Below are 72089 nucleotides of genomic sequence, written 5' to 3'. Positions count from 1 at the left end.
TCCTTTGCATTTCCTCTTCATGTCTGACCACAATCTGTAACCTAAACGGATGATAATGGCTAATCAGCATCATGATTATCATTACCATTATTTTGCTGCTCTTTTTCTTCTTCTTTAGTTGTTATATCTTTTCTTTTTGATTTCCCCTCTTTCTTATACTCTTCTTATTATTATACTCCATCAAGTCTACCCGTACATCTTCAACCTTAATATAAGCCTTATGAGAATAAGCCATTGGTTTCCTTCCTTTTCCACTATTATCAACATTAACATTTTGGGAAGTGATGTGGAAAATATAATGACATATTAGTTTAGATGATACCAAATCATAGATGGATTGCATCAAAATCTTTGTTGCAATCCTACCTTCCTTTACCATCGTCCAACCCAATAAGCATCCTGCATATGTAACGTGTAACAAAAATATGGAATCTTTGTTGTAATCTATGTAATCCTACCTTCGTTTTCATGGATATAAAGATCGCCAAAAACAGAGTTGAAACGAAGAAGTTATGGTTGTTTGAAGTTGATGTTGATTTAGGTGAAAACCATCTCCACAGAGGGGGGGACCAGAGCTCACGACGTGGCAGTCGCCATGCGACGACACGACAACCAGTCAAGCCTAAGCCCATGATTTTTAGGGTTTTCAACATATTTAAGCATAAGGTTCCGACTTTTTGGCCATTTTATCAGCTTTTATCACTTCTAGAATCCCTTGGGAGAAACCCTAGCTTCCACCTTCAAGATTTAAGCTTATCCTCTCTCCTCTCTCCTCTTTTGGGTGCTTTTTATGATATTTTGGTGAAGTTAAAGATCAAGAAGACTCTTTTGGTTGCAAGGAATGATGCTTACAGTTTAGATCCATCAAATACATTACATTTCTAAACTATTGTAAGTATAAAGTTCGAATCTTGTTATCTAGTTCCTTATATTTTGTCATTTATAAACTATTGTAAGGAATGATGATTAAACGGAACAACGTAATCGTATTTAGACATGATTTTCAAAAGAATTTGCACAAAAAGTGAATTAGAATCAAATCTATGAGTGAAGAACAAATTTCAAATCAGAATAAAGATTTGAACAAAAAAACTATGATCAAATTGCAAACAAATTTTGCAAAATGTGGAATCTGTCAAAGAATGAAAACAGAAATCTAGAAAACTCGAAGAGCTTCAAACAATTTGGGGATTTGAAGACGACTCATAGAAATATTGCTCTGATACCACTTGTTAGAATAATAGGAACAAATAGATTGTAATTACAATAATGTCATGGAAGATTCAATCTGATTAGATTAACACAAGAGCGTTTATAAGATCAATGATTTCATTAGAGAGTAAAAGACAAGTTAAGTACAAATGACGTAAGAACCTATCTCTCATAATATACTCTCTTTATCTAATTAACCCTCCTTGTTGTGATATGTCGTCAGGACGTCGGGTCTTCTGTGTAGGTTCCAGATCAGAAATCTGGAGGTGGTGTCGTCAGTGGGTTTCCGACGAGATACCTGAGCATACATCACAACAAAGACGCTAGCCTTGCCCCAGGGACTGTGCCTGGGAGCAAGCTCTGACGATCAATTTAGTCCAGATGGTAGAGAAGAGATGGTTCTTCCTGGCCGGAAAGAACCATCTTGGTGTTGTGGGGATGTGATAAGCCATGGCGGATGTGTAAAGGTTGAGAGAGAAAGGAGGGACCCTCTAGGGTTTTTCTAGGAGAGAGAAGATGATAGTGTTAGGTAAGGGTTAGGGGATCTATTTACGGTCCCTTCTCTTGGAGGATAAGGGACCTTTTTATACCTATGATCGGGGGAACAAATCCCAACAGAATCTTTTACCTTTTCAGGAGTAACAGGGGAAGACAGTCTCTGATTGGTAGATCGTGCTCCGCGAGTAGTTTTTTGCCATTGGTGCAGGGCTTTCCAGGAGCGACGTTCTGAGCGTTACACCTGTCGCTCTAAGAGGCGGCTGGTACTATTTTGTCTCAACACTAGCTTTGGTGCTTGGGCGCCAAGGAATGAATGTGGGATCGCGAGAGCGAGGGTGAGAGCCTGGCGTTCTATTTACAGGGGACCATTAGGTCAGAAGGGCAGTTATGTCTTTTCCTCTTGGAATCAGGCCAAAGGGAGATTAGGTCAGGCGTTGGGCCCATCCAGTTCAGGCCCAACTAGCAAGGAGTTGGGTCAGGCCTCCAAGGGTCGTCGAGCGCCCGGAGGTCGTCAGTCGAGGCTGTCGCCCCTGAGGTCTGGACCATGCTAAATGGGTCATGCCTTAACACTCCTATATATACAGCGTGACAGAATAGCAGTTAGGCTCTGACCAATGGGGTTAGGATACCTAAGTCAACACCCTAAACTGCGAATCTAAGTAATAAACAAAATATCTGAAATACAAATAACTATCTCGCATACGAAACAACAAAGACTAAATGATATAATGACTTGTGAAACCTTTCGCATACAGACTCGATACAATCTATTACAAGTTGCGAGATCTAATACATCACACACATGAATACTTTGAATAATTGAATCTGTCTTTTCTTGCGTGTGATGTTGTTGGAATCTAGGGTTTGTTTCCCCTTTATAGAAAAAGTTTGGAGCTTGTGGCGCATGTAGTCAGGAAAATTGGCACGGTGACGGTCGACAAGTTGGTCGACCGGTGAAGTGGCATTACCGTAGGTTTCTTGTACGACAGCATAGGACTTTGTCGAACAGCGACGACTTCACATGCAACTTACCTGCTTCCGCCAGAGGATGACGAGCATGTAGGAAGCAGTTGTGATGTCGTCTTTCTTTTTTATGAATTTTTTAGGTTTAAGAGGTTATTATATCAATTATGGAAGGGTAGTTTTGTCTTTTTACTAGAAAAGGAATAATGAATATTTGGGTTTTAGGATGTCTTCCCACGGCGATATCTGATCTGCAAATTTCCGGTGTAGGAAGAAATCGGATCAGCGGTTCACTATGGCGTCGTCTCCGTCGTTGACGGAAGAGGAAGAAACCTTCAACTCTTCTTCTTCAGTTAAATTTGGGACCTCTGAAGCCCTTGAACACGTCCAGCAGCTCACCGACGTTGGAGCGATGACTCGCCTTCTCCATGAGTGCATTGCTTACCAGCGAGGCCTTGATCTCCAACTCGAGAACATCCTCTCGCTCCGACCTGATCTTGACAAGCATCTTTCTTTCCTCCAGAAATCCGCCGACGTTCTAGAAATTGTCAAAGCTGAATCAGATCACATGCTCTCGAACGTCGATTCCACTTGTGTTCTCGCTGATCAGGTATCCGGGAAGGTCCGCGAACTCGACCTTGCACAATCTCGCGTCAATGAAACCCTCCACCGCATCGACGCCATCGTAGAGAGGTCCAATTGCATTGATGGCGTTCAGAAGGCCTTGGAGAATGAAGACTTTGAGTCGGCTGCTAATTACGTCCAAACATTTCTTCAAATCGACGCCAAATACAAGGATTCCGGTTCAGATCAGAGGGAGCAGCTCTTTGCTTCCAAGAAACAACTCGAATCAATTGTTAGGCGAAGACTATCTGCGGCTGTCGACCAGAGAGACCACCAAACTGTCCTCCGTTTCATCAGACTTTATTCCCCCCTTTCTCTAGAGGAAGAGGGATTGCAGGTCTACGTTAGTTACTTAAAGAAGGTGATATCCTTGAGATCTAAACTTGAATTCGAGCAGTTAGTGGAACTCATGGGGCAGAATCAGAGCCAGGTAAATTTCGTTGCCTGTTTGACCAATTTATTTAAAGACATTGTTCTAGCAATCGAAGAGAATGAAGATATATTGAGAAGTCTGTGTGGAGAAGATGGCATTGTCTATGCAATCTGCGAGCTCCAAGAAGAGTGTGATTCCAGGGGTTCTTTGATCTTAAAGAAGTACATGGAATTTCGTAAGCTTTCCAAATTGACATCTGAAATCAATTCTTACAAGAACGATTTGCTATCTGCTGGGGAGGAAGGGCCAGACCCCAGGGAAATTGAGTTATATCTGGAAGAAATATTGTCACTCACACAACTAGGTGAGGACTACACAGAGTACATGGTTTCAAAGATAAAGGGCCTAAGTCAAGTTGATCCAGAACTGACACCAAGAGCCACCAAAGCTTTCAGGAGTGGGAATTTTAGCAAAGTTATTCAAGACATAACTAGTTATTATGTGATCTTGGAGGGATTCTTCATGGTTGAAAATGTCAGGAAGGCTATTAAGATTGATGAGCATGTAATGGACAGCCTCACAACTTCCATGGTTGATGATGTGTTCTATGTTCTTCAGAGTTGCTGTCGCAGGTCCATATCCACATCCAATATTAATTCTGTTATTGCAGTTTTGAGCAGTGCTGTAAGTTTGCTGGGTGGTGAGTATAATGATGCTCTGCAGCAGAAAATGAGAGAGCCTAACCTTGGAGGAAAGCTGTTTTTGGGTGGTGTTGGAGTGCAGAAAACAGGAATTGATATTTCTACTGCCTTGAATAACATGGATGTGAGCAGTGAGTATGCCCTGAAATTAAGACATGAAATTGAAGAGCAATGTGCTGAGGTATGTATTAATCATCTAAACCTACATTTCCACCACTATTTTGTTTGTTTCATTATACTTGTCTTGAAGAAATATAGGTTGGATTCGTTCCCTATGAAAAACCCTGTCAGCCACTAAAGTAACCAGTAACAACATTGCAAATAACTCCCTTGTGTTCATGTTTATGCACCTGTTAGTCCAAATGTTTCCCTTTGCACATCAAGAAATATGTTAAAACCAGCTTATTTTCCTAAAAATGTGATCATGTAATAATATTAGAATATTCTCATGAACAATCATTCTTATTGTTACCTGGTTATGAGATAATGAAGAAGTCTTAGCTATATGCCTATATATGCAGTCATTTAAGTTTTAGTGAACCAACATCCCAGAAGCTATCATATCAGCTAACATAGAAAAATTAGCAGAATAGCAATGGTTCATCTTTCAATATCCTAACAACAAAATACTATGTTAATTTCATCCAAAATGACTATGCCAAAGAACAAAATGTTACCAATGCACAACTTTGGGAATGCCAACATACTATCTAAATACTTCAGGAGCTGGGAGGGAACAAGTAAGCTGACTATATAGTACAATTAACGAACACTTCAATCTTGTCTTTATCTTCAACCAATATATTAGTTGCCTTGAAAAGAACAAGTAAGCTAACTATGCAGTACAGCTAAAGAACAAGTAGGATAGCTATGTAGTACAGTTAAAGAACAGTAAGCTAACTGTGTAGTACAATTAAAGAACACATCAATCTTGTCTTTATCTTCAACCAATATATTAGTTGCCTTAAAAGACAAATAAGCTAACTATGTAGTACAGTCAAAGAACAAGTAGGGTAGCTATGTAGTACAGTTAAAGAACAAGTAAACTAAAAGTATAGTACAGTTAAAAGAACACATCAATCTTGTCTTTATCATCAACTAATGTGTTAGTGGCCTTGAAAAGAACAAGTAGGCGATAAGCCAACTATGTAGTACAATTAAAGACCAAGTAGGGTAGCTATGTAGTACATTTAAAAGAACAAGTAGGCTAGCTGTGTAGTACAATTCAAGAACACATTAATCATTTCTTAATCAACTTATGGAAAGAATATAACTACTCGTGCAGTTGTTTATCTTCAAAATCAGTTTAAAAGTTGATCAAATTACCAAAAGTGGAGGTGAAAATATTGGTAAATTATACCAATTTCAATTGATGAGAAAGACAATGGTGTGCAATCAGTATACAATGCAAAAAAAATGCTATCAACTGTTAACACATAAAAAGCATCAATTACAAGAGATAGAGTTGCAAAAAGGAAAAAAAAAAAAATATCACCATTACCACTAAATTTTGGGGCACAGTTGCAAAAAATGAAAGATGTAGTTCACTTATGAACCTTAATCTTTGAACTGATATAACTGGTATAATTATTCAGATAAAACCAAGATTGGTATGTTTTATATCTTTTTGGTCAATTAATTGTTAATTTGCTACATGGTTTGCCTACCTGAGACAAGATTGTTGACATCACAATTGTGCATTGCCAATATATTATGCATGGGAATGGCTATTTTGCTACATCTTTAGATAATAAACTTAACCTATTTTGTTTTGGGGATATAGAATGATGACGATTGCTATCTGGCTGGATTTTTATAGGGTTAATTTCAAGAAATAGCAATGTACTTCCATTGATTTGCTTACTATAGCATCCTACTTTACTTACTTCCACTTACATCATTGTACTTTGAAAAAATACCCTATTTTTAGCAATGTCATCTAAATACAAAGCAAGTTTCACTGCTATATAAGAAAATGACTAATATCATAACGCTATAAACGAGTAGATTTTCCAAAGTACAATGCCTTAATAAGAAAAAAAATTGAACATACAATGTTGTAGAAGAAAGAAATGAAAGTAGGATGCTAAAATACACAATTATATAAAAGTACATTACTATTTCCTCCATTAACCCTTTCTTTAGTTGATTTGACTCTGATAGTTTTTGAGATGTTGGATTCATTACAATTTTGTTTTGGGGATTTGTAAGTATGTTGCTATAATGTGTAAAGAAATGTAAGTACACTGTCTACATTGGTTTTCTTAATCAGGTATTCCCCACACCAGGTGACAGAGAAAGAATCAAGTCATGTCTATCCGAATTAGGAGAAATGAGCAACGGCTTCAAAAAAACCCTAAATTCCAGTCTAGAACACCTTGTAGGCACTGTGACCCACCGAATCCGTCCAGTCCTAGACACCGTAGCAACCGTATCCTACGAGCTCTCCGAATCAGAATACGCGGAAAACGAGGTAAACGACCCGTGGGTCCAACGCCTCCTTCACACAGTCGAAACCAACACATCGTGGCTCCAACCACTAATGACTGCCAACAACTATGACTCTTTTGTTCATTTGGTAATCGACTTTATTGTAAAAAGACTGGAACTTATCATGATGCAAAAAAGATTCAGTCAGCTTGGTGGTTTGCAACTTGATCGGGACGTGCGGGCCCTCGTGAGTCATTTCTCGGGGATGACTCAGAGGACTGTGAGGGATAAGTTTGCGAGGTTGACACAAATGGCTACGATTTTGAATTTGGAGAAGGTGTCGGAGATTTTGGACTTTTGGGGGGAGAATTCGGGGCCTATGACTTGGAGGTTGACTCCCGCTGAGGTTAGGAGGGTTTTGGGGATGAGAGTTGATTTTAAACCCGAGGCTATTGCTGCTTTAAAGTTGTGATGTGTGATTTGAATCAATTTGTAATCCGTAATGTTCTTTGTATCTTGTATTTTGTTAAAAAGTAAAGCGGGCTATCTTTCTATTGCTTCTTAGTTATCCTACAAATTAAATGCAAGAAATAGAAATATACATATCTTGATTTGTTTATTAGGGGTGGGTTTTAACGGAACCAAATTCTACACCCAAACTCACCCGTTGATGAAATTCATCCGACATACATGATTTGAAAGGGGCCATGACTTTTGTAGTCATTGATATTTTGATCAAATGGCCGAGATTTGATTTGAATTATGTGGTTTGGCCTTATAATTTGTTTTTTTTTTAACCTATTTCTGGTTTGGCTATGTCTTCCGATCAAAGCACAATATTTGGAAAAATCTAACGGTTTATAGCAAATATCATCCAAGAAGAATGCAATTTTCACTAATATAATTGAATAAATTTTCCAAAAAGAAAGTATAATGTTGTGATTGAGTTGATTTTTTAAAAGTATGATGCGTTGATATTATAAAGATAATGAAAGTACAATCTTTTAATAGAAAATTAAGTAGGATGTTATAATCCATAAATGAATGGAAGTACATTGTTATTTCTTGTATTAAACCCTTGTGATATGTGCTTGCATGTTTGCCATAGCTGTAAGGAGGTGAGGGCATTAAACTTCTTGCCTCCGATGAGTTTGTCATTTACTTGGCTGCAAGACTCTTTCATATTACCAACCAAATCAGATAGATTTGGTGCTTGATTTTGGCTATTCTAATCTTGTTTAGCATGTGTTCTGTTTTGGTATTTAATTTTGTTTACACACATACATTCTGATCTTTCACATGCACTCAAAACATTTTTTATTTTTGTTAGTGATGGCGTATATTAATTCACTAGGTTATAACCCGTGGGAACCACGGTTACAAAATAAAATGAATTTTGATGGATAAAATCCGTATAATACCGTAAAAGTACATTTCTAATATTCATAACTGAACATATAATTTATAATATTCGTAATTGAAAATACATATAATACCGATGGCTAAGTAGTTGAGTGTAACAATTAAACAAATCATACATGTTAAAATGTTTGTGTAAAATGACCAAAATACCCTTCAGGTGTAGTATGCGATATAATCCAAGTACCTTATGCTGCTAACGAACTCCCACTATGATCAAATTTTGTATAGACTAAACCATGGTATGGAGAAAATGTTGATTTAATAACTTTAACATCTAAGTCGTTAAGTTAAATCATTTTGATCATACTAAATTACTTCGACATCACACATTCATCTTAACTATGATAATTCATGCTTTCTATAACACGGCCACCATCAGCTCAAGTACAGACTTTACTTTATCATCATTTACTTGCAAAGATGTGACTACAAAACTTAGCTAGCAATACAACAAAAATTTAAGCAAATCTACAGAATCTTGGACCATAACATATGGTGAAACTTACACAAATCTACTTTCATATGCACCATCTTTTTGATAGAATTCCTTTTGCCAATCTCCACCATTTGCAATAGCCATATGAGCTGTTGAATAATATAAAGACAATAACCAAACAAATAATCAGAAAACAAAAAAACATCATAAAATATTCCAACACAAACAATCAACAAGCTTCCTAACGAGATAACTGAAAATCATTGAAGATGTCCTTCAAGATGATGAAAAAATCTTAGATTTATCCTAGATTAAGGGTTAATTTGCTGCAAAAGTAGGCTACTGATGTATAAGAGAACCTACCTTGTTCAATATGCTTTCCAAGAGATACAACTTCATTCTCTTCTAACCAACGCCAGGATTTAGATAACATTTAATGGAGAAAAAAAGAGAACTGTTTGTTAAATTGATAACAGTTCTTTTCAACATTTATTCTGCAATTAGCTAATATATTTTATGGAATAAGATTGATGTCAAAATTTCCGTCCCTGTTTGTTCAAATATGTTAATGCAAATCGATTTATGCGTGAAGGCCTCAAAATGTAACTTAATCTTAGTTATATGAATTCACAGCATCACGCAAATTATTACCCTGTTTGTATCTGGCTGATGACCTCTTATACTCTGTATATATACTTTCTAACATAGTTTAGGGTCTGAATACATACACACTCCATCCTTCCACTTTAAAGTTTGAGCCTTTTTCTATTAATTCAAAAAGAAACACCCAAAAGTTAGTATTCACCCATTCTAAATTGTTAGTAATCAATGACACATGAGTGTGAGTCTTAGCAAAATGGAGTTAGAGAAACGGGTTTCTAAACAATGTCACCATTTTTATCATCCCTAGTTAGCATCCTTATGTTACAGAGGCTATACTATGACAGCACCAAGGCAATGGGCCTTCTCATCTCGTGTGTTGAGGTAAAAAACCAACTAAAAAAAGCTCAAAGTCAACTCAAAATAAACCTAATTTGACTTAATTTAAGATGAGAGATTGACTGACATTATAGAAAACAATTTTATACAAAATGAACAAAACAGATCATGTTTGAAAGTTTTTGGTGTAAGCTGAAATTGAAACCAAGCAAAATAGGTATGCCTTCATATTTGAAAAAACTGAAAGATGGGGTGTTTAGCAATCAAATGAGTCATTTTGCAAGGCAGGATATAAGTCCATTATCCATGGAATTCTAAACCAAAAAAAAAAAAAAAAACGTCCTTTGGGTTTTAACAGAGAATTTATACCTAAAATAAAGAAATTTCCTCACAGTATTTTGCTGCTTGATCTTCTGGAAGATCAACAAGATTCTGTTCCAATGCACAACTGAAAGGAATAATTGTCTCACCCTATACACTTGAACCGTAGTACAAAAAGAACTAAAAGTTAAATCACCAACAAACATGTTACCTATTGGCCAAAGAACAGAATCACATAAAATTTGAATTAGTAAACCAAAGAGAATCCAATGCATCTTTAAGCAAAGAATTCTATCAAAAAAACAAATTAACATACACAAGGGCTCAGAATTGTTTTTTTTTTTCAAAAAGAATATGAAAGGATGATATAGATTACCTTGTTCATCGGTGTGTTGAGAAGGGGAGGTATCAGGTGTTAGATAAATGAGTTCATCAGCAATTAGTGGAGGGTAAAGGAGAATACAACCGATTTTGTTATGCTTCCATACAAAAATTCTCATTTATTTTAAGAATATCATGAAGATGTCTCTTGGAAAGAAATTAGGTTAAATCAAAGTTTGTCCTTAACTTTTGCCCAAGAACTCAAACAACGAAGGAGCAAACTTTAATGTAAAAAGACCTTGTAAATCAGAAACATAAAACAGAAAAAATAAAATTGAATACCATGAATTAAGAACCTTAATAAGAAGAAATCGTGAACCATAAATTCTCAAAGTGAATCCACCATCGTTAACATCCGTACATGTTAAACCAATTGATGAGACCAGAATCATAAGACGACAATATAACCGAACCATCGCCTACCTCCTGCAATAAGGGAACGTGGAGAAGAAATCGGAATTTGAAAAAGATGGAGATAGAGCTGCGATAAGGTAGCGATAATGAAGGAAAAACTGTAACCTTGCGATCTGTTTGTTTCAACGACGATTTGATGTTATCTCCTATCGGGACCAAACTTCTTCAAATTACTTAGATACCTGCACCAATAAATCAATTCAAATTAGGAGCAACAGAAGACAGAAGAAAAATTCTCAGGTGTTCGTGAGAGAGAAAGGAAGAAGATATGTATGTGATTTCTTGCGATTTCGTCCCTGATTTTTCACGATCATGCATACTGGGATTAAGTTTCATCGCATAGATAATTTGAGCGTAAATAATGAAGTGAATAGGTTAAACCGATGAGCGAATATGATTGTTTGATTTGATTTCGTCCCTGATTTTTCACGATCATGTATACTGGGATTAAGTTTCATCGCATAGATTTAGAATGGGGCAACGTTTAACATATAATCACACAATTTTAAGCAAAAGAGTATTTTGGACAATTAACTACATTTATAAAAGGAAATTTTCGGATTTTTAGGGATGATTAGTTCTCCTAATTTAAAAAAAATCTGAATTTTTTATTAATTCAATTTCAATTTTTTACCGATTTTATTCTGTCAGAATATTATTTGTTAGAATGATGCTCTTTCAGAATTTTATTCTAATAGAATATTATTTTGTTAGAATGATGCTCTTTCAGAATTTTATTCTAATCAAATATTATTGAAGAAAAACAAAATTTGTGAATCAGATGTTGAAAAATAACAAACATTCTAATATATTCTTATACATCCAAACTTAAATACAAATTCATACATATTCTTACATTCTAATATAATTATACATATTCTAAAAGAATATCAAGGTCTTCAACGCCTTCTTCCAGCCATTCCTATCACAAATACAACAAAAACTAATAATTGTTAAAAACATGTTACTTACAATTAACTATTACTTAATGTATTCTGGTAGAATACATAGAATATGATATAATACATATAATACATTATGGCAGAATACATCGATTTTATTCTGATAGAATATATAGAATACATTCAAAGGTATTGTATTTACAGCTAGTAATTCTGACAGAATGCATACCATAAGGTTAAATTCTTTAAATACTCTTTCAGGCATTTCAACAAACACTTGTTAGACATTATCATCAAACAAGCCAAAAACCATATTTGATTTACTTGCAATAGTTTACATATAAACATAATTTCCAGCAATATGATTTAGAATGCATACCACAAGGTTCAAAGAGTAAATTGATTTGTGTTGATGAAAAATAAAAAGGCACAAACAACCTAGAATTGTATTCCATAACCGAAAGAAAAACAAAATATATGGCAGACCCATTAAAGCATAGAAACGTGGTTTTCATATAAGATTTGAAAACAATATTTTGTAAGAAAGAAGAGCATCCACATAAAAGAAATTGAAACTCATCAACTTGAACACATGAATAAAGAATGTTACTTACATTATAAGGCCCTGATACAAGAGTTGGAACCATACGAACTAACATCTTTTTCTATGCTTCCTTCTAACTGAAAGTGACTCATTAAGCAAGAAAGAACAAATTTTGGAATAAGTAACTGAAGTTCACTGAGACATTTTAACAAACAGTTGGTGTGCAAATCGGAATATTTTCAATTCCACCAACAGTTCACTAAGACAGCAAGTTGGTCCTTCTTTCAGGAATTTAGTCGAGCACCTTATGTGCATAGCTCGTTCTTCTTGAACACGTTAGGTCTTCCGTTACTTAACCATCCAATTCAACGAACAATAGAAATAGATAATTTGAATCACAAGTTAACGATCCATAATTAATGAGAATTGAAGAGTTGTTACCGGATAAATAAGGGCATACGAAGTTTGCTCGATTTGGAAAAGCTCTAAAGAACCGATCATCGAAGGAACTGTAACAATGATGCAGAAACATACACCGGCTTCTTGTGACTTCAAAATTGCCTCAATGTTGAAGCTAGCTTTGATTGGAGATGGAGCCACCGATAATAACATCTTCTTAATCAATGGAATGGGGAAACAGATTTGCAGCAAGAGGTTTGACTACCTCTTTTGATCAGACGATGTTCATTCGTCCATAAGAAAATTGGAGGAGGCATATTACGTATGATATAGAAGGCTAGGGTTAAATAGTTGGTCAAACAGATTTTTATGGCAATTTCCATGAATTAAGGGATTTTATTTTAATTAGCATGCTAAAGTTACATAATTACCCTTATTACAATTTTTAATTATTTAATTATTCCTAAATTCCTATTGGTGCACACAGGCACACAATAATTGTCAAAAACATTTGAATATATATATATATATATATATATATATATATATATATATATATACACTAGACGAATTCACGCGCGTTGCGCGACGAAGATTAAAAGTATATTGTTAAAATATTGAAAAATATATTGTAACGACCCAATTTTTTTCACGTCCAAAAATTTTGTTTTAAAAACATTACTTTAGAAAATATTAATAACTAAAAACATCGTTTGATCAACCACAACATAAAGTGAACCATGTCTAAAAACCAAATCATACAACTAATCAAAATATCAGAGTATCAATCCCAGTGAAGCTCGTAGCTGCGGAAACAAGGGAGTGTGTGTGTGTGTGACATGCTGCTACCGCGCCGGCTCCTTTCCCCTAGCTGAGGAGGTATCTGAAACCAAAACTAAAACTGTAAGCACAAAGCTTAGTGAGTTCCCCCATAATACCCCATACCATGCAACATATAACAACCAATGTTCAGCTAGGAGTTACGGGCCTTGCCCACACTCGGGAAGATACGGGCCCTGCCCACACTTCGCTAGCCAGGAGATACGGGCCTCGCCCACACTTGTGAAGATACGGGCCCTGCCCACACTTCGCTATCTGGGAGATACGGGCCTAGCCCACACTCCAACCTCGGAGAGATACGGGCCCTGCCCACACTCAACCGCTAACCCATAACATACAAGTATCACGCAGACAACAAGTATAAGCAACTCTATCATATTAACACATATATCATACTTGACTAAACCCAGAGATACGGGCTCGGCCCACACTCTAGTACTAGCATCTCGTCTACACGGGTCGGCCTTGGTGCCTTAGACCCGTTCCTACTGGAAAGGAAACTCACCTCGAATTAGCTGCTGGTCTGTGTGGGAATTGATCACCTACAACTGCTGCTGCTGCTGCTCCGGAAACCCTCCGGCTGCAATTCCCACAATATACTCAATCAAACACTGCTCGCTGACCTTTGGGTAAAATGACCATTTTACCCCTGACCTTGCCCTAAGCCAAAGCCAGATTCAACTTTCAGTTGACCCGACTCGCCGAGTTGGCTTTCCAACTCGCCGAGTCCCTACCCAAACGACTGCCTTGAAACCCGATCCTACCCATCGAGTTAGGCGACGAGTCGACGGGTTCACCTTCTTAACCAATATTCAAGTCCTTCATTCTACTCGCCGAGTTATATGAACAACTCGCCGAGTTCATCTTCATCCGAAGAATACTTATGCTAAGACTCGCCGAGTTGTATGAACAACTCGCCGAGTCTGTTCTTGATCTAAGGAGATTGCCTAGAACTCGCCGAGTCAGGGCATTGACTCGCCGAGTACCTCCATGGATGAGTTAAGCTTCCAACTCACTGAGTCACACCCCGTGACTCACTGCTCACTCGACACTACGAAAGGGGGACAAACTCGGAGACTCGCGAACAAACTCGCCGAGTCATATGAACGACTCGCCGAGTCGTTGCCATGCACCTACTGAATACACGGATTTGCTCGATTCCAGTCCATGCCATTCATAGATATGGACTTCTAGGACACTAATCACACGTAAAGTTTCCAACTTTACGTGTGGATATTCACCAATATGGATTTTAGGGCTCAAAATGTCTCAAAAGGGTAGATCTAGGGCTAACAAGCAACATGGGGCCATAAAGCTAACAGATCTGAGCTCCTGGAGCTCAATCTTGCCTAGATCCAGAGGCCAAACATCTTATTACGACATACAATGCACATACAAGCTTGGGGATTTGACCAAGAAGGACCCAAATGAAGTTTTAAGCATAGAATCAAGGGGAAAATGGGTTATACCTCAAAGGAACTGCTGGAAGAACACAAATAATGCCTGGATGGCTTCCCTTCTTCTGGATCTACTTCCTTCCTCCTTCCAAACCTTCAAAAACACACACACTAACCTCAAACTCTCAAAGAATAGGTTAGAACGAGAGATACAGGGCTTTAAGGGTCAATGGGGGCCGGCTTGGGGCTGATAAGTCCTTTAAATAGGGTGCAAACCCCTGAAACTTAGGGTTTCATCCAACAGCTATGACTCGCCGAGTCCAGGATATGGAATCGCCGAGTCGCCAACTTAAACGTGTCCTGGGTCCCGCATCCACTCGGCGAGTCGGACCTATGACTCGCCGAGTCCAAAGCTAAAAGAAAGGAAATACTCAGATAACATTTACGTACCAGGAACCGGGTGCTACATATATGTTTAAAATGGTTATGTTATTGTCATTAACTTTAAAATAATATTGAAATATATATATATATATATATATATATATATATATATATATATATATATATATATATATTCATTGATAATATTCATAGATATCAACCCACATTCCTCATTAATAGAATTAAATATAATTATCTATTTAGTATTATATTTAACAATTATTATTATTGATTAATTATATTTTTACTTATGTGATCATTTTATAATTTCAATAATGATGTTCATTTAAAATACAATTTATTTATGGCTAAATGTAATTTATAATTTGATGTTATTATCATTTAAAATTGTTATTCATTAATTTTAAACCACTTATTATTAATAATAAGTTAAAGAAGAGTTTTAAGAAACACTTAATATTATTATTAAAATGTGAAACATACACTAAATAATAAAATGCTAAGATAAACAATTTGCATTTCAAAAGAGTCTTGCATGGATAATATGACATATCCATGTAATTTGATTTATTATTTATAATTATTGCTTATTAATTTTAAAACCACTTATTATTATTAATAAGTGAAAGAAACTTTTAAAAAACACTTATTATTATAATTAAAATGTTAAACATATACTAAAAAGGTGATAAGATAGCAATTTGCATTTTAAAAAATGCTTACATGGATAATATGACATATCCATGATTTTTAATTAATTATTGTTTTGAAGCAACATGAACATACAAACATGTATACAATAGTTAATTAAATATTATATATATCACCTTCCATAACATATGATCGATAACATGAATCTAATTTAATTTACATTAAAATTTCAACCATAACATACAATGTTATTCTTAAAAGAATACTTAAATCAAGAAAATTCAAAAAAGAATTAGTATATAACAAACTTACAAATTAAAAACTTCAACATAATAACATGGCTCGAAAAATTGTTCAAAGCCCTCAAACAAATACAAAAAACTTTAAACTTGTTTTCTTTGTGAATTTTGTATGTGATTTGTATTTGTGTGTCTACTCAAAAAGATTGACCTTTTTATAGTAGAGTATCCATTAATTATTTATTAAATATATTATATAAGTTATAAAACCTCTGAATTGTTAATTATTATTAAGAGACTTTTGAGTGGTATTTATTAAAATAGGAGGTTTCAAATGCATGAGGTGTTTGCAAATTTTTATGGGGGTTTCAAATGCATGAGGTTCGAGCTTCATGGGGGTTTCAAATGCATGAGCTCACTAAATTGTTTACGAGCCGAGCTCGAGCTTCATTTTAAGGCTTGAATCGAGCTCGAGCTCGAGCTCGAGCTTCTTCAAAATTAAACCAGCCGAGCTCGAGCTTGGTTAGGCTCGGGCTCAGCTCGTTTACACCCCTATCTGTCTCAATAACCTTTCGGCGTACCGACTCCGCCACCACCCCCAACACCATAACCGCCACCGCCACCACCTCTGTCACCACCACCTTTTCTGCCACCAACTGTCATAATCATATATGATTACTCAGTTTGTGAATAGACATATATATATATATATATATATATATATATATATATATATATATATATATATATATATAAATAATCATTTATGATTAGGCGTAGTCCGCTGCTGCCGGTACGCTGGAGCGTTAGAGCTCAAGTAAGGAATACATGGCTGAGGTTGAATTTCAAGATCTCTAATTTTTTTTTTTAATCTCAAGGGAACCGTCCCCTATATATATATATATATATATATATATATATATATATATATATATATATATACAGTTATACACTATCAAATATTAACATAGTAGGACTGACTGAAACTAATGCGAAAAATCAAAGGTATAAGATTATCAGTGTGTGTGTGTGTATATATATATATATATACACACACACACACACACACACACTATCAAATATTCACATAGTAGGACTGACTGAAACAAATGCGAAAAATCAAAGGTATAAGATTATCATTGTGTATATATTTGATAGTGTGTGTGTGTGTGTGTATATATATATATATATATATATAATTTTTAGAATGGCAGGCCACTATCATTGTATTGTATTATTCATAGTTACCAGAAACGCTCAACTAGTGGCGTCCCACGTACCCAATCACCCTGTATCCAATTGAAGCAAAATCGGTCTGGTACGTGATATATTGGCGAACCTCGAATTGGATACAGTCGATCCCAATCGATCCTAATAGCGTTCCCGGAGTCAAAATCGAACGTCCCTTGAGTTAAAATTGAGCGTCCCTGGGAGTCAAAATTAAGCGTCCCTGAAGTTGATTATTATTGTGAATTCGATTATTGTTGCTTCCGATCGGATTTTATGCATCTATTTGAGCGGGAGATAAGGCTGCATTCTATAGCGACTGTTCGATTTTTCCAATCGTCGACTCACCTAGATATGATTGATCGATGCTTATTATTCTTGATGTTAATTTCACACTGTAAATTATAAATATTTGAGATTAGTATATATAGACCTTGTATCGGACATCAAAAATCAAACTCAATTTCGATTTCAGCTTTCTGTCTTTAATTCTCCACTTAATTTTGCTATTTCTAATTTTTTACTTTCCACTACAAATTGTGTATCCGATTGTGAAGAGTGACGTTTGGAAGAAAAAAAAAATCAGAGTCTCAGCCAACTCATTCCGACAGTGAAACAGAAGGCACTCACATTAGTGAGACCTGAGATCAAACAACAATCCATGTTGATGATGAGGTTCAACAAACAGCCCCAAAAAGCAATGTTGAGAAAGATCCAAAAAAACCACTCTATAAAAAAGTTACATATGAAGAAGTTCCAGGAAACAACAAAAATAGTGGAGGTTCTAAACGTTGGACCTGTAACCACTATAAAGGCAAATATACCAACTCTTATACTCGAATCCATGTTCATTTTTTTGGACCTCCTGTGGGGATAACAACTGAGATCAAAAGGTGTCTGGTTCTTGTTAAAAGTAACCCATGTTATGACATTCTATATAATATGGTGAAAGAAGCACAAAAGAATGGTGTTGCTGCCAAATCATAGAAGAATTTTTGCTCTAAAAAAACTCAACTTCAAGAAGAAGGATTGAAGATGCATTTAAGATGCTCGAGAGAGAGAGGAGGTTGACATGAAGATACTTCGAGGCTTGTGTGCTAATGGGATGTCGTTTAATGTGTTATGTAACCCACAATTCCTTGAAATGATTTAAGCTATTAAGAAAGCACCGGAAGGTTACAAGCCACCTTCATATGAAAAAGCTAGAACTTCGTTGTTTGATCAATGTGTGAGAGAAGTGGGAAAAGAACTTGATCCGGTCAAAGACACGTGGTTAACACAAGGAGTATCCGTTATCTCGGATGGTTGGTGGAATGTAAAAAGTGAACCGCTTATAAATGTTATTGCACAAAATTCACGTGGTGCAACTTTTATGTACGCGGAGGCCTTTTTGGGGATTGAGAAGACGGTGTTGGAGATTGCTAAGTTTCTTCGACAAGCTATTGAGGAGATTGGTCCAAGTAGTGTAATTCAAGTTGTAACCGATAACGCGGCGAATTGTAAGGCGGCTGGACGGGAAATACAGAAGGTATATAAACATATTTTCTGGTCCCCTTGTTGTGTATATTCTTTAAATTTGATTTTTAAAGACATGGCGAAGCAATTTGAATGGCTGGCCGATACATATAACAGAGGGAAGGGTATTGTTACATTTTTTTTAAACCACACACACGCCTTAGCTTTCTTTAGAGACAACTCGAAATTGCAATTGTTGAAGGTTGCACAAACACGATTTGCATCGCGTTACATATTATTGAAAAGACTAATCGAGTGTAGGGAAGCACTTGCTACTACTATCGTCGTGAACTCGTGGCGGGAATGGGTAAACAAGGCGGATGAGCACAGTCGGGTACTTGCTAATAAAGTGGCAGATACAATTAAAGATGAAGATTTTTGCGATGATATTGCTCACATTTTGGCTATCACAAAACCTATCTTTTACATTGTAAAGTTTTGTGATGGTGAAGGTCCGAAAATGGCAGAAATATATGAACGAATGGACAATATGATGGGTCAAATCAAAGAGGCTATGACTATGAGGGAATTTTTTTTAAAATTCTCAATGTATTACAATAAAGTTGAAGAAATTGTGCTCGAAAGGTGGGACAAGATGACTATCGCCCTCCATTGTTTAGGATTTGCTTTAAATCCTAAATATTATGACAAGCATTATCTTGCAAGGTTGGCACTAGGAGGCATGAAAAGAAATCCTCCCAACGAAGACAGAGAAGTTATTATTGGTGTTTTGAAAGCATTTGAAAAATTTTCAAAGAGTGAAGAAGAAGAGAAACAGTTGAGAGAGCAATTTGCAACCTTTCACATGAAGAAAGAAATCTATTCATTGGCCGGGACGCAAGCCGATGCAATGACTATGGACACGATTGATTGGTGGGCAACATATGGAGCAGAGACTTCGGATCTGGCGGACGTGGCAAAACGAGTCCTCTCGCAGTCGATTAGTAGCTCTTCGACTGAGAGGAATTGGAGTATATACTCTCATATACATAGCATCAAAAGGAACCGTTTAAATGACCCAAGAGCGGATAAACTTGTGTATATTCACTCTAATATTAGACTTTTGTCCTGGTTTTCAGAATCTTACAAAGCCGGACCCAACAAAAATGGGACATCAATCCGGAAAGTGATCACATTGAATGTTCAAGTGCTCGTCTAGAGGAAATGGTGTGGGAGAACCTTGATGATGAACGCGTGGAGAATGAAAGAGGAAAAAGGCAGCGAATAAACTAGTTTATGGTATTTTAATATTTTTGTTATTAAGTATTATGATGAAGTAATTGTGGTATTTCTTTTGTTCCTGTTTTGGTAATTGGTACTTTTGTTATTAATTTCATGTTTGAACTTTGAAGTGTTAAATTGTTAAGTAATGGAATACATATATTTTATGAAATGTCTTAGAACTAGGCACATTGTACTGGACTATACAATACACTGTACCGGTTCATACCGAAATAATCCTCCCCCCCCCCCCCCCCCCGGGGGGAGGGGGGGGGGTACCCGATACGCTATATGTGGTGAACCCCGTACCGTACCATACCTCGTTCCCCGTACCGTACCGCGTTTCTGGTAATTATGGTATTATTTCTTGAAATGTCTTACATTCGAGCAACCATCCGAGATAACGGATACTCCTTGTGTTAACCACATGTCTTTGACCGGATCAAGTTTTTTGCCACTTCTCTCACACATTGATCAAACAACGAAGTTCTAGCTTTTTCATATGAAGGTGGCTTGTAACCTTCCGGTGCTTTTTTAATAGCTTGAATCATTTCAAGGAATTGTGGGTTCCGTAACACATTAAATGGAATCTCATTAGCATACAAGCCTCGAAGTATCTTCATGTCAACCTCCTCTCTCTCGAGCATCTTAAATGCATCTTCAATCATTCTTTTTGAAGTTGAGTTTTTTGAGAGCAAAGAATTCTTCAATGATTTGGTAGCAACGCCATTCTTTTCCGCTTCTTTCACCCTATTATATAGAATGTCATAATAAGGGTTACTTTTAACAAGAACCAGACACCTTTTGATCTTAGCTGTTATCCCCACATCCCCACAGGAGGTCCAAAAAAGTGAACATGGATTCGAGTATAAGAGCTGGTATATTTGCCTTTACAGTGGTTACAGGTCTCAACATTGCTTTTTGGGGCTGTTTGTTGAACCTCATCATCAACATGGATTGTTGTATGATCTTGGGTCTCACTAATGTGAGTGCCTTCTGTTTCACTATCGGAATGAGTTGGCGAGACTCTGAATTTTTTTTCTTCAAAATGCCATTCTTCACAATCGGATACACAATTTGTAGTGGAAAGTAGAAAATTAGAAATAGCAAAATTAAGTGGAGAATTGAAGACAGAAAGCTGAAATCGAAATTGAGTTTGATTTTTGATATCCGATACAAGGTCTATATATACTAATCTCGGATATTTGCAATTTATAGTGTGAAATTAACATCAAGAATACTAATCATCGATCCATCGTATCTACGTGAGTCGAAGATTGGAGAAATTGAACAACCGCTATAGAACGCGGCCTTATCTCCCGCCCAAATCGATGCATAAAATCCGATCGGAAGCAACAATAATCGACTTCAGGGACGATCGGTTTTGACTCCAGGAACGCTATTAGGATCGATTGGGATCACTATTAGGATCGCGATTGGGATCGACCGTATCCAATTCGAGGTTCGCCAACATATCACGTACCGGACCGATTTTGCTTCGATTGGGTAGAGGGCGATTGGGTACGTGGGACGCCACTAGTTGAGCGTTTTTGGTAACTATGGCCTGACCCTCCTCATTTCAAAAAGCGGCGAAAATTAACTTGGAAAGAAGGATATTTGGTGAGTCTTATTTGTTTATTAATTTCATTATTTATAAAACTACTAATTGTTTAAATCATTGTTTTTCAGGCGATGAAGGAATCAACTAGACTTTACACAGCAAGTTGAGTGGAGACACTTAGGCCAGCTTTGCAACGGGTTTATATGACCAGAGCTTCTGCATACAGAGACGCCTTAAAGAGCTTCATACAAGGTTACCAAGAAGGCATTCAACAAATCATGGAGAAGGACACCCTTGAACCTCAACATGAAAATAATCACCCAAAAAAGACTATTCGATCTTGAAACTTCTTCTAGGTGTATATTGTTCTTGGAGATAATTCATACATTTTGCTTTTCCGATTCCAAAATCAAATTTTGTATCTCCCCATGAGAGCTAATAACAGTATTCAGATTTAGTGATGTTGCAAACAGATATGACATACAATGAAATAACTTTTTAGGTATAGCTACTGTTTTTGTAAACTATCCTCCATGTTTAGTAGCAGTTTAAACATGAGGACTGTACATGTATATGTTGACTAGGCACACACACATCACATAAATCACTTATTAAATTATTGGTTACAGAGTTTCTTCAGGTGATCAGATTTCATCCGAAGGTACCTAGAGTTTTGATATATGCTGCATCATGGGCCAAAATGCAAGAAATAGAAATGAATCTTAATAGGTTAAATTCTAAAGGTACAATGTTATAATCATTTAGAGTTTCATAGTTGAATGCCTAAATAGGAAAAAAAATGCAATGTATAAATATGTTTTATTTTCAAAGTGTAATGTCTTAATAAGAAAAAAATTGAAAGGTACAACGTTTTCAACCTGTAATATCTTAATATGTCGAACATATTATATCAAAAAATTTATTGTTTAATCTCCTGCCACAACATGTGGCTTAAAACCCTCATAAAAACATTTATTCATTTTATTATCCAAATTGTGAGTCATGTATGATTCAGTTATAACATTGATTTATCTCACGTTTAATAATATATATAACTAAAACCAAATACCCAACTAAAAATTATTCAAAAATCATAAAACGCCTATTATGCAATAAATTTTTTATACTAACTTAAAACCACCAGAGAGAAATACCACAAAAAATGTGCATAAGGTTGTATGAAGTGGTACATAGGTTGTTGATCCGTGAAAATAAAACTGATTCTATTTTTTTAAACAACCTATGTAAATAGTAAATAGTCGATAATTTTAACATCCTCAAGTCAAAGCACCCAAACTGCTTTATCTATTATCAAATATGAAGTATCAAAAATAAGGTGCAATAAACCAATACTTGTTCCACATTTACGATGCTCCAAACGTCTTTGATAGTCGATGGAAATACTGTTTTTGCTACAGCAAAAAACACACATATTAGAAGTAGATCTCTTTATGTTATAGGCTTCCATAAGCAAGGTACAACTTTCAATGCATGATTTACAAGCCAAATCATATACCTTATCTGAGACAGAAGGGGAGATTTTTCCCAAAGCTTGCTCAAAATGTATAGCTTTAATAGTATGTGGCAACCCACGTAATGAGCTTTCTTGTTCATCAGTAGCTGTTGCAGCTTGCTTTATGTTTAATCTCTCTTCACGAACAATCATGATAGCTTCTTTCATCTGAAATTTGGACAAAAATTGACGTCAAGGCTAAACATTCGAGTATTGACTATATATATATATATATATATATATATATATATATATATATATATATATATATATATATATATATATATATATATATATATATATATATATTATATCTTCCATCAAATTAAATGTTGAACTTTTTGTGTGATATAGTAAATGATTATTAGTTTTTAGTATTGGATTAAAATAGTTTGATAGGTATATTGAAAAGCCATTGCTATTTTAAATTCTTAAAATTTGTCATATGCATGTGTATGGAAGAGATGCGAACCAATGCAAAAAGATCGGCTCCACTAAAATTTGCACAAGCCTCACTCTGACCAATAGCAATCAAGTCCACGTCAGCATCTATTGGCTTATTCCTAGCAAGAGCTTTCAAGATCAACCCACGTTCATCTGGATTTGGCAGAGGCACATACACAAGTTTCTCCATTCTTTTGGGTCTTAAAAGTGCCTTGTCCACCATCTCAGGCCTAAAATCAAATCAACAGGATCAGTCATAAATAAAGTAATTTATAAAGAAAATCAAAGATGACGTGTCACACCTATTTGTAGCACCAATTACATAAACACCCTTTCGTTGGTCAACACCATCTAGCTCTACCAAAAGCTGCAAAAATAAAAAAGCTTTTATCTCTCTGGATCACTAAGGTGTTGTGTCGTTTTGACTAAATAAATGGACTTAGGGGTTGTTTCTTTTTTCCATTAAGTCTTTTATGAGTAGAATGGCTAAATGGATAATGATGGTAACCTGAGTCACAACTCCCTGAACCACGTGTCCCCCTTCTTTTCCACGGTTTTTTGTCAGAGCATCTATCTGCAATAAACAAAGCACCAACATTAATCCCAAAAACTTGGCTATCAACCTTAAATCACCCATTTCAATTTTGAAATCCCAATTTTGATAATAAAAAAAGGCGAGAAATCTGAAAAAGGAAATTAAACCTCATCGAAGAACACTATGCATGGGGAACACGTCCTAGCACGACTGAATATTGTTCGAATTGCCGATTCAGCCTCACCAACATATTTGCTCAAAAGCTCAGGACCCTTCACAGTGAAAAAATAATCAAAAAGTATTGATAAAAAATAGCCACATGAGTATATATATATATATATATATATATATATATATATATATATATATATATATATATATATATATATATATATATATATATATATATATATATATATATATATATCAAGTACTAGAGTTGGTGAAAAACCTTAACGTATATGAAATTTGCTCCTGATTCATTAGCAACAGCTTGGGCAATTAATGTTTTCCCACAACCAGGTGGTCCATATAGCAAAAACCCCATCTCCATATCAACTCCACATTTCTGAAAATATAAGTTGTATGAACAAAGACTATGTCTTTTTCTTTTCAGGCTAAATAAATCAAGAGTAGTGATCACATAAGTGTCACTATTTAATTACCTGATCAAACTCATCAGGAAATTTTATAGGCCCAACTATATTACGATTAAACTCCCTTCTCAAAGTATCAAGACCTCCAACATCTTCCCATTTAACATTTGGAATCATAGAAAACCCTTCTCTTTTGGAAGACGCGACAACATTTTTTATTGCTACCTCAAAATCCAACATTCTCACGCCTTCAAGTTTCTCTAATTCCTCAACAGACCACCCTTTCTCCCACCAACGTTCATTTTTCTCACTTCCTTTACAAAGTTCCAACTCTCTTTCATCTATGACTCTTGCCATTGCAAGACTCCCAGCTTCAGTCACCAGTCCTTCCAAATCAGCACCTACAAACCCTGAAGTCGCCCTAGAAACTTTCACTAGATCAAGATCACCTGACACTCTCAATTCACGTGTAAGAACTTTAAGAATCTGGAATCTTCCTTTTTCATCTGGAACACCTAAAGCAATCTCACGATCAAACCTTCCGGTCCTTCTTAATGCTGGGTCAAGAATATCAGGTCTGTTAGTAGCACCAATTACTAAGACGTATCCTTGTTTTTCACCTCTGTGGGATTGATCCATGCATGCCAATAATTGTGTCACAATCCGGCTTTCCATTTTCGTTTGATGATTTTCTCTTTTTGAAGCGATTGCATCGATTTCATCGATGAAAACTATAGATGGTGTTGTTCTGTATGCTTTTGAAAATAGCTCTCGTATGTTCTCTTCTGATGCACCTGAAATTTTTGCAACGAAAAATAAATTATGGATTGTTCTAGTTTCCTGACATAGCTGACAATTACAATGAAATGGATCTTTGGGTGAACATGTTTTATTCACGTTACATAAACATTACCTGATATACCAGAGACCATCTCACTGGCTGCAACCTCATAGAATGGAAATCCAGTCTCGTTAGCAATGGCTCGAGCTAGCGTTGACTTTCCACACCCTGGTGGACCATGTAACAAAATGCCAACCGTTGGCCTAACTCCATGCCTACGAGGTAACTCTGGATGATATAAAGGAATAATCACCTGTTTCTTCAACATATTTATCACATCATCCATTCCACCAAAGTCCTTAAACCTTGGCTCATCATTGTGTCTTCCATTCGCATCAACACCATCATCATTTGATAAGTTGCTCCGTTTTTGTGCCTTAAGACGTCTATATGTATATTCTTTCACTGAACCAACCGTTTTGGTTTCTTTTCTGTACGTGTTTCTAAGTCTCGACTTTGTTAAATCAAACTCCGGTTCTAATTTCAGGCTATATACATCATCCTCAGATGTCAAAACTGCACGTCTATCTTCTTCGTCTCCATCATCTGATTGCGATTCCGAGGATGAAGACTCTGATTCATGTAACTCAATTCGTCTTTTCTTTCCTGTTATGTTGCTGGAATCTAGAGTTTGTTTCACCTTTCTGGTGAAAGGTCGAAGCTTGTGACGACCGTATTTGGAAAAATTGGCTCGGAGGCGGTGGACAAGTTGGTCGACTGATAAAGCCGCATTACCGTAGGTTTCTTGTACCTGTAGGACGTCCTCCAACAAAGAGGTACCTTTTTCCCTCATCGGATCGAGAATGCAGGAAGGCAGCGGCCGGCGATATTGTGGCTTCTCCATGAAATTAGGTTTAATAAGTTTATTATATAGGTTATGGAAGGGTAGTCTTGTCATTTCAACTTAAAAAGAAATAATGAAATCTCGATCACACTACAACAATAAGACCCTGTGGAGACGACAATTTCAGACCCTACGGAGACGACAAGTCGTCGGCATAGGGTATGGCGACGACAAGTTGTCGGGAAAAAGTCGTCGGCACAGGCGTGTCGGCATAGGTCTGTTAGGTCGTCGGCATAGACGTCGTCGGTATAGCTAGCTCTATTGCGACGACATGTCGTCGGCACATATTTTGTCAACGACATTTTCGGGGGAAAAAAATAAAGTTTTATTAAAATCCTATGGCGACGACTAGTCGTCGGGATAGCTATAGAGACGACTAGTCGTCGGGACAAGTTGAAGCTATTACGACGTCATGTTGTCGCTATAGGGTTTTATCAGTTAACGGTTATGGACTTATAGCGACAACTAGTCGTCGGGATAGCTACTGGTTGTTTATTTTAGCTTTATAGGTTTTGTACATTACCATTCCTGCATTTTTAACAAATCCAAAAAACATTGCAGCATATATCAATTGAAATACATTAACTAGGTACCATTGTTCAAATTCAAAACATCAAATTCAAGTTTAATATTACAATAAGTAGTTAACTAACATTGTTCATGATACTAAAAAAACATCAATCATCATTATCATAATCTTCTTCTTCTTCTTCTTCTTCTTCCATCCTTTCGGCAAATTGTTGAGAGCTACTTGCTTGTGTGTTATAGTTGAATTAAAGTTAGGAAATGGTGGTGGTTGGAAGTTCGGAATACAAGCCGCCAATGATGCATTATATTGTTGCAAATATTCTTGCATTTGTTGTGCATCAAATTGGGATTGAGATTGGGGTTGAGATTGAGACGATTTGGAAGTGGAACGCCGTTCATTTGGAATTAAACCGAAGTTGGCGGTTGGTCTCCTACCCACCCCGCGAGCATGTCCACGTCTCGTCCCAAGGGCACGTTCTAAACATTCTTCCTCGTTTACTTCTGTAACGTCCCAAAATTCAAGACTAAAAATTTCTTTTAATAAAGTATCACTTAAAGTAAAATCATCATTTCAAAACATAAACAGAGTATTAGTTTTCAAAACACATGTTCATTATCAGAGTAAAACATTCCCAGACTGACTAATCTATGGTGTGTGCCATGCGATCATCCCGAGCTCCATCATCCGCTACCGGAAGTACCTGAAACCAAAACTGAAAACCGTAAGCACGAAGCTTAGTGAGTTCTCCAGATACCACATACCATACAAACCATTCATAGCCAAGAACCATACATAACCGACTTATCCATAATCAAGTAAGGTGCTATGTGCCAAACATAGTCTTGCCATTATGCCACGGGCCGCACGTGGTCTTCCTGGTCAAGCTTGGGCCGCTCCCTGGGTCTTACAGACAAGTGCCAAGGGCCACCCCCTGGTCTTACAGACGTGTGCCAAGGGCCACCCCCTGGTCTTCTATGCAAGTATCACAAAGACAACCATACATACTACTCTACTTAGCTAAACAACATACAGTGTGCCAGAAGCCAGCTCCTGGTCATTCATGTATATAGCATACAATGCGCCAGGAGCCACCTCCCGGTCTTTCATACATATTGCCTAGGGCTAACCCCCGGGTCTTCCTATCATCCATAATAACATACTGTATGCCAGGAGCCGCCCCCTGGTCTTTCATGCATATTGCCTAGGGCTAACCCCCGGGTCTTCCTACCTTACATAATAACATACTGTGTGCCAAGGGCCACCCCTGGTCTTTCATGCATATTCTAAATGGGCCGGCATTGGTGCCTTAGACCCATACAAAAGGTGAGGAGACTCACCTCGCACTGCTGAACTTTGCTGATAATCCTCTGGTTGCTGACCGACAACTCTCTGAACTCCTGCTCCACTAGCTCCCCGAGCTACCAATATCAAAGCAACACTGAGTCTAACTGACCCCCAAAAGACAACCAAGTCAACTCAGGTCAAAGTCAAAGTCCTGGTCAAAGTCAACCTTCCTGGTCAACCCTACTCGTCGAGTCACCCTACTGACTCGCCGAGTTCATAAGTCCAAAGTCCTTCCACTCGCGACTCTACTCGCCGAGTCAGTCCATGACTCGCCGAGTCTACCGATTTCCGAGTCCTGACCTGTCCAACTCACCGAGTCTCTAATCGACTCACTGATTCGAGTCTAAGCTCGAAGGGTTTGGGGTTTCGCGACTTGACTCGCCGACTCCAAGAACAGACTCGCCGAGTCCAAGACAATCTTCATCCAACTCGCCGAGTTGTTCTTCCAACTCGTCGAGTTCATGCCCAACATCATCCGACTCAATGAGCTGTTCATCCCACTCGTCGAGTTCCTCCTCATCTTCAAGCTACTCGTCGAGTCCACTCAAAGGACTCGCCGAGTTCATCCAGTCCTTCATACATGCAGAGGACTTTTGAGTCATGCAGGGGCTCAAATCTGTAGATCTACCCTTCCCAAGCCTATTCCTCACGTAAAGTTGCAAACTTTACGTGTAGAGAAGGAGATCTAAGCGAAATACACCATAAACTAGGGTTTAAGGCCAAGGGGGCTTCAACATTGACTCAAGGGCTGATACTTTATGCTTCTCTAGTCCATAACACACTTGGATCTGAAGTAGCAACTCCAGATCCGACTTTTAACTCGAATGGGTGTCAAACCATGGCTTAAAAGCCCCAAATCTCACAACCATGGAAGACCTAAAGGAGAGAGGGGCGACTTATTACCTTCAATATCTCAGAAAGGCTCCACAAACTCCAGATCTATGGTCCCTTCTTGCTCCTCCAAGTTCCTTCTTCCTTCTCCAAGCTTTAATGCACCTTCCAAGGCAACAAATGGCTCAATCAAAGGTTATGACGGCTAGGGTTTGGTATCCAGGGCTGAATTTCCTTCTTGTTTTTTTTAAAGAGTGTACACAGGTCAATGAATTGACAGAAACGTTGTCGATCAATTGGTTTGAAAGAGTAAGAAGCATGTGGGAGAATTTCCTTCTTCTTGTTTTCTTCCTTGTTGTGTTTCTTCATCTTCTTGACTTTCTCTTTTGGCCATTGATCTGGTCTAATGCCCATATTTTTCAAGTCAATTCTTGCTTCTTTTTTGTCTTTGCTTTTATCGTTCATCAGTGCAGTATTCAACACACTCTCATTCACATTCTTTGAAATATGCATAACATCGAAATTGTGTTTTAGGTCGAGGGAAGACCAATACTCAAGCTCAAAGAAGATACTTCGTTTCGTCCAATTTAACTCTCTCTTTTTTCTTTCATCGTCGCGCTTTCTTTTTTTGCCCCCATAATCAGGATGTTTCCCTGGAATTCGATTAGAGAGACAATTTACTTGCTTTAATATAGTTGCATTACTGAATCTTCTAGGACGCGGTCTTGTCTCAGGTTGACCATCAAACAATAGACTCTCCCTCCAACTATGGTTTATATTCAAGAATCGTCTATGACCAACGTAAGACATCTTGTTGGTCACATAAATGGAAGATGTGTCTTCGTTACAAGTAGGGCATGCTAAATAACCTTGACCACTCCATCCAGACAGACTACTACGTGCTGGGAAATCATTGATAGTCCATAACAACATCGCACGCATATTGAATACAGTGTTGGTTGATGCACCTCTCATTTGGACTCCTTCGACCCACAACATTTTCAACTCATCCACCAAAGGCCTCAAGTAAACATCAATGTCCTTTGCAGGTGATTTAGGACCAGGAATCAGCAAAGTTAGCATGAAAGAAGACTCTTTCATACATATCCATGGTGGTGTATTGTAGGTAGTCAATATAACCGGCCAAATACTATAATTGTTATTAAAGTTGCCGAATGGATTAAAGCCATCAGCAACTAAACCTAGACGAACATTTCTAGGTTCTTTGGCAAACTCTAGATATCTCTTATCAAATTCTTGCCATGACTTCCCATCTACCGGATGATACATCATACCGTTCGTTGATCTTCCAGTATTATGCCAAATCATATCTTTAGCTGTGAATCTGGAACTATACATCTGTCGAAGTCTTGGAGTCAAAGGAAAGTACCGCAACACTTTTTGTGGTACTCGCTTCCCCTTTGTGGTTATGTCCACCCATCTACTCTCGTTACAAATCGGGCAATTCTGCATGGAATCATTCTCCTTCCAAAACAAAGCACAATCACATTTGTAAGCATGGATGGACTCATATCCTAACCCTATCTTTCTCAACATTTTCTTAGCTTCATAGTGTGAAGTTGGAATCTTGCTCTTCGGGAAAGCAACTCTTAGCAACTCTAAAAGTTGGTCAAATGAACTATTTGTCCATTTATTGATCACTTTAATATGCAACAACATTGCCAAAAAGTTTAAAGAAGACATCTCACAATCAGGGTGTAACTTGGTATTGAGCTGCTCAAATAAAGCATCAAATTATGGGTCCATGCCTCGTCCTTCATCATCTGTATTTTCTTCATTTGTATTTTGTTCCGCCATAACATCATCAATTACATCACACATCTCATTATTTGTTGGAATGTTTATTGGAGTCGAATTGTAGCCCAAATTTGAAACAGAATGCTTCTCACCGTGATAAATCCATATAGTATACAATTTTAGAAACCCACGGTCATGTATATGGGCATAAACCGTACTCAACAACTGTCGATACATATTCACACACTTTACGCACGGACAATGCACTTTGTCTTCAGAGTCAACATGTTTCCTAGCAATCTCCATAAAGTTTTTAAGACCTTCCAAGAATTTTGGGGATTTTCGGTGTTCCCGAATCCAACTCTTATCGATCGTCATTACTGTTTAATTATAAAAAATTAGATTGTATACATAGTTACAATAAATGTACTTTTATTAGTTTAAATATTTTTATATTTTGTTTACTCTCAATAAACATACTTTTATTAGTTTAAATATTTTTATATTTTCTTTTATGTTGCTATTAGTAACGTTTGTTCTTAATGAAAGACTTTTATTAGTTTAAATATTTTTATATTTTTACGAATCCAACTCTTATTGACTGTCATTACTGTTTCATTATTAAAAATAACATTGTATACATCATTAAATTGTATGACTTTTTGTTTGAGAAAAAAAAAACGGACGAAATGGATAGATATTGACAAGTATATAAAGAAATATATACCCTGGAAGTAGGAATCGGACGAAATTGATAGAGTATTCATAAGGGTAGACTTCTAAACACATTTTATAGCAATGTACTATTATTAGTTTGTTTAAAACATTCTATTTTTCACTTCTCTTTCATATTTATAGTATATATACATTTTATCTTTTTTCAATTACAACATTGTACTTTTAATATTATTTTGTTTTTTTTAATATTTTTTTATAAACAAGATAAAAAATACTTTTAATATTACTTTTAATAACAACGTAATTTTATTATTTTGTTTTATGTTATAACTTTCAAATAGAAATGAAAAAAAATACTTTAATTAACAAGATAAAAAAAAGTATGTTGGTATTAATAACTTTTATAGTTTAAATATTTTTAACTTAATAAACATATTTTTATTAGTTTAATATTACTTTGTTATTATTATTTTTTTTTGTTTATTTTTATCTTGTATATTGACATTAAAGTTTATTAGTTTGTTTAAAACATTAAGATTGTTCAAACATATATGGTCGAAAGATCAATCAAGGAGAATACTAAAGATAAAAAATACTTTTGATATTACTTTTAATAGCACCATAAACAAGATAAAAAATACTTTTAATATATTATTTTATTTTTTTTATAGCACCATAAACAAGATAAAAAATACTTTTAATATTACTTTTAATAACAACGTAATTTTATTATTTTGTTTTATGTTATAACTTTCAAATAGAAATGAAAATAAAATACTTTTATTAAAAAGATAAAAAAAAGTATGTTGGTATTAATAACTAAACAAATTAAACACAATTCATACATATTTTAATTTTATACATAAACTTTTATACCAACCTAAACAAAGATCACAATCATACAAAATTTCATACCAACCTAAACAAAGATCACATAAAATTTCATACCAACCTAAACAATTTCAATCTCATATACCAACCTAAACAACATCAATTTCATATAACAACCTAAACAATATCAATTTCATATAATTTCATATACCAACATAAACAATATCAATTGCATATAATTTCATATACCAACCTAAACAATATCAATTTCATACAATTAGTTTGTTTAAAGTATAAACCTAAACAAACAACACAATCACATATATATACAACATAATCACACACACACACACACACACACACACACACATATATATATATATATATATATATACAAACAACAAACAATTTCAACACAATTCAAATTCAATTTCAATAAAAATTAGAAAAAAAAAACCTAACATTTTGTTCTTGTGATGTTCCGTTTTTTTGGCTAGTCAAAGAAGCAGGTAATCCAGTGGTGGCTGGTGGTGGCCACAGGCGGTAACACTAGGCGGTGGAAGGGTGAGACAGTCACTAGGTCGGTGGAGCTTCACCACCACCGGTTCCTACACACCAAAAAACCTCAAATTAGGGGTAAAAATCAATTCCAAACAACAATAAAAAACAAATTAGGGGTAGAAACAACCTTGGATTGGGTTAATCGCCGGATATTGTCGTTGGGTAGCCGATTTCGTCGCTTGGGAGGAAAGAATGCAGAAAGAAGTCGTTGTGTGCAAATAAAAGAAGGCTGCATATCTGTTTTAGGGTATACCCCTATGCCGACGACATGTCGTCGGTATAGGGTCAACATAAACGACGACGTATCATTTATTACTGAAATAAATAAATAAATAAATAAATAAATATATATATATATATATTAAAAACCCTGTGCCGACGACTTGTCGTCGGCATAGGGTGTCCAAAAACTATGTCGTTATAAAAATAAATGGAAAATATTTTTTTTTTTACCTATACCGACGACACGTCATCAGTATATATTTTCATATTACCGCCAACTTTTTCGTCGTTCCCGCCAGACCTATGGCGACGACTTGTCGTTGGCAAAGATGTAGTGGTCAAAGGAAATTGGTCAAAAGTTTCCAAAGCTATGGCTACAACGTCTCGTCGGCATAGGGTACCTGTAGCGACCACGTTTGTTGTCGGGATAGCCGTGTCGCCTTAGTTTAATATTCTTGTAGTGCGAGTTTTGTATAAGAAGGTAATTTCGAAAATATTTACCGAATAGCGGTGCTTTGGAATTTATTTACCAAAGTATTGTAAAAACAATATTCGTTGTGGAACTCACCTTTTTTACAAATTAAAATTCAAAAAAAATGATGGCAAAGATGTTGTTTGCCGGCAAACCTTTCCTGCCGGTAAAACCCAAATTCGTTTGGTTTGTTGCAGATAAACATAATTTATGTTTTTTAAAAATATTAATTTCACTCCACTTCCCTGTAGTTGTTAGTGTCTTATTAATAATAATTCACTACTAGAAAATAGATAATATAGTACACCCTCATCTAATACGGTTGTAATGAAAACCGAATTATAAAAGGCTAAATTAATCTAATACACACAAATGAAGAAATCTAATACGGTTAATTACAATTAGGTGTACTAGATAATATTTCCAATTAAAATTTGTATTTTTACAATTATTAACAAACTTTAGCCTTTGCATCGACCAGAATGTTTAACAAAACATTGGATGTTATTTTGACGCAACATCAAAATTGAATTGACTGTTCATTTGTATTTTTCCCATTTTGCCCCTGTAGATCGCCTTCACTCTTTTCTGTCAAGCGGCTTACTTATCAAAGCATCGATGAACGACAACTAGGGGTGTCAATTTATGACACGGCACGAAAAAAATACACGAAACGAAACGAAATCAGGACGAAATCAAAATTCGAATTCGTGTTCGTGTCGTTTTCGTGTCAAGATTAAAAAACACGATGTCGTTTCGTGTCATGTTTTTCGTAATATTATATTTGTCATGTCGTGTCGTGTTGTCGTGTTTTAATTGGTTCGTTTTCGTGTTAATGAAAAAAAATACGACATTGTGTTGTGTCGTGTTCGTGTTATACAAAACATTGTCGTGTCGTGTCGTGTCAGACAAAAACACGACACGACTGCCCGATTTGACAGCCCTAACGACAACATCAACTGCGAAATTGATCTCTCTCTCTCTCTCTCTCTCTGGATCGATCAACATACTTTGTCGCCTCTCTTTACCGGCGAGCACTTCTTCAAAACTCATTACAATCCAGCTAATTCAGTGTCTCTTCATCGCCGATTCAAAATCGATTTCAGATTCGTGTATCTTCACCACCAATTCAAAATTGATTTCAGATTTAAATTCGTCGAGTCTTCAGTATTGAACAACCAGGTATTCTTTCTAATCAATTGTTTAATTAATGTCACAATACATTAACAATTGATAGAACTAATTCAGTGTTCAAACTGTTCATTCTATTGCATTTTTGGTCATTTGGTTTCTGTTTACTGGAGTACATTGAGAACTGTATATGCATGAAACTTACATTTCTTCATATGGTTCGTTCTTAATTTGCAGCTCAAGTTCCTCACCATCATCTCCAGCCTTCATCGGAGAACCTTCTGTAACTATTTTCCATGGCCTCTGGTTCATCTCTGCACATTTCAATAACGATATCGATCTCCTCAGCTTCAAATCCCCTCTCATTTAGCAACATTTCTTCAATTGGATTTTCTGAGAGAAAGAAAGTGTTCATTCTTAACTTTGTTCCTAATTTTTTGATTTTCTTAGCATCATTTTACATGACCAGTTGAAAATTTTGGGTTTTAGCTACATGTTTTCACTATGGTTTGAATATAACCTGTCTTTTTATAAATTGAAATAATTAACTGAAACAAACAAACTGATGTCAAACCGAGATTGGTATGAATCTACGTATCTGGTAGATAATAATAATTGATTATATTGATTACGAACGAGAGTATTCTCATTCTAATGATTTTCAATGGATAATGAGATTTGTGTTACATCTGCCACTAACTTTGATATCCTTATCCGGTTTGATTAATGTTAAAATTGTTAAAATGGAGATTGTTGTTGGTAATGTGGTATAGATCCCTTGGAATTAACTTTGTTTATCTTAGTGCAAAACTAAAATTTGACTGTTGATTTCAACATTCTAGAACTGAATGATGGCTATGGTTTCTTGAATAGTGTAGGAGCATCCAAAATAATCGAAATTTTGTTCATAGAATCATGTGTTCATCAAAAGAGCCACTAGCAGAAACACGGCTCACATCAAAAGCATTTGAATCACTAAAGATTGGGTCAACAACCATCATAGTGGAAACTCCTAAAATGTTGAAGACAACAACTTCTTTGCCTTGTCTCAGAGTTAATTCTGGTTTAGTTAAAGCCGATGATGTTGGCGGGTAAATTTTTTTACCGAACATCTATAACAAGGGAGCTTTTTGGTGGAATTTTTTCATTATAAAACTTTAAATGAAAAAGATCCTTTTATCTCCACAATAAAAACATTATTTTAGTTTGTTGTTTTTGGGGCCCTTGTATATGTTGTCTATATACAATTGGTTGAAAACCCAGGATCCACCAAATCATTGAAAGCTTGTTAATTAACAAGCTCTTTGAAAAATATCATCCTATAACTTCTTCAGTTTTCTTGATTTTTTTTTGACATGAAAAAGCTCTTATTGTGATGTTCTTATTAACTATTTGGTTTTATTTCAAACATTTTTTTAGTAAATATCATATATGCTTAATAAATTTGGAACCAGTTAAAATGGTGAAGGCTATCTTTAATTAATATACACTAATAGAGACAATGACACGTTTAAAGAGAAACTTATTAATTTCATGAACAAAAATTGATATGTATTATAGCAAAAAATTTTGAAGGTGGTGTTCAAAGTAAACAACTGATTTTGATATTTCCACTTCTACACTATAATTAAGAGTATTACTTTGATGGAAGATCATAGACACATCCTGAGTATTATAGTTTTTGATTAAAGCAAAAAACTAAGAATACACATTTGATATATAAGATATAAGGAATATTATCACCATAACTATAGCATGTCACAGATGTTATCTTGTTTAATGCACCTTGTGTGCAAGATTTTATTAAGGCATTGTATTTTTTATTTTCGAATTTACCATTTATAGCATCGTACTTTCAATTTTTCCTTTGTTTTTTTAGACATTATTCTTTGAAAATTTTATCAACTACTTTGTAATTTGTAGAGATTGATCCTTCGGTCACAACTTACACAGGAGGGACAATGAGTTTATGACATCATTATAAATGGTGATAACATGTTTCAAGAGATTGATATTGTCAAAATGAGTGGAGATATTAATAGTGCTCTTGTGCTAACAGTCCATGTTAGCGGGAGGAGTTTGATAATAATTTTGCAGCTTGTAAAAGGTAGTCATACCAGTCATACCATAATCAGTGCCATAGAGACCATAGAGATCTTTGAAATTGTTAGAGCTGAGGCCAATACTTCAATTGATGAAGGTACTTTTAAAACATTTCTTGGAATTTGAAGCTTTGAAAAGGATTCTTATGAAGTAAAAATTCTTTCTTTATGTTGTAGTGAAGGCTTTGCAGAAATTGAAGAGTTCTTTTCAGTTGGAATGACGATCCATGTGTTCCATAACAACATCCATGGAGTGGAATTGGGTGATGAATAAGGCTGGAATGCACAGCCGGAATGGGTTGGAATGCAATCAAGAATGGATTGCAGGAATGGGGATATGACATAAAGTACAGTTGTTTATGGTGTATTAGATGCTAATATCTGGTGTATTAGATTCTTTTATGCGATGGTTGTAAAACGTAGATTGGATAAATATAGAGTACGGTTAAATAGCCGTACTCTATTAGGCATGTAATCTAATACACCCCTCTATTGATACGGGCTTAAACTACATACTATATTCATATTTTCAACCGTATTATATTACGCTTTTTCTAGTAGTGATCATTGCTTTTTAGGGTTCATAAGCAGGAGCAATTCGTTCATTTGGATAAAAATTGCATCTCTAGGAAATTGCTAATACTAGTTGATTTCATAGGTATGTTAGGTTGTACTTTATTGCTTTAGTTTTTAAAAGATTTGATTATCTCGATTTTGTTGGCATAGTTCCAAATGACTTTGTTGTGTGTTTCAGGAGCACCAATAAGGGGCGGAACACAAATAATAAGGGCCAAGTGGCCGAAACTAAAATTTACAAAAAGCCATATAAACATGTTTAATTTTGTTCCAAATTATCAAAGTTAATATATATATTTGTATGAAAACTAAGCAAACATAAAAGATAAAAATTACATTAAAATAAAATATTGTTGTGTATTTTTCATTCTAAAATATCTGAATATTGAAAATCTTACCTACTCCAATTTTATTAACCGTAACTTTGTTACCCTTAAACATATCTTCTTTTATTTATATGTAAGAACTATATATACATCTTTATTACCCCTATACATACACCATATCCCTAGTCACGTGTATCTATGGCTAAAGATTTATAATATAAATATATAAATGAGATACTTATATGTATCTAGAAATGAGAGAGTGTAAGAGGTGAAGAGGAAATGTGTACCTTCGTTGTGGAGTCGACGGAGTGGAAAACAGTGGTGGTCTGTCGCCGGTGACTCAGGGAGGAGAGAGAATAAGGAGTCGGCGGAGAACGGTCGATTGATCCCGAAAAAGGGAGAGAGCAAGAAGTCCGGTGAGTTGTAACTTGCAAGAGTGTGGAAGAGTTACGGTTTCAAATCAAGGAAAAACTACCTGTCATCTTCTCTTTTGGTTTCAATGCATAACTCTCGTGAGTTGCAAGAAAACAAGCGGAGCCGATAGTATTTTTAGGGTTCGCTGATTTGAATATGTGATTTGAATATGTAAGTTAATAATTAATTTCATGGTATTTTTATACGGTTATTTTGTAAGTTTGCTACTTTTTATATTGTTACTTTATAAATTTCCTACTTTCTAGTCAAATTAGTTTTGCTCGGATAAGTTTCCTAATTTTCTAAACAACTTAAGCTTAATTACTGATATTCAATAGCAAAAACATGATGGCCGGTGTTACAATCTTTTAAATAATTAACTTATATGATCATCGATTCTATAGATATTGCTATTTAATTGATAAAAAAACAAGGGGGCATGGCCCCAGCCTCTTCTATGTTCTGTCACTAACCACAATTCTGGTGGCTATAACTTAAATTAAATAATTTATCTTGACCACATTGGGATCGTTCTCAATCGGTTTTCTGTGTTTCCGGTTCACTTTACCACGTAAAAACATGTACGCGACAAGAGCTTGCAGTTTCCATTATTTACAACAAGAAGTTTTGGAGGACAGGGGAGGTCTAATGAAAGTTAGGTTAATTGAAAGAAGAATAATCGGTCCACTTTTTTTTCTATCTTTAACTATTATTTGGTAAAACCCAATAATTATTTCTAATACATTATATTATTATTTCTTTACACTACAAACAAAAATCCAAAATTAAGAACATAGAAAGGACACTTCTTATTTTTGTAAAGCACAAATCATGAAATTAGCGCTTCATGTTCTAACAAATTAAACATTTAAATAAAATTATTCATTTTCAAAAAGATTTATATCCTCCCATTTACATTTCAATTACAGTAGCCTCCATCTCTCTTATCACTGGATCTTAGCAAAGCTTCCCACTCTCCTCCATGCACGACAATAGCGATCAATCCTTGGAACTCCTCTTTCCTCACAAGGCAGCTCACATTCACAGGTTTCTCACGTGCCTCCAATTCATTTTTACATTCCTCTTTTGGGATCAAGTTTTCCAAGCTTACAAAAGTTAGTTCCGAGCCATTACGTTTGAATCATTGGTGGGTACACACCATTCGATCTCTTCCGACAATTCTCCAGCCAATCAATTATTGAGAAAATATCTTCTTTTTTATCCTTTTCAAATGGTGGTGTACGGTGGCTTCCAGTAGCCCATCATCCCCATTAACATCTCGTTTCATCAAGAAGTTTCCTGACATTGACACTTATGGAGATGGACTGTGTAGGCAAACTCACAATAAAAACGTAGTGATAATATAAAATTGATTAAACTAATGAAATCAGAATGATTATATAAAATTGATTAAACTATTTAGGTAAATTTGATAGGGTTGAAAGTTTCTTACGATAAAAATGAGTTATTAAACTTTGATTTATAAAAGGGTATAATAGATAATTGATAAAAATAATTATTTAAAATATTATAAAATATTAAAAATAAAATTTTGGATAAATATGATATTTTGAAAATTTATGAAGGATAAATATAATATTTAAAATTTTGGTCCGATAAATATAATTTTTTAATTTTTAATAAGACATATATATGAAATTCTAAATCTATTCTAATCCTCTTTAATAAATGAAGGTTTTTTTTTGCCACATGTCATCTTCACCTTCATTTTGACACTTGTCATTTTGTGAGAATTTTAGAAATTTTATTTTCCACTTGTCATTTTTTAGGGATTTCCATTTTCTTAAAATAAAATTCCATAAAATTGTAATGAGTTTTATAAGGAAATAAAATCATCCTATTAATTTGGTAATAAATTCTCATAAATACTTCAAACGATTTAATCTCTTTTGCAAATTTTCAGAAAATTACATTACATTTGGTTATGTAAAGTATTATATTATAAAATATTTCATATTTATATATTGATATTAAATTTTTATTTTTAATAAACCCGTGTAATACACGGGTCTCACACCTAGTAAAAGAATAGTTTTAATATCCTTATGACATGTGTCATCATATTAAGCCTCCTAATTAATACACATTTTATTCTTTTTTTGTCATGTGTCACTCTATTAAACCTCTTAATTAATGCATGTCACTTGTCAACCTATTAATTCTCTATTTCAAATTTTAAAATTTTCACTTTAATTACAATAAATTAATAACAATGCAATAAAAATTAAAATAAAATTAATACAAATTATAAGGTGATATAATTTCACATATTTATTTAAATTAACGATTATAATTTATTAATAATTTTGTGTTCTAACTATTTAAGTTTAATTAATTTTGTAGCCGTGGTTTCACGGGTTATATACTAATAAATAAATAAATAAATAACGTTCGTGAGGATGGAATCAAATCAGCTTATTAAGGAGATCAAATGGTCTTTAAGTAATGTACAAGTTTCATTAATTTAGTAAGTTTTTGTTAAAATGATTCCTTGCAAGGTGGACCAAAACATGACTTTATCTAAAATAAAACCGACAATTAGTCTTTACATATTAGATTTAATTTTAATATCACCGACCAATTAAATTTAAGTAATTTCATTAAATGACTAGCCTTCTATTTTTTTAATAAAACACACACACACACACATATATATATATATATATATATATATATATATATATATAGAGAGAGAGAGAGAGAGAGAGACAGAGAGAGAGATGAGGGTTCAATTGAAAAAAAAAAGGTTGAGAAAGAAAGATTAATTCTGAGCCAATCATTTATTTTTGCCGCAAAAGCCTCCTGCGTACCGGCGGAAATAGGAAAGGAATGCGCATGTGTTTTCCAACAAAACATGTTTCCTTAAACTATGTTAAGCATCACCTTAATATATACAAAAACATATTTTTTTCGTTTTTTTTTAAATTTTTAAGAAGCTAGTTTTATCGAAAAATGATTTTAAATATACCAAAATTGATGATTTTTTATTCTCTACAAATAGACATACATATTGATATAGTTTTAAGATAAAATAATTTTTTTTTTGTTTTGAGCTATTGTTATTCATAAGTGAATAAAAATGAAACTGGTTTTTACTACAGTACATTCGTTATTCACTTATGAATAAAAACTATGATTAATTATTTTTACAATTTAAGTATCATTCACATATTAATATAGCATATACTAAACATAATATATTCATATTTAAATATTAGACGATGCATTCACTTGTCAATATTAATTACATAGTGAATATTATATAGTATTACATGGTATATCACATGAGAATAGTACATAGTATATTCATTTGTGAATATTAGATCGTATATTCACTTATAATATTGCACAGTATATTCATATATGAATATTACAATGTTTTTGCAGAAATATATATAATTTTTATATGTTATTCACATATGAATAACATACATACTTGCATATTTGTTTTGCGTTTTAATAATCACATATTGATTCAGGTGAGCAAACATATTCATATGTGAATATAACGTGGTAATTTAGTTTACGCATTTCGTCAAACAGTTAGAGTGCATACAAGTTAACATTTTTAAACATGTGATAAATATGATACTTTGACTATTTATATCTTACAAAATAGTAGATTGGTAGAGAAATATATGAAAATTTCAAACAAAAAATGATTTGAACTTTTTCTAACCTTAATTTCGATATTTTATTTGATGAACGATGTTGAATGAATGATACGAATTGAATTTTTTGTTGATTATCGATGATGTTGTTCTAACGATGCTGGGAGTATAATTAATCGTAGATCTTGAAGATATGTTCGTATTCAAGCAGAATTAAAGGTTGGATGAAAGAGCAAAAAACGAATGAATTTCAACTGTTATCTAATTCTCTACACTTACGTATTTGTGATTGAAGGCTATTATATCATATTTACAAGTTTGCTACCGTGTCCTTTATGTTTAGAGGCTAACTAAAAGAGTGGCTGAGAATGATTCCCTCATTCTCAATCTTTTTTATTTTCTCAATTGAACCCACCTCTCTCTCTCTCTCTCTCTCTCTCTATATATATATATATATATATATATATATATATATATATATATATATATAGGTTTTATAGAAAACAAAAAACCCAAAAAATCAAAAAAATGCATAAAAAAGTACTTAGAGATCACAAAACTTTTTTTTAATTATTTTATGAAAAAATCGCAGGTTTTTAAATAAATTCGCTGGTTTTTTTTTTAAATATTGATTTTTTTTCAACGAATTTATTAAAAAACCTGCGATTTTTATAAAAAAATTTTAAAAAAAGTTTTGTAATCGCTAAGTACTTTTTATTCATTTTTATGATTTTTAGAGTTTTTTTTGTTATCCAAATAACCCTTCCATATATATATATATATATATATATATATATATATATATATATATATATATATGTATATATATATATATATATATATATATATATATATATATATATATGGAAAAGTGATATGTAGCTGTCATATAATGTTAGGTATAAAACCATCAAAATTAACTTCATTTTGATTAAAAAACACATTTTTCTTTTATTGTGGCTTCTTCCTATTGTCTTTGAACTCATATTACATTTGATTTCGTGAATCATTTCAAATATCTATCTATTTCGAATATGTTTTTTATTAGACCTCTAGTAGGTTTCATAACTCCTTCAACACCTATTTTATGTATACTTGTATGGTTTTTCTATGGTGACTTATGGAAAGAGTTTTAGTGGGTTTTTTAATGAAAAATTTCAATATTCCAGTGTAGTTTTCTGTATTAAATTTCAATTTGGAAATCCACAAGTAGTTGGTAAAATATTCTGATACATGGTATGTGGTGCAATATTAAACATATAAAATTCCATAAATATATATAAAAAGCTTAGCATTAGCTCTAAGAGAGGACACAAGAAAGATGGTAGAGAGATTTGATTGCATTCTGTTAAAACCGTGTAGTTTTTTATGGTTCTGTATCTAACATTAGGTATATGACAACCACGTATTCCCTAAGCCCCCCCCCCCCCTCCACACACACACACACACACACACACATATATATATATATATATATATATATATATATATATATATATATATATATTTGTGGATGTCAACTGCGTACTCGTCACGGGCTACCATGTGCACACGAACAAGCGGTATATTTAAAAAATGAAAATCCAATACCACTTGATTCCATTCATAACTTTTGGGAAAAATTTAATTTAGATCCATGCATCCGACTAGAAGATGATGATGTTGATGTTGAAGGCCAAACGTCTAACACACAGTTGAAAAAACAATCAAAATCTAGTAAGTTCAGTTGGGTGCGGGAGTTAAAAGATATATTTTCACTATCAAAAACTTCGCTTCGGGAACCTACTTCTCACAAAAAAAGTACCAAGTGGACATCCGCGGTTGAGTACACAAACAAGACCAACTGTTCTGCCTACTCAAGATCCAACGACTCAATATCCTCGTAGATATAGTTTTGCGACGTCTATGTTAGATTATAATGGGTATAATCAGTTAATTTGACCCAGGAACCAGAGAGCCACAATACATTTCCGTTTCAACAACCTTCAACATTTTATTCAAATTCACTTATGAGTGAAATTCCAAATGAATTTCATCCATACGTTACAAACATTGATGATGTGGAGGGAGACTTAGCTGTCTCCCTCGGGTAGCGTCAAAATTATTGGCGTCAAATCTGCTTAAAATTACACGAGTTATTAGAAAATTGGGGCCGATATGCAATGATTTTTCAGGATGATATGAACAACGTACATCACTCGTTGAGTTTCATTGGATTGGGTTCTGCACAAAGTGAATATTGGTTGATTATGCAAGATACTGGATTCCTCATTGCTAATAAGTATGGTGTAATCGTCTGTTTTTTAGACAAACAAGGTTCGTCGACATGTTTTCCGCTTTGGCATGGCTCGCAAGACATCTCACATCATAGATCTATTGTTATCACCTTCGTTTATGATGGTCATTACGTAAAAGTTGAATTACAAGAATCACTCGCAAGACATCTCACATCATAGATCTATTGTTATCACGTTCGTTTATAATGGTCATTATGTAAAATTTGATTTACAAGAATCACATCCAATGCTTACAATTTTGTCACTTTAGCGTCACCATAGATCAGAACGTGCCACTGGATGGGAAATATTGTATAATGCTCGACTTAATACATATATTCCACCGAATGCACCTCGTAATAATTATAATATTCATGTAGCTGATGCTCCTGATAATTAATAAAATTAAAATATGACAATGTTTGACAAAACGGTGGTAATTGAAAATGACAATTTTATTTGTTATAGTTGTGAAAAAATATAATATTATATTTTTTATTGTTCGTTTAATTGTTTGTGATCATTATTTTTTATTTTTTGAAACGTAAACAAACTCGAATTTAAACCTAAAAGTTTATAATTAATTTGAAAAAAAAATTATATTAAATCTATACAAACTCTTTTAAAATAAAGAACAAATAAAAATGTTATATAATAATAATAATAATAATAATAATAATAATAATAATCGTTAAAAGAAAATAAAAAAGAAAAAGGAAGAATAAGTTAATGTTTTATATGAAACTAGGACTAAAAGTGTAATATTAATAAATTATAGGGAAACAACCTATTAATTTTTAAATTAGGGAACAAAACAGAAAATAAAACCAAAACACAAGGACCATTTTCGTATTTTACTCTAAACAAAAACATTCAAATTGTTTTGAAAAGTCGTCCCGGCTAATCTGTCATTCCTATATACTATTATTACATTTTAAATATTATTTTTAATTGAATTTAGTGTTAATGGTTTTAAATAGGTGGTTTTGACTTTTTTTCGGATGTATTTAAAATCCTCCATATATATCCTTCGTAATAAATGAAAATAATTTTAACACATGTTACTCTCTCATTAACTTGGACATATGTCATTTTTTGGTATTTTTTATTAAATATTTTTTTCATTTGTTATTTTTTCATTTTTTTATATTCTTTTCTTAATAAATACATCATATTTACACTTCAATTAATAATTGCCTTAATTGAAAATAATCAATTTTATATATATATATATATATATATATATATATATATATATATATATATATATATATATATATATATCCTCTGTAATAAATGAAAATAATTTTGTCACATGTCACTCTCTCGTTAACTTGGACACATGTCATTTTTCGGTATTTTTGATTAAATGTTTTTTCCATTTGTCATTTTCTCATTTTTTGTAACATCCCAAAATTGAAGACTAAAAATTTCTTTTAATAAAATATTACTTAAAGTAAAATCATTATTTCAAAACATAAACAGAGTATTAGTTTTCAAAACACATGTTCATTATCAGAGTAAAAAATTCACAGGCTGACTAATCTATGGTGTGTGCCATGCGATCATCCCGAGCTCCATCATCCGCTACCGGAAGCACCTGAAACCAAAACTAAAAACTGTAAGCACGAAGCTTAGTGAGTTCCCCAGATACCACATACCATACAAACCATTCATAGCCAAGTACCATACGTAACCGACTTATCCATAATCAAGTAAGGTGCTATGTGCCAAACATAGTCTTGCCATTATGCCACGGGCCGCGCGTGGTCTTCCTAGTCAAGCCTGGGCCGCTCCCTGGGTCTTACAGACAAGTGCCAAGGGCAACCCCCTGGTCTTACAGACATGTGCCAAGGGCCACCCCCTGGTCTTTTATGCAAGTATCACAATGACAATTGTACATACTACTCTACTTAGCTAAACAGCATACAGTGTGCCAGAAGCCACCTCCTGGTCTTTCATATATATAACATACAATGCGCCAGGAGCCACCTCCTGGTCTTTCATACATATTGCCTAGGGCTAACCCCCGGGTCTTCCTATCATCCATAATAACATACAGTGTGCCAGGAGCCGCCCCCTGGTCTTTCATGCATATTGCCTAGGGCTAACCCCCCGGGTCTTCCTACCATACATAATAACATACTGTGTGCCAGGAGCCACCCCTGGTCTTTCATGCATATTCTAAATGGGCCGGCATTGGTGCCTTAGACCCATACAAACAGTGAGGATACTCACCTCGCATTGCTGAACTCTACTGATAATCCTCTGGCTGCTGACCGACAGCTCTCTGAACACCTGCCCCACTAGTTCCCCGAGCTACCAATATCAATGCAACACTTAGTCTAACTATCCCCCCCGAAAGTCAACTAAGTCAACTCTGGTCAAGGTCAAAGTCCTGGTCAAAGTCAACCTTCCAAGTCAAGCCTACTCGCCGAGTCACCCTATTGACTCGCCGAGTTCATATGTTCAGAGTCCTTCCACTCGCGACTCTACTCGCCGAGTCAGTCCATGACTCGCCGAGTCTACCGATTTCCGAGTCCTGACCTGTCCAACTCTCTGAGTCTCCATTCGACTCACTGATTCGAGTCTCAACTCGAAGGGTTTGGGGTTTCGCGAACTGACTCGCCGAGTCCAAGAACAGACTCGCCGAGTCCAAGAACAGACTCGCCGAGTCCAAGACAATCTTCATCCAACTCGCCGAGTTCATGCCCAACTTCATCCGACTCGACGAGCTGTTCATCCCACTCGTCGAGTTCCTCCTCATCTTCAAGCTACTCGCCGAGTCCACTCAAAGGAATCGCCGAGTCCATCCAGTCCTTCATACATGCAGAGGAATTTTGAGTTATGCAGGGACTCAAATCTGTAGATCTACCCTTCCCAAGCCTATTCCTCACGTAAAGTTGCAAACTTTACGTGTAGAGAAGGAGATCTAAGCAAAATACACCATAAACTAGGGTTTAAGGCTAAGGGGCTTCAACATTGACTCAAGGGCTGATACTTTATGCTTCTCTAGTCCATAACACACTTGGATCTGAAGTAGCAACTCCAGATCCGGCTTCTAACTCAAATGAGTGACAAACCATGACTTAAAAGCCCCAAATCTCACAACCATGGAAGATCTAAAGGAGAGAGACGACTTATTACCTTCAATATCTCAGTAAGGCTCCACAAACTCCAGATCTGAAGCCAATCCTTGAAGCTTCACTGATTCCCCTCTTTCTTCTTCCTTCAATTCACCCAAAAGTGGCTTGGAAGCTTGAATACACAACAATGGAGGCTTAGGGTTCGCTTTCTGAATGAGGGAGGTTCTAAGGAACCCTAATGGAGAGAATAAGGAGCTTAAATAGCGCCCAAAGTCCCGGATTTAGGGTTTTCCTCGCACAGACCAGACTCGCCGAGTCCACTTGGCCGACTCGCCGAGTCGGTCACTTACACCTCGACCCGGATCCCGCTCGGACTCGCCGAGTTCCTCCTTGGACTCGCCGAGTCGCCCCTAAAAATTAGGGTTTTCTTTCCTTTCTTGGCCTTCAAAACTTTGGGTGTTACATTTTTTATATTATTTTCTTAATTAATACATCATATTTACACCTCAATTAATAATTGCCTTAATTAAAAATAATCAATTATATATATATATATATATATATATACATATAGTTAGGTTCATATATAATTCATAATTATTGTGTAAATGTATGACCAAATTTTAACCATTAGATTAAAAGAATGAAATGTTATGATCTTAGGGTACACCTTATTTACATGGACTAGCATATACTATATAATTACATTTAATAAGGATAACATATAAATTTTATTAATTGAATTAATTATTCTTAAATTTAAATTCGTGTATTTATGGAATATAATTCAATTTTTAAATAACTACCATGTTTAATCCCCTATAATGTTGGCCAAATATCATAACCAAAAACTTTTACCGTCCTAAACTTCTTTCACATCATCATCTCTTTTCCACCCTCAAGAAGAACACACTACCGGTCATCAATAAGACAACCTCCATCGAACTTCAACCAGCCACCAAGGCCACTTTCAGAATTATACACCACACTTTCGTCGGGTACTGGGTACACCATCTAGCCACAACCGGTTGCCCTTCACCGGTCTGAGATCTTCTCACAGCACACCACCATTCACCACCAATTAATTAAAGATTCAAAATTCTTATTTGTCCTCCAATTTACTTCGCATCAAACTACATTCATCTCATATTTTCTACTTCTATGGCGTTTTAAGGTATTGGAGTAGTGATGTTCTTTGTTATTCCTCTCATATACATATAACTATTTAAACTGTAATACTCAAAACTTTATGTTTTGTCAAAGAAAGAAATGTATTTATTTTAACTAAAAATAAATAATATGAAAAAAAGGTATCAATGATGAGCTATATTTTGAAATACTATAAGAGATATTCTTTAGGAATGTAGCTTAACCAATTAATAGTTTAGTAAATTTAACATGATTCTTGAATAATTGTAACATCCCAAAAATACAGGCCAAAAGTTTCATTTTTAATTAAGTGATTTGCAAAACGTTTGTAACAAAATATCATTCGACCATATCATTTAATAAAACATGCGTCGTGTCTGTTAACCAAAACGTAAATCATAATAATATCAGAGTACAAATCCCAGAATGTCTCATAGTGCGGAAAAACAAGAGCGTGTGTGTGATATGCCGCTACCGCGCCAGCTCTTTCCCCTTGGCTGAAGAGGTACCTGAAACGACAACTAAAAACCGTAAGCACGAAGCTTAGTGAGTTCCCCCATTGTACCACATACCATATAACCACATATCATACATATATTGTCAGGCATATCTGGGTGCCCGACCTACCCCTTCGGTCCTCTCGACCGGATATTAGCTAGCATATCTGGGTGCTGGCCTCCCTTTCGGTCCTCTCGACCGGATACTAACTAGCATATCTTGGTGTTGGTCTCCACTTCGGTCCTCTCGACCAGATGTTGGGTACTATTTCACCCCCTACTACTACCATATAACATATATCACATAATCTATCTAGCATGGCTGGGCATGACCGCCCCTTCGTCCCTACCGACCGGTAAACTGGGGACTATCTCCCCTACTGTCACTAGCACATAGCATCATATCATACTAGCACATAAACATAACACAGGTAGTAGCAACCCTAGATGAATATCACAGAGACAATCATCTAATCATATAACTCCTACTGGTGGGTCGACATTGTGGCCGTAGACCCACTGCTATTGGAAGGTAACTCACCTCACACTGCTGAAGTCCCGCTGACAAAACCATAGCTGCTGGATGTCAGATTCCCGATCTGTCAATATCAAAATAACACCCAATTAATAATTGGGTTCCAACACGTATACCCATAAGTCCATGCTTGGGTAAAAGACTGCTCTACCCCTATCATGAGTCAAAGCCCAACATATGGCCCAGTTTTCCGAATTGGGCCCAACTCCTCATATGGGCCTTACCTCAAAGCCCATTAATTATTCTAGTCCATTTGCTTGATCTTGGATGGCCCATTAATACTCAACCATCAAGGCCCAATAGAATATCATTAAGCCCTTTTAGGGTTTTAATTGGGTCAATTAGGGTCCATTAGACCCATTAGGGTTTTCACATAAAATGACTACTTGGGTTAATTACAAACACTTAACTCATTAAGGACTTAATCCATTAAGTCCATCACTCTACTAGGCAACCATACAATATTATAAATTTGGGCATCTAAATCCGTATAACTTTATTAGCACATCTAATTCTTATTAAATTAATTACCTTTCAAGCGATGCAACCGAACTATATTCACATCCATATTTGCACCCCATTAAATAAAACGAATGCCCACAATTTAATTCATTTAGACCCAATTATTAATTAACAAGGCTTTACCTTATATTTATTTATCTTGAACTTAAACCCAATGTCACTTAGCCTAAAATACACTAAATGAATCCATATGATAATATCCCAAATGAATTAAAGCCCAATACCTTAAAAAGATATTGTGGATTAGGTCACGATACTTCACCTTTCCTGCTTGAACTCTCGCTCACCATCTGCATCCTCAGAGGGTCGGCGCGACCAACCTTCGGCGACACATCCCCTTGGGACGACATGGAGCCCCAAACTTCTAGCTAGTGGCTCTCATATCTTACCGAGCAATGTGCCACCAAACTCCTCCTACGCTTCCACGGAATTGAAGCAGGTTCATGCTTGAAACTCGCCTCAACCCCGACGTCTCCCTTTGCTCCACTGTCAGTGGTCATCCACAAATCTGCATTCCCTCTATCTGAAACGCTTCTCGAGTGTAGCCATGGAGATGGAGACAAAACAGCAAATGAAAGGATGGTTCAACGAGATCTAAACCCACTCGCACCTGAGATTAAGGTGCTAAAAAAAGAAACGAGTCTAATTTTCACTCTCATCCTCATTCTGGTTCTATACTCGACCGGTGGCTTGAAGGAATATGCCACCGTAAGCCTAAGGTCTTCTTCATCACTGAAGATCGAGCTCCTATCGCTCAAACACTCTTGTTGTTCCTCCTTCTATCGATCGGTTTTCTAGTTTGGCGATGACAAGGGAATAACCCTTAAAGACTTCACATTCCTCTCCATTCTACTAGCGAAGGACCACGTTTACACTCGTTGGAAGGGACCATGAACATCGTCGGGGCTCGAGAGACCATCGGAGCTCGCACACCCACACATAATAGCCCTCACTATGCTATAGTTCTCTTTCTCTCACTATCTTTCGGAATTGCAGATTGAAGAGAATGGCTCCAGTCATATTGGAGAGTCACACTTGATTTAAATGGACAACGGAACGTGTAAAGGAATGGGACCAACTCCCTTCAATGGCATCGACAATTGCAGGACCACGATAGGGAAAGCGACAAGCTGCCATTGACGAATCAGAAAGAGTAAAACATGGTGTTGAAGTTGATAGGTTTAGTCCCTATGGTTTGTGAAGCTTGACGATTAAAAACCCTAAGTCTAATTGTCTTACCAATTTAATTTCCGTAAATTACAGTTTGGCCCTTGAACTAACACATTCCAATAATTATTATTATTATTAACATTCGCAATGAGTTTAATCAATAATTCACTTAAAACTCTCATTTACCTTTATCTAATTCGTCCACTTCACCCATAAATGCATTTTATATAATGTCTCGACTATCTCACCCCATATATTATCCTTGAATGGAATTATTATCCGGATTATTTTATAACCCTTAATTTGTATTAGCTAGCTAAAAACGGGGCGTTACAATAATGGACTATAGAAGATATTAATTCTTCAAGAATTTACAATAACAGATAAAGATTCTTGAATGTTAAACAAAACTAAAAATGATTCTTAAAGAATGAAAAACAAAAGATTATTGTAGAGAACGTAGATTTGAAACTGAATCTTGAAGATTGAACACATAATTGAAACCTATTCTAAAAGAATGGAATGCAAAAGAATGTGACACAGATGATCAGTAAAAAATGTTAATTTGTACTTTAAAATTTTTGATTTGATCTTTTCTCATGAACTTTTAAATTGAATACTTTTATCTTTGCATTTTCCTAAAGATTGAAATCTTCTGATTCTTTAATTCGTACTTTGTGAGGACTATACAAAAAATATTGTGATGAATATGTAAAACCAAGAATGAAATTATCCGAGTCTTTAAGAATGAAATATGTTTCATTAAATCACATGATTCTTAAAGAATGAAACATATTTCATGTATTGTGAGAATTATATTAAAACATACTGCAAATCACGTAAATTGAAACTGATAATGAATTCCATGAAAATCTCACATTCCATATATATTGTTAACTATTCTTACGTTTTTGCCATTACAATTAATTTACTGTAGTTATATAGTATATGTTAATCTATGTAATTAACATGCACCTTAAGATCACATCTCTTCATTCTTTTAATCTAATGGCTAGAATTTGGTCACACATTCACACAATATTTGTGATTCACATTTGATCCTTATATATATATATATATATATATATATATATATATATATATATATATATATATATATATATATATATATATATATATATACACTCCGTAATAAATGAAAATAATTTTGTCACATGTCACTTTTTCGTTAACTTGGACACATGTCATTTTTTGGTATTTTTGATTAAATATTTTTTCCATTTGTCATTTTCTCATTTTTTTATATTCTTTTCTTAGTTAATACATCATATATACACTTCAATTAATAATTGCCTTAATTGAAAATAATCAATTATATATATATATATATATATATATATATATATATATATATATATCCTCCGTAATAAATGAAAATAATTTTGTCACATGTCAGTCTCTCGTTAACTTGGACATATGTCATTTTTTTGGTCATTTTCTTTTTTTTTTATATTATTTTCTTAATTAACACATCATATTTACACCTCAACTAATAATTGCCTTAATTAAAAATAATCAATAAATTACAATATTAGTACTCATATAGTATTTAATATGTTTCATTTTAAATTCAAATTTTAAATTTTAGATTTCAAAAAATTTCAAATTTAAATAATTTTTTGTTTAAATTTTCATATTTAATTTTTCGTTTTATCAAACCCGTATAGCATACGGGTCTCATACCTAGTATAACGAATATAATCATGCGAGTAAAATCACTCCTTTAAAAAGTTTTTATTTGTTTTTTATTTTCGATATGATTAAGGGAAAATTACAATTAATCCCTTAAGCCTGACAAATTTTGAGGGTTTTTACCCTAACATCTTATTTTTGTATGTGGATGCGTTAAACTTGAAGTTATTTTTTCATTTATGACATTTAGTAGGTAACATATCTCTTAGTTGGTTACCAATTGTTGATGTGGATACTCTAAATTGAGTTGAATGTCACGTACGAGAGCACACCCATAATTTATTTTCTAAATAAACAATGTATACATTGTAAAGGAAAGAGGAAAAAGCTCGAGGAATTTCTCTTGGGCAAATGTTGGCTTCTTCAACAAAATCAAGCTTCAATACATGTTCGTGATCCATAAGAATATGCATGTGTGGTGAAAGTTGTCCCATTTAGTCTCAACTACATGGGACAATACAAGAAGAAGGTTTTAGGGTTGTCTTAATTTTTGGGAATAATTAATTAAAAATTTCAAAATTTGATTGTATTTCACTCAAACAAATTTACTCTTTTAACAGAATCATGAATTTTTTTTTTCAAATGGACTAACTGATAGAATAAAAAAGAGTAGATCGACATATTCCAAACAAGTAAACGAATCAAAAACAAAGAACAAGATGATCAAAGTTGTGTCGAATGATTAATAATCTTTGCCTTAAAAGAACTCGATGAAGAATTGCTACTGTAAAGGTAGAGTATGGTTATAAGAGAATCGACAGTAGATACGCTGTATGCATGCACTATTTATAGCTTAACCCTAATTAGTAAAGACACCGGGTGGAGAGGCCCAACCCGTTACATAAAATGGACTAAACAAAATAAATACAATTGATGCAATCCATTAGACCCAACAATCTCCCCCTTTGTGTCAATTGAGGAAGGAGACTCTTCACGGTTGTGTTCATTTTTGTGTCTTGAAGAGCTTGGGTATGATACTGAGCAACAAACTGCGAACAACAATATACCATCATATCATATCAGAATAGCACTTCTTCACAGCTGCATCATTTGCCTTGAATTGCTTTGTGGTCTCCAAAACATAGTTCAAGTAGGAAGTGGAGAACAAGTGTTTATCAGGCAAAGCAAATAGACATTTCTAGATACCGCCTCTTTCTTTTGATCCACGTTGAAACATCACGCTCCAGTTGTCCTTTCCAATTTTCCCCATCTTCATCTTCTCAATGTCTTCTGAAGAAGCTTCGGGAAGTACTGTTGGTTTCTTTCGCAACACACTGGAAATTTCAACATCCATCTTTGCCACTTCATGGATATACGAAACCAACATCCTCTTGTTATGAGCAACAATTGGTTCATACTTCTTTTCTTCCTTCATCAAGAGGTGTAAGAATGTAATCCAATCGTAGGGATTTAAACATGGCAGATCAGTGAAAGAGAACTCAAACACGGAACTCCGAACCTTGAGCAGTCTTAAAATTGGCATTTACAAAGCTGTCAGTTTAAATAGGTCCATTCACCTTTACATCTGTTATTTTCATTGTGCTCCAAGTGAGGTGTTGAGGCTGGCCATGCTTCACATAAAAGAGAATTGTTAACACCTTCATCCGAATCTGAAACATTCACAATTACATTAAAGCTATGAAACATAAAAGCTTTTGGAGTAATTGGAAAATCAAGTTGCGAATCCAATGTGTTCTCTAGATCGAACGAGGTGACTGACTCTAACTAGTGAATGCTTGGTTGTCAATTGCTTCGGTTAGAATTCGCTCCATAGACTAAGGAGGAAATAACGCCTTCTTAGCTTCTAGAGTAATTTGAGCATCACGAAGCACTTTCTCCTTTTCTTATGCTTCTCCAACGATGTGATTGCGTTCATAAATATGAGCTTCAAGAGCCTTCCTTCGTTTCAACACATGCTCATCAGGCTCATCCTCTTCATTATCATCAATAATCTTTTCTTTATCTCTATAAACCGAAGCTACATTAACCTTCGGTTCGACTTTTGAATTTGGCTTCAGAACATCAGATCATTCAGTTGTGTCGGCTGGTTTCTGGGTTTCTTTTGTAGATGGCTTCATAGTGTATCCCCTTTATTTCGGAAGTGTGCCAGACTCCGAAACACCCTCAATCCTATTTAGCATTACGAACACGGGCCTAAGCTTATCAACCAGATGCTTTCTTACAGAGATCATGATTAGAGAATAACGAGTTTCAATGAAATTGTTTAAGTAAGCATGCACATCAGCAATGCAACTCTTCATTGGTCTTATCCTAGTCATATGAAACGACCTAAATATCAAACGTAAAAACTTCATTTTTATTATAACCAAAGCACTGTTGTATCTTGTTTCAGACATTAAATGAAACATTTCAATTAAAACAAATATTAGAGTCTAATCCCAAAGATCACATACTGCGGAAAACATGGGTGTATGCGTTGCGATCTTCTCGAGCTCTTTCATTTGAAAACTGGAGTACCTGAAACAAAACCTGAAAACCATAAACAAAAAGCTTAGTGAGCTCCCCAAATACCACATACCATACATATCAAATGATCCATACATACCATACATAATTGCGCGCTATACATAACATTCATATATCATAATCAATAAAGGTCCTATGTGTCACACATAGTCTTGCCATTATGCCACGAGCTACCTCGTGGTCTTTCTTACCAGGCCGGGGGCCACAACCCTAGGTCTTACAAACAAGTGCCAGGAGCCACCTCCGGGTCTTCCATGCAAGCATCACAAAGACAACTAGCATACAGTCCACAACTACTTAACTAGTAATTGCCAGAGTTCAGACTCTGATCTTTCATACAGCGTGCCAAGGGCTAACCCTCGTGTCTTCCTATAATACATAAATCAAATAGGCCGGCATCGGTGCCTTAGACCCATACGAATAGTGAGGAGACTCACCTCGCGACCAACTATAGTCTTCCTCGTGCTTACAGGCAATAACTACTCAAACCATCTCGATACTAACCCGATGTTAAGCTAAACGCTACAGGACCAACTGTAGTTTTCCTCATACCCGGTCTCCCACGACCTACCATATCATGATTCCAAACATGTTGTGGCCCTACCTCAGCTTAGAAAACTGGCCCATCCTGGCCTAAACCGTCCGAAGAAAATCGCAAGTAAATCACAATTTGTCACACCCTCACCGCTGCACAGGGACCAGTGAATGTTACAGGACACCCCGTATTCTTACAACACTCATACACTATCCACAAACTAGTGAATGTTACAGGCCACCCCACAGTCTTACAACACTCCCACTAACTACTCACTAGTGAACGCTACGGGCCACCCCATAGTCTTACAACACTTCTATCATCCAAAACCACAACCCAAAGCCTTACCACTAATCTAACAATCCGAATGGCGCCCGGATTCAATCACACACATAACCAAACTCCCAAAACAAACTCGAATCATGACTGGAACCCCACCCTGGGTTCCTGCTCTTGAAGCCTGCTAGCTGACACCAAGAAAATGCGGACCCAATGTTGAAAAGTTTCCCGAACTTCCAACTCACGCAATCCTCAATCTGCACAAACACTTGGCTGTCCTTCTCCTTGGGGGATGCGAAACTCACCATAGTTCCACGCCTGCTTCCGATCCTGAATACCCGTGCCATTCTTCCCCACTTAGATTCGACTAATTCTTCACAATACATGAGAATTGAAGGATTCTCAATCCTTTTTACCCTCTAATAACCATACTGCTGACAACCTGCACTTACCCATGCTAGTGTTCCATTACTAGCCAAATCCCAAAACACCACACAACCTCTAAAGACCAGATGAACACCTTCCGAATCCTAGCGAAACTGATAACCCCAAATGCCTTGAAAGGATACAACACTCAAATCTTGAAGTCCAAAAATCTTGAAGTCCACAAATCTTGAAGTCCAATTAACCAATGCTCAGACCAAAACCTCAACAATAGACCACTTCCATTGGCGCTTCCAAAATCCAACCCAAGCACAAAGGTTGAAATCACCAAACCCTGATGATGCTGGACAACCACCTTGTTGAACCCTGACCGAAGACCTTTCACATAATGCCCTTGAACCAATCTCCACCATAAACCAAGATAACACTGAACACTCCAAACCAGCAAAAAGGGAAACGGCCATACTGATGCAAGATTCCAACAACCATAAATATTTGAAGATATAACCCAAACATAAGCAAAGAAATGAACCGAATATATACTTACCTAAACTATTGCAAGATTCCAACAACCATATATACTGATATAAATAACCCAGAAGAAGGCAAAAGATATATACCTGCAATACTGCCTGTTGGAGTCTTGTCCTCCCTTGTCTGACACTGCAAAATTCAACTCTTCTCCATTGGGGCTCCCTCCATACCTTCTCTTCTATCGATGATCCTCAACGTAGCCGGAGTTGGCACGCTCACTGGTCCTCCCTCAACATCGGACAGTCGGCCTTCTTATGGCCCACCTGATCGTAGTGAAAATATAACGGTCCTCCCCCTGAGGACAATCCCTGCTGATGTGACCATCCATGCCACACTTGTAGCATCCCAAACCCTTGGAATGCCAAAATCCATCATGTAGTTTCCCGTACGTGCTGCACTGACTCCGGCCCTGCTGGCCTCTTAAACGCTAGTCTCTTCTCGGGACCCTCTAATGTATGCACCTGATCTGACCCCTTCTTACCAATGTGCTCCAAATCAATCTCCCGCTCTCGGGCTCTAGAAATCATATCATTCAAGGTCTCGCACCCCGAAATACTCACGAACTCCCTGATATCATCCCGCAGCATATCGTGATACCTCACTTTCTTCATCTCCCCATCTGTTGCATACTGCAGTACCAATAAAGCCCTATCCCAAAACTTGGCAGTGATCTCTGCCACGGTCTCAGTAGTCTGGTGGAGATCCAAAAACTCTCATGTCAACTGTTGCACCTCAATCGCCAAAGCAAACTCCGTTCGGAGCCTGGTCGAGAAATCATTCCATGACATAGCATCCACCGCATCATCACCCAATTCACTACCAATCTCTTCCCACCAATCACGTCCCTGGTCTTTCAACAGGCAGGAAGCATATTTGACCTTCGCCTCCTCGGGGCAGAAACTCGTCCTGAACGCGTTAGCCATATCCGCTAACCACCTCCTACTGACAATGGGGTCCCTCTCCCCATGGAATGCAGGAGCTCCACAATCATGAAACTCCCGGAAAGACAGAGTGCGAGCTCTAATGATAGCCATAACCTCCGAACAGAATGCGCCTAAGCGCTCGTCCAATATCTCTAAGACACAACGAGAACTCTACGATGGGATGAGTTCTTGCAACCGCTCGCTAATCGGCTCAGCATCCGCACCTGAGCCAGAACCCGGACCAGAACCAGAACCAGATCTAGAACCACCTCCCTGAGCGCTCATCCCAAATTGAAATACGACATGCCAAAGATCAACATATACCCAAAAATCCACCTCCCATAAGCTTCTTAGATTCTCCAAGACTCCCACCAATTCGAGTATAGATCCTGTGCTTTTAGTAATACGGGCCTAATACTACCTTCCACGCCTATCCATACTTTCCTCAGCGACCATCCCTAATTCTCTAAGTCACTTCCTTAACAAAAGCACCAAAGCTCACTAAACTGCACCACTAAACTTACTGAAGCATATCCTAGGCTCTCCTAGGTTCCCGACCTCACCCAACCCTCAACTGTTGAAGGACTCCCACCAATTTCAACTGACTTCCTCATGAATATAGTCAGATGCAACAAAGATCTGATAATCCTTCAAGTAAAAGACTCAATACTAGAATGGTTGGACTCAAACAAGAGCTGCGCAATAGAATCGAATCCACCACTCTAAGATTATTTAACTTGTGTCACATGTGACTTAGCATACTCACTTAGCGGTAAACTCACCTCACTAAGAGTCCCACGAAGCACAAAGCAAGCAACATTCAGGTAATGGAAAATCTAACCAACATACTCTAAACAAGCCATTACATCTACTTATCAGATATACAAACTAGCATACATTACTAAAGCTCATACAATCAGGCACATAAAAGGCATTCACTACTAGAAAAACAGCCTTTTACGACGCTCATTGCGCGTCGTAAAAGGCTCAGACGACGCGCAAATGCGTGTCAAGGAAGGCCCTGTCATAAAGAGAGATGACGCGCATTTATGACGCTCATTTACGACGCGCAATTACGACACACAATGCGTATTAAGGAAGGCCCTATCATAAAGGAAGACGACACGCATTCGCGTGTCGTAACCTTACGGCGCGCGTGTTAATGACACGCAATGCGTATCAAGAAAGCCCCTGTCAAGAATGGCCATGTCATAAATGAAGATGACACACATTTTTGCGTATCATAAATTTAAATGTTTAAAAAAAATATTTACAGATTTACTAATTTTCAAATTAAATTTGTATTTAATGTCTCATAATAGAAAATAAATATCATATACAAAAAATACAATCCATTGCATAAAATTTAATGTCATACAAATAAAATACCATAAATAACAAAGATAATTCATTTCACTAATATGTCAAATACAAATAATTATTCCAATAGTGAGTAAATGTTATAAAAAATGAACTCAAGAGAAGCAGAATATATAATTGCATTATCTAGCTTACTATCTGCCAACAAATCTCCGTGTGTTTGCTTTTTGCTTGAGTCTCGTTTCCTCCAAAACTTCTAGATACAGTGGCTTGCTTCTTCCTCGTTACTGTAAGCAGAACCGAATTACATTAGATGCTAATGTAATTAATTATGTTGCTAAGGATAAGGGTGGGGCTACTAGAAAGACTTATTTATATTCAGCTAGAACATAAGTATCTTTATGAATCTTAACTAACATGAGAACAAAAGGCTTATGGATGTTAATACAGAATAGTTCAGGGGCACAACCGTAAATAAACAATTAAATACTACATGTGGGTTTGATGTTCGAACAAGGTTGCAAATGCAGCTGTAAACATGCATGAATTATAAACATCATGTAATAAAACTAATTGTATTTTACTCTAAATTCAATAAAACATTACAATTATTCATTTTTTAAAGTCTCAAATCTTTAATCTTGTAATTCATTCCACTTCCATTTGTAGTATGATGAATCTGAACACAGAAGTGAAATGGCAAAGAATTCTTTAGAGAGATATACTCACTATTATGAACGTTGGGCTACTAACCAATCGGTATACAAGGGCATAATTGTAATTTTCTATATATTTGTAAATTTATGTTTCTGATACATAATACTTTGATTCTTTTTTTCACATTAACAGTCGAGGCAAAAAGCACTTGCGGATTTACTGCATATGCAAACAGTTCATGTAAGTTAGAATTCCAATATTTTTTTTGGTAATATTATATTAAGAACTAAAAAATCTTTTTTTTTAGTATTTTATTAGGTTTATTAACATCTGGTAAAATTTCAGCTTGCAAAACTTAGTGAGAGGCAATGCCAACCCAAGACACAGTTGAAATTTATTCTAGAAGTTAGGTTGCAGGTATATGCTTACTTATATTTAAATTTTAATATGTTTTTTTATTCTAAATGATGGTTTTCTATTGCAGATAGTTGAATGTAGGCGTGTGTTAAAATGGACATATGCGTATGGGTATTAGGTTGGGATAAATTCGTAAAATTTAACTGTGTGTATATGATAAGGATGTAGCTTTAGAATAAGTAGAATAATTACAATATTATCCTCTAGGGAACAAATAGACTTACCACTTCAGATGCATCAGGAGTGAGTTCAATAAAAGATCCAACAGCCCTGTAACCCTTCTTTCTTCCCAGCCTAGGGACTTTTTCTATTCTTCAGCAACCAAGCATCAGTCATAGAATTTTCGACCAATTCCTTATCCTCTATCAATAACACCAAGAAATCCTACACAGATAAAACCATGATTCTGTTAACAATTATTGGTTTATAGTTGTATAAATATACTCTTACTCACCATAGAGAAATATCATATTTAAACATGTTGACTCTCTTTTCTGTTAACCAGTAATCAAGAAATGGGCCCACAAGTAGAAGGGATCCAGCCTGGATAGGTGTTGTATGTCCCAACAGATTGAAAGAGCTTAACAAGTATTTCCTTTTGAGATAATGATGGAAAGACAAGTCATCATCTTGTATTCCTATAAGAAATCAGTTGATCACAAACTACATGTGTAACTGCAGGTATACACACACACATACAGAGAGAGAGAGAGAGATAACCTTGGCAGGTGTCATTATCTCTTTAGCCCAAGAGAATAAATTATTGTTGATGATGTTGCACACCAGAAACAAGAGAGTGTGAAGAAACCTCTTAGAGGAGCAAGTCCAAGAAACCTGCATAAACTTCAAAGTAAACATACATGTTATATTTTATATTGTGCTTCAACATCTACCAAAGGGTATTGTTGTCTTTTAACAACAATATAGCGGAGAGATTCCATGGTTCCACGTTTGAATCTTTAATAACACAGGCTTTGTTGAGAGACCTAAATAATATGATTCAGGCTATGCTATATTTCTATTCTTTTTAGTTACCAACATGGAAAACTAATGTATTTTTGTAGTAATTGTCTAGCCTTCTGTTCTCTATTAGCTCAACTTGATCCATTTCATCACTCTGCTTATAGCAGTCATCATGACAAAGACTGACCTTCCGTTTCTTAAAAGCAACAACTAGAACTTGAATGGACTCTAAAAACAGGCTCTTACCAACTTCATCTTTCAAAAAAAGAGGCGATCCAGTAACCATCCTCTGTTGTCAATATCTTTATACAAACAAAACAAAAAAAAAATCAAAGATTATTCTTAATAGATATTGTTAAGAAAAATATTAACAAAAAAAAATCACCTAGAAAAAAACAATAAATCTTCAGCAAACCTTTCTAATATTAGTAAGCAGCCTCATATGTTCTTTCAGTTTATCATCCTCCAATGTCACATACCATGCAGGAACTCGGTGGCCCCACCAAAGCCGCCTTGATACACACCAATCACGAATGTTCTCAAGCCATCTGTAAAAATCAAAAAAATTTAAAATTAATTAATAAAGTTTAAATTTTGTATATCAATTTTAAAGGTAGAATGAAAGACTAGAGAAGGTGACCTTTTCCATTCAGCAGCATACTGTTTTGGAAGTATATCAATTTTCTTGTTATTTTCATCCATTACAGCATCAAGAGCTTCTTTAGCAATACCATTGTAGTTGACATACCACTGAGGCTTAATCATAGGTTCAATAACAAGTCCCTGTATGCATATTTGATGAAGAAGATAAGAAGGGTATTCGCGTCTTTTAGGGTTGGACAAAAAATTAAGAAAGGTATTAAAAACGTTAGACTTCAAAGCCTCAGTTATTGCAACACGAGCTTCAAAACGTGGCATCCTTAGAAACCCTAAACCTCCATTACTGTTTATCTTCCCATCATCAATAAAAATGTTAATAAACTCAAGTTTATGTCTCTTTCCAACTTCAAAATCATTAGGATCATGTGTTGGGTGTATGCTTTCTGTTAATGCTATGGGAGTTTTAGAAGATAAACTTGGAAGTGTTGAAAAGTTTTTAAGGTCTAGAAGGAATCATAAGAGGGGGATTTATGGGAGTTTTAGAAAATAAGCAAACTAACTAACGGAAACAACATAGAATCGAAATTAAAGAGTGATTAAAAACCCTTACCAAAGAATTTATGCATGAGTACAGTTGAAGAAGGCCTAAAAGAAATCCGAGACCTGAAGCCAAAAAACCCTCGTTCGAGAGCAAAAACGAGCAGATCCACCAACAGAAAGAGAATTGAGAGATATGTAAGCCATGAATCTTGGAAGAACATCAAAACCGATTTACGATCGACTGTGAGAACATGGGTGAAGGCGGGGGACCTAGGGCTTCTTATTGGAGGTGCTGGAGGTGGGTGAAGGCGGAGGCCCTAGGGCTTCTTCTTGCTAATTCAAAGATCAACCTCGATGGTAGAAGGTGGAGGCATCAGTAGAGGGAACAAGGTAAAAAGAGAGGAGATCGAACCATTTAGTGTGAGGGTCGATTTGGAAGAAATCTCAAACCCTTAACCTTAAACATGATGTGAAGCAATTGATCCATAATCTTCTTCGTCTCCGTCAATTACTTGGGTTCACATAATCGGACGATGGTGATAAATGAAGCATTCTTCGAGAAGGAAGGTGCATCGCCGTAGTTTGAGGCTAGAAGAGGAAATGAGGATCGGAGGTAGTGGATGTGGATGAGGGGTGGAGACGAGGGAGAAGAAGGTGGGGGTTTAAAAAATTTGGGGATTTCATTTTCCCTCTGAGACGCGCGTTTCTTAAAAAAAAATATACAAAATGACATTCACTGACGACGCACAAGTGACTTACGTGTTTTTAATATTTTTACATGAGACACTAATTTAAGGGCACTCAGTAATGCGCGACCTAAATCCTTAAAATTTTTGAAGAGATCACACTTTTTTAATGTCGCTCTCTAATGCGTAACATAAATCAAAGAGCGTCGTGTTTTGCGCGTCGTAAAAGGGACTTTTTCTTGTAGTTATTTCTCCTATCATATAATACTGAGCAGATCCTTAGCCCTAATCTAGCATGCGATTGACATAATCATACCATATTACATAATAAACATGTATTGGTACTTTGGGAACCACTTACTTGAGCTCGGCCGATTGCACACATCACACCCCTTTCTTGATTAGAAATTCCTTTTTAGTTAAATGTTTATTTATAAAAATTTTCACCAAACCCTCAGTTTGAGTTCAGGCACACCCGAGAGTATGCTCGAATCCCTCAAACCAAGGCTCTGATACCAACTTGAAATGACCCAAAAATCTAAGGTAAAAATTTCATTTTTATTATAACCAAGACACTATTTATCTTGTTTAAGACATTAAAAGAAACATTTTAATTAAAACAAATATCAGAGTCTATTCCCAAAGATCACATATTGCGGAAAACAAGGGTGTACGCGCTGCGATCGTCTCGAGCTCTTTCATTTGAAAACTGGAGTACCTAAAACAAAAACTGAAAACCATAAGCACAAAGCTTAGTGAGTTCCCCAAATACCATATACCATACATATCAAACGATCCATACATGCCATACATAACTGTGAGCCATACATATCATTCATATATCATAATCAATAAAGGTGCTATGTGCCGCACATAGTCTTGTCATTATGCCACGAGCTACCTCGTGGTCTTTCTTACCAAGCCGGGGGCCACAACCCTAGGTATTACAGGCAAGTGCTAGGAGCCACCTCCGAGTCTTCCATGCAAGCATCACAAAGACAACTAGCATACAGTCTACAACTACATAACTAGTAATTACCAGAGTTCAGACTTTAGTCTTTCATACAACGTGCCAATGGCTAACCTCGAGTCTTCCTATAATACATAAACCAAATGGGCTGACATCGGTGCCTTCGACCTATATGAACAGTGAGGAGACTCACCTCGAATGCTGAAGCTCACTGAACAAAACCCTAGTTGCTGACTTGATGATTTCCCAAACTAGCAATGCCCAAGCAACATCCAATTATTAACTGAAATCCAAACCATGATCCATAATCCAAATTTAGGGTAAAATAACCATTTAACCCTGGCCCATCAAGACTCACAACCAAGGCCCAAGCCCAAAACCAACAACGCCCAAAACTATAAGATCCATAAAAGCCCACTAATGGCTTAATTTTCCAAATTGGGCCCAATACCATATAGGTCTTATCCTAAGCGCATATTTCCTCGAATATAATTCAAGTTACCTCAAACACCCCTTGGGATAAATTTGGTCAAAGGATAAATCAAAAGTCAAAGTCAACGCCCCGAGTTGACTCAACTCGTCGAGTCAGGAATATCTGTAACGCCCGTAGATCTGGGCTAGTAAATTTAGAGACGATAAGCATCAAAAGTGACTTTTTGATAAAACTTTATTTAGAATGAATAATCTTAACTAGGCTGTAGTGGTCGTGGCAAGGTTTCCGAATATATAAAGATTGCCGAAATCCGAGTTATAACGAAGAAGTTATGACCTGTCGAAGTATCGCGACAGAACCGATACGACACTGTGTAACGTAAATAGTGAATTTATGATAGAGCGATATTTAGCCTTAGTGATCTAAACGAAAGTCGTAGAATACATTAAACCGAGAGCGTGCATAAAAAGAACGTCTAAATCTGACTTCGTATGAGGAAGTTATGATTTTTCGAAGTTTCGACTTAACAATATGTAGCCCAAAGTTTGAATATGAGACCGATTCGTAGAATACATTAACAGTATGTAGCACAGTGTTCACGATGTGAGCATGTGATGGACGTCTTCTAGGGCAAGTGGCCTAATAGCGAACGCCATGACATCGAGCTCACGACGTGAGCATAGTATTTCAGCCTCCTATAAATAGAAAGCAAGGCCATCCGAGTTTTGTTGGTCAATTTATTTCCTCTTACCCATATTACCTCGTTTTACATGCAAGTTATACCCCCAAAGCCCCAATATCATCCCGAAGTGAGTCCCGAAGCACCGAAGATCTCGAGGAGAAAAGAGTTTCAAGTCAAAGCTCTGCCCACGAGAAGCCGAGTGTGTGAAGATATCCCGGTTTCATTAAAGAACTTCTACTTAAAGAGTCGTAGTGTTGTCCGACAATCGTCTTAACAAGTGAGTGTGTAGTTACTTTCTTCTAACACATAAATATGAATTATTTGCTAGGAAATACGTGTTATGTTTTTATATATTGTTTGTTTACTTGAGATGGATGTTGAATGAATGTTTTATATAGGTTTTTAAATGGTTTAAACTGTATATGTAATTTTTATCTACAAATATATTGGGTAGAACATGGGTAGACAAAATAGTTGGTGTGTGATAAAGGATGAGTTTGAGGATGAGACGGAGGATGATATAGATTGTGAGATGAGGGTGACAGGTGAAAAATGAGTGAAACCTTTACCCAAACGATGGCCCCGTCATTCAGCAGAGTAGGGATAACAACCACGGACTATTCTAGACAGTGCAGTGGAACACTAGCAGGCTTGCAACTTGTAGGTGTAGTGTACTTGATGTTCAACGGTGTACTCTAAAAACCCTGGCAACTATAGATTTAGTGCCTTATATAAGAACCTTGGTAGCTATGGATTTAGTACTCTGTAGATGAACGATGGTAGCTATGGATTTAGTACTATATAGATGAACCTTGGTAGCTATGGATTTAGTACTGTGTAGATGAACCTCGGGAAACAATGGACTTTGTGCCAATTCCTTAGGTCAATCCTTTGGAATGAATAAAGGAAGGATAGTTGATTCTTAGGGTAAAACCTTAAGAAATAAAGAAGATAATGGGGATGGGTAATTGGGTTGTTTGTTTGATGGTTAAATATAATAATTATATTATTGTGGGTTGAAAACCCTATATGCACACCAAGCTCCCAAGCCTCACCCACTCAGTTTTCTTTGTATCACAAGTAGTGGCACAAGGGCATAAGTCGGTTGACATGACGAAAGATTTTGGATTATAGATCAATAGTTATAAATAACTGTTGTAAGGTCTATTTTATACTGTTTATGCTTTTGGTCTGTATCAGAACATGACATCCTGATATTTTGTTATTTAATGAAAATACGTTCCTTTTAAGAAATGTTTTTATAGATTCTTATCATATTTTGTTTTGGGAACAAATTTCGCAACTCTTTTAATCAAAGGATTACTCTGATTTTATAAAACAAAGCATAAACAAATCGGTCTTTTTTGGCAGTGAAAGTTGGGGATGTCACAATATCGAACCGTCTCCATGATGAAATCGAAAGTGCTGACAGCTCCGTCACATCAACAAACGACTAGACCATCTCCATCGAACATGTGTCCTGATCAAGGCTAGAACAACTCAGCTACCCTACGCCAACGCTGACATCTACTAGCCTAGGGGACTTGTTAACGTGTCCCTCTATGAATACGTTAAAGATAATAGAACTATTATCTTTAGGACGACCTAGTTAACGATCAGTGTCAGGCCTAGTGCCAGACGCGAGTCCTCGCCCTCATGGTCTCGCACTAGGACCTTGGTGTTGGGCGCTCTCGCCCCAAGGCCTGATTCCAGATGATAATCTTCGGTTTATAATAAGCCAAAACACATTTGGTCACTCTCCAAAGTGACAAGTGTAGCACTCAGGGCTTTGCCCTCTGTCTCGTCTGCACTAACAGCAGATGACCACTAGTGGTGCAAAATCGACCAATGTGCCTCCACGTTTTGTCGACCTAGATGGGACAAAGGATACTGTTAGGATTATGCTCTAAGCATGAAAGGTATAAAAGGAATCCTTCCCCTCCAGAAGAAGGGATTGTCCCCTTCTTTAAAAACCCTAATCTCTATATATCCATATACACTCATACTAAGTAGACCGTTGGAGCTTCGTCCCAAGACCTCCTCCTAGGCGTTGACTGACGTTGCTTCTTCATTGTTGTGATTACAGGGCTTAACCCAGGCGAAACCTTCTCTAGACGACGTTAAGTCCAGGACGCATATCACAACAAGTATATGTGGGGGATATTAACGTATTTTATATAAGTGTATTTCACGCATTTTCACATAACTATGTTTTTATAAAATAAATACTTAAAATAAAAAGAATATATTTTTTAATAGGTATTCCGCATACAAAAATATTTTTTTTTTGTTTTTTTATAGAAACAATGAAGGTTTTTTATGTGAAAAAATGTTTTTTTTATAAACATGACTTTATACAACAAAAAAAACATATTCGAAACAAAACTTTGAAAAAAAAAGATGTAAAAAAACTAAATTTATAATCAATTCGTAACAAAATTTTAAAATCTAGACCAAAAATATAAATTTTGTACCAAATTTATAATAAAATTTAAATTTAGAGCCAAATGTTCAAATTTTAAAATGCGATGATCGGTTGACCGGATAAAATGATCAAAAATAAATATAGTTATCGATTTTTGATCTTTCATTAAATTAAAAAAATATATAAGAATTAAATCAATTATAAAATTAAAATATAATAATTTTTACAAAGTTTTCCAAATGTCATGAACATTTTTCCACGAAAGAAAGAGGATTAAGGGGAATAAAAAAAGATATTCCTAATGCCAGACAAAGATACGTCATTTTCAAGCAACACTACTTTATTCAGTAACCAAAATGTAATTTGTACTTCTATATAAAATTAGAAAATACTAAGCTTTCACAGCTTTAGTTTAAAAAACGATTATCATTTTCATTATTCTATATTCATCTAAAATTATTCGAAATAACTAACATATATATAAATTTCGAAATAACTGACATATTCATTCCATGATTACTTTATTAATTAGTAACTTGTTTTTATTAATATATACAAATAAATAAGATATAACGATCAATGATTACTTCCAATGGTTTCAAAGTTATCAACAGTTGGTGAACCCCGCATATCCACATTTCACCAACTAAGAAAGCTTTGCAAGAACTTGGAGGTTGAGTGAGCATCATCCATATCGAACACTAGCCAACCACCCTTATCAATAATGGTCAACAAGCTATCATTTTCACTTCACAAAAAGATAAAGTAAAGCCCAAAATTAAAGGCATGAAGATGATAGACCAACAAAAACAAAAGATAAAGTACACCAACACAAGAATATTAGGAGACACGTCACCCCTACCCCTAACTTTGCTTCCCTTCTCATTTAAGACCCCTCCCTTTACTCTTCTCTATCTTTCCCCTTTTTAGAACTACATAGGTTGTTAGTTTTGTACTAGTTTCATCACACATTTTTGGTGGCCATGGGTTCTATGGGCAACCCTAGCAACACCAATTTGCCACCATATAATGCTTATAGAGATTGTTCACAAGGCATTTGTAGCATATATTGCCCACAATGGTGTTACATAATATTCCCTCCACCACCTCCATTCCAATCCGACGATGATGATTCCGGCATGAATTTCTCTCCTCTCATCATCGTGGTGATTGGAATCCTCGCGAGTGCTTTCCTTTTGATAAGCTACTACACAATCATCTCCAAGTATTGTAAAAGGGGAGAAAACCAATTGAATCCGTCTCCAGAATCAGAAATCCGGAATCAATCAACAACTCATGACCAGTTGCATCATGCGACTACTGGCCTAGATGATTCATTGATCAAGTCCATCGCGGTATGCAAATACAGAAAAGGTGATGGAATTGTAGATGGAACTGATTGTGCAGTATGTCTGAGTGAGTTTCAAGAAGGTGAGAGCTTAAGATTGTTGCCAAAATGCAATCATGCATTCCATCTCCCTTGTATTGACACATGGCTTGGATCTCATTCCAATTGTCCGCTATGCCGATCCCATGTCATGCCCGGAATACCAGTTCCATTCCAACGACCTATGGAATCACAAATTACATCTTCCAATTTTAATGTATCGTCTGTTGTGTTTCAAAGGAGGAATGATCTTGTTCTCGTTGTGGAAGATATACCACGGGATGATCATAGTGATGCAGTTGTTGTCAACGTCGTCACGAATGAGATTTTACCAAAATACCCTTTTCATGAAGTAGATTGCAACGTTGATTGGACGAGGATTCCCATGAACATGGGAATTGGAAATGACGAAGATGTTCAAGAAATTAGAAGGTCAACTTCATTGGGATCAGTGTCTTGTGAAAATCCAAATATTTTGATAGCTGATATACTACGGAATGAAGAGGCTTATGATGATGATGATCATCATCATCATCATGAACAAGTGGGCCCATCCAAAGTAGAAGATAGTAAATCAACAAAGAGAAGTAATACAATGAAGAGATCTGTTTCCACAGGGAGATTCATGTTCACAAGGAATGACAAAGGAAAAAATTCTATTCTACCCAACTGAGAACAGAATTTAAAATTTCAATGTACAAAGAGAGAGAATATGATTATTATCTAGATTTCATGACATTCACATGTTAAAAGGATGCTTTAATCCATTGACAAAGATATGTTATTACTATTTTTTCCCCATAAGTTATAAATTATCAATCTACAACAATTCTGGTGACTTGTAAGTTGTGTTATAACTTATAACATTTGTACATATTTTAAACTTGATTTATATAATCCAGAAAATAAATGAGTTGAAAATTTTGTTTCTGTATTTTAAGTAATATATTTCCCGTCATTGTATCATATATTCTTTTAAACCTCTCTAAAGGATAATTTTAATGTATCAAATATATATATAATAATTGGGTGGGGGTGGGGGATTGTTTATCATTTTATTAGTGTCATCAAACTTAAAGGCACGAGTGCATTCTTACATAAATTAAAGTGATCTAAAAAATACGGGATCCGGAGGCATCGCTCATGGTGCCTGATGGATATGATGGATACAACGGTCAATGTCCATGGCGGAGATCCTATATTTCTTATAGGGAGGAGGTCGGATGAGGGAGCAGGGGTGGAGCTACATGGATGCAAGAGTGGGCCTTGGCCCACCCTACACAAATTTGAGGTGAAATATTATATATAAATTTTATATTTTTATTGAATAAAAAAAAGCTAAGACTATGAATTATACCCCGTTCAAAACTTAAATTCATAATGAATGGAATACTTTACCTACTGTCGATTAAAAATTAAGACAACAATTTTTTAGATAGATCAAATTGTATTTCAATATCAATGATGAATTCCTTGTTCATCAGGTTAGTATATGCATATTTTTATTATTATTATAGTTAATCAATTACTTCCAACTTAAACGAACAACTTACTTTAAAATTATATATTGTTATATGTTGTTACCATCTGAAGTATTTAGCTACTTGTTTATATTTTATAAATTATTTGGTCTATCCTAAAATAAAATTCTGGCTACGCCACTGTGAGGGAGAGTCTACTGGACACCCTATTACCAGTCTGTGTCAAAACTGCATGAGGACATTACATGAGTAATAAAATCATATACCACTAATAATATTTTGGACGTAACAAAGTTTAAAAATCTTAAATAGGGCTTATCCAAATATATTTTAGGCGTGTACATAACGTCCCTAATTGCACAATGATACGTCCCTAATTGCGCAATGATATATATATATATATATATATATATATATATATATATATATATATATATATATATATATATATATATATATATATATTTGCTTATTTTAGAAGAAATAACATCATTATTACGAAATTTATGAAAAGTACTTTGAGCTTTCAAAATCACCGATAATAACAAAAATATCAACATTTACTAACTTGTTCTTCTCCAAACATAATCGACAAAACAATTCAACAAAAATAACTAGTAAGGGAAACTAAAACGCACTCGCACTTGATAAAGTTCTTTTTGATATATTTTATTATTAATCAAATCCTTCTATTACTATTATTTTAACCATGTACATAAAGTAGTAAAACATAAAAAATACACCATCTGTCATCACAAATAACATACCCACTAGGTCACCATCTATCTTCATCTCTTGGATTTGCAAAATATTCTTCAAAAAGTTTGAACCAAATCATCAAAAGAAGAAAGACACCGAAGTGGAGAATGAGAGCAGTGGCGGACTGGTGGTATAATGAGAAACCTTAATCAACAAATTTTGTAAACCTTTAAAGGGGGAAATCAAACGAAATCTGATGGATGTTGATCTCCTAAATTTTTTTCGAAGATAGAAATATAATTTAGTCAATGAGTTATAAAGTTATAACTTACCATTAAAACACTAGAACTTGAATGATGGATACCTGATATTTCAAAGATCGACCATGAGGGACAAAATACTATACTAAAAGGATATAAAGAAATAATCAAATTTATTCAAAAAAACAACCCAATAATCGTTGTTCAACAAAAACATCATCTTCGAAAAAAAAAAACATTTTTGTTGGTGAAAAGGGTTGCTTAGGGTTCAATTCCAAAAACGAATGAACTTAAGTTTATTCAAAAACTAAATGAACGTGATATTAGTCTAGTTCTATAATGATATGCTTAGAGGCGGAGCCAGAATCCTATAATAAAGGGGGCTTATGTTTAGTGTTGGATGTAGAATATGAAACTAGTGTATGTAGTAAGGACAAATTCAAAAAAATAAATTTATCCATATGACAAAGCTCTAAATAATCACATCACATTTTTTTTTTCCTTAATAATCATATAAACCAAAAAATTTAATCTCTTTTATTCAAATGGAAAGCAAGAAATTTTCGTTTATAAACCCTTGAAATAAGTAAGATATTAATAACAAAACTAATAGCTTACATCTAAAAGATTAAAACAATAAAATAATTATAGATACAATTAAAAGAAAAAGAAAGAAAAAGT

General features: G+C 35.4%; 4 protein-coding genes and 3 long non-coding RNA genes across 9 annotated transcripts; 4 read left to right on the top strand and 3 right to left on the bottom strand.

The window, feature by feature from the left end:
• Positions 1 to 2968: 2968 nt before the first annotated feature.
• Positions 2969 to 7360, top strand: LOC111879957 (conserved oligomeric Golgi complex subunit 4). The gene is made up of 2 exons (XM_023876384.3): positions 2969 to 4552; positions 6644 to 7360. The coding sequence occupies exons 1-2, from the start codon at positions 2969 to 2971 to the stop codon at positions 7271 to 7273; spliced, it is 2214 nt and encodes a 737-aa protein (XP_023732152.1). The 3' UTR covers positions 7274 to 7360.
• Positions 7361 to 8552: 1192 nt separating this feature from the next.
• LOC111879960 (uncharacterized) lies at positions 8553 to 11191 on the bottom strand. 3 transcript variants are annotated; one of them, XR_002846292.3, is made up of 3 exons: positions 10820 to 11188; positions 9023 to 10726; positions 8553 to 8808 (listed from the first exon to the last, which is right to left on the bottom strand). It is a non-coding gene; the product is annotated as an uncharacterized LOC111879960 (long non-coding RNA). The 3 variants fall into 3 exon arrangements; XR_006190371.2 differs by having other exon boundaries at positions 8553 to 9424; positions 9968 to 10726; positions 10820 to 11186; XR_006190370.2 differs by having other exon boundaries at positions 8553 to 10726; positions 10820 to 11191.
• A 1486-nt stretch (positions 11192 to 12677) lies between these two features.
• On the top strand, positions 12678 to 20066 carry LOC111879951 (uncharacterized). The gene is made up of 6 exons (XM_023876379.1): positions 12678 to 12814; positions 17336 to 17409; positions 18473 to 18846; positions 18908 to 18958; positions 19036 to 19871; positions 19913 to 20066. The coding sequence occupies exons 1-6, from the start codon at positions 12678 to 12680 to the stop codon at positions 20064 to 20066; spliced, it is 1626 nt and encodes a 541-aa protein (XP_023732147.1).
• Positions 20067 to 20677: 611 nt separating this feature from the next.
• On the top strand, positions 20678 to 22089 carry LOC111879961 (uncharacterized). The gene is made up of 2 exons (XR_002846294.2): positions 20678 to 21674; positions 21744 to 22089. It is a non-coding gene; the product is annotated as an uncharacterized LOC111879961 (long non-coding RNA).
• A 2-nt stretch (positions 22090 to 22091) lies between these two features.
• Positions 22092 to 26362, bottom strand: LOC111879958 (cell division control protein 48 homolog C-like). The gene is made up of 9 exons (XM_023876385.3): positions 25617 to 26362; positions 24773 to 25497; positions 24559 to 24675; positions 24275 to 24379; positions 24081 to 24146; positions 23875 to 23939; positions 23601 to 23802; positions 23132 to 23296; positions 22092 to 23027 (listed from the first exon to the last, which is right to left on the bottom strand). Exons 1-9 carry the CDS (start codon positions 26335 to 26337, stop codon positions 22980 to 22982), a joined length of 2214 nt encoding a protein of 737 aa, XP_023732153.1. The 5' UTR covers positions 26338 to 26362; the 3' UTR covers positions 22092 to 22979.
• Positions 26363 to 32715: 6353 nt separating this feature from the next.
• Positions 32716 to 38300, bottom strand: LOC128133203 (uncharacterized). The gene is made up of 3 exons (XR_008231536.1): positions 38040 to 38300; positions 33048 to 33157; positions 32716 to 32967 (listed from the first exon to the last, which is right to left on the bottom strand). It is a non-coding gene; the product is annotated as an uncharacterized LOC128133203 (long non-coding RNA).
• Positions 38301 to 68455: 30155 nt separating this feature from the next.
• LOC111879986 (RING-H2 finger protein ATL52-like) lies at positions 68456 to 69889 on the top strand. The gene has a single exon (XM_023876406.3). It carries the CDS (start codon positions 68565 to 68567, stop codon positions 69639 to 69641), a length of 1077 nt encoding a protein of 358 aa, XP_023732174.1. The 5' UTR covers positions 68456 to 68564; the 3' UTR covers positions 69642 to 69889.
• Positions 69890 to 72089: the final 2200 nt, after the last annotated feature.

The sequence above is a fragment of the Lactuca sativa genome, chromosome 4, assembly GCF_002870075.4.
Source record: "Lactuca sativa cultivar Salinas chromosome 4, Lsat_Salinas_v11, whole genome shotgun sequence".
Taxonomy (NCBI): Eukaryota; Viridiplantae; Streptophyta; class Magnoliopsida; order Asterales; family Asteraceae; genus Lactuca; species Lactuca sativa.
This window is presented reverse-complemented; position numbering and strand designations above follow the sequence as displayed.

What these genes read in the sequence shown, in the direction of transcription:
- LOC111879958 (XM_023876385.3), bottom strand. Translation starts at nt 26,337, where the DNA reads ATGAGGGAAAAAGGTACCTCTTTGTTGGAGGACGTCCTACAGGTACAA. An exon ending in TTCAGGGAGTTGTGACTCAG is followed by an intron (nt 23,940 to 24,080) that starts GTTACCATCATT and finishes TTATTTTTGCAG; the next exon opens with CTTTTGGTAGAGCTAGATGG. An exon ending in CCCCTTCTGTCTCAGATAAG is followed by an intron (nt 23,028 to 23,131) that starts GTATATGATTTG and finishes TTTTTGCTGTAG; the next exon opens with CAAAAACAGTATTTCCATCG.
- LOC111879951 (XM_023876379.1), top strand. Translation starts at nt 12,678, where the DNA reads ATGATGCAGAAACATACACCGGCTTCTTGTGACTTCAAAATTGCCTCA. An exon ending in CTGGACGGGAAATACAGAAG is followed by an intron (nt 18,847 to 18,907) that starts GTATATAAACAT and finishes TGATTTTTAAAG; the next exon opens with ACATGGCGAAGCAATTTGAA. An exon ending in CCAAGAGCGGATAAACTTGT is followed by an intron (nt 19,872 to 19,912) that starts GTATATTCACTC and finishes CCTGGTTTTCAG; the next exon opens with AATCTTACAAAGCCGGACCC.
- LOC111879986 (XM_023876406.3), top strand. Translation starts at nt 68,565, where the DNA reads ATGGGTTCTATGGGCAACCCTAGCAACACCAATTTGCCACCATATAAT.
- LOC111879957 (XM_023876384.3), top strand. Translation starts at nt 2,969, where the DNA reads ATGGCGTCGTCTCCGTCGTTGACGGAAGAGGAAGAAACCTTCAACTCT. An exon ending in TTGAAGAGCAATGTGCTGAG is followed by an intron (nt 4,553 to 6,643) that starts GTATGTATTAAT and finishes TTTCTTAATCAG; the next exon opens with GTATTCCCCACACCAGGTGA.